Raw genomic sequence first — 72089 nt, 5'->3', positions numbered from 1 at the left:
GACAGAGACAGAAGGCTTCTCCATCTCACTATGTACTGTTCTGAGTTCCAAATATCAGTGATGTTTTGTTCTGCTAAAAAAAAAATTTTAATTTAAAAAAAAAAATAATTGTGTTTTTTAAGGGTGAAAATGGGTTATGAACTGCAAATACAATGTATTTTGTAGATGTTTTAATCCAAATCCAAATCAAATGCTGATCATAATGAACAACATTAACAGAATTTCTCCCTTTAGCCATATACGTATATAGTTCTGTGGACGTATTTAGACCCTTTACTGTTTCAAACCTACCAAATTTACCTGGCACTGGTGTCAAACATTGTCTTTGTCCTCACAGGTACCCTCAGAATAGCAGATGGAGACGTCATTCACACTGTCATAGATTTTCTTTCATTCCTCAAACTTAAAGGTAGGCCTGTTAACCAGCTGCGATCTAACTTGAATGTGAGTCAGTGTGTGTGTTCCACAGCCATCCAGAGTAGTAATGCAGCACAGGAGACAGTAGATTGGACAGAAAATCACACAGACTGGTGTTGTGGAGACAGTTGCTTTCAACAACTGAGTCTTAAATCAAATATTTCATGTCTAATATGCAATTTGAGGAACCACTCCACCTCTTTCTGTCATACATTTAAATACTCTTTCAATTTTATATACATTATATACATTAACATGAGGCTGAGCTTGACATCGATCTGACAATGATCTGACAATGTACTAAAACCAGCAAACCTGTCGTACCTGTCAGGCCCAGAGGCTAAAATTTTAACTTCGCTCCGGACTAATGAATGACTGATATAACAACATTCTGACACTTGATTTACTGTCAAAAATGTAACATTCATGTCACAAATACAGTAATGAATTGTTACTATTGAGAAAGTCACTGGGGAAGAATATTATATGCTATTCCCTTTGCATAAATGTATGAGTAAATATAACAATGCTCTGGTGTGAAGATTTGTTTGAAAAAATGCTGGAGGTCACCAGAATCATCACAAAAATCTGTGTGAATGTGATGAATCTTCTCAGGACATTTGGCCAGTAGCTTTTGAAATAAACATGTCTTCCAACAAGACTGTCATTAGCAAGGAGGAGAAACTTACAGGAAATATGTCATGGTTTCACATTGATACATGCTGAGTGTGTTAGATGAGAGGGCACATGATAGCTTTTCAGGACTAGACATTGTTTGAAATGACAAACATCTTGTCTGACACTTAAATCTATTTTGTTTGTGTGATTACAGAGTTGGGAGCCTTGGATAGCCTGCCTACCTCTGTGACATCAAATTAACTGGCCCATCCCTGATTTTCCTGCCTCTCTGGACTTCATCATCCTTCATCCATGTCTATATTTCTGCTCTCTGGGCTCCCAATGCCTGAAATGTCACCTTACTGTAGCTCAAGTCAGACTCTAATTATAAATCTGCCCTGGTCTCAAATATCAGATTTTGGATCTCTCAGTGACAGTGATTTTTTTCAGCTCCTGTGTTAATAAAACTTTATGTCCATCACTGATCGGTCAGTGTCTACTGGAGGTGGCTCCAGGTAATCGGGATGTCTATACAAACACTGTCTTATTATATGATACTATTCTCTGAAAGTTGAGAAAATAAAGAAATAAATGGCACTGAATTTACAGCTTGAGTTCATTTAAACACATTTAAACACTTTCACTTAAACATTTTCAGTGTTTTTTCTACTGTGAGAACAAAAGAAAATGTCTAAGGTGTTTTGGTAGACTATGACATGATGTTAATGTGTGGGTACACAATTGATCATGGATAGATTCAACAGTCAACTTGAGCTGTTCATTTAAAGCACTTAGGGGGTGCTATGTACCCATTTTGTCACAGCCACTGTTTGTTTACAGATAAGATTGCATGGCTTGCACCTCTTGACTTGTCTACCAAAGTGAAAGCATTGTCCAGGAGGTCAGTGCTTTGGGCCCCAGTTCCCCTGTCTGCATGTTGATGGGTCCTTGAGCAAGATAGTAAACCCCAACTTTCTCTTTATGGCTACCGATCGTTCCCCTTTGAGGATCAACAAAGTGTAAAAAACCCCAAAAAGACACATTTCTCCATGCCTCCACATTATCACAGTTCAATGGACCTTATGATCATGAAATATAGCATCAGCAAGATGTAATAGATTATCTGACTAAATGACAGGTCAATATGGGCAAAGACCTAGTGCATAAAAGTAGACAAAAGAAAAGAAACAGTTGTGACATGGTGACAAAATTAAACATTGACTTATGGATGTTTTCAGAGTGGGCTGGAATGCAGCATTGGAAGAATCACAGAGATTAGATGAGGAACGGACGAGGTAATTCAAAATGGGAAAATCATTGCTCAAATCAATTAAGTTTATTTTACTCCTCATTAAAGTACACACAGCATTGACAGAAAAACACACAATTATTGACTACTTTTTTTTTTCAGATTTATTGAAAAATGTTTCAACAATGAACTTAAATGATTTTAGCCACTTGGTGCAATATACTGTAACAGATTGAAAAATTTAAGGGGGTCTGAATACTTTCTATTTAAGGTTGTGATTTTTACTTTAAGGATATATTCTAATCACCCCTTGAAAAATGTATTTTGAAAGATAATCAACATGTGGCACCGAAATGAGCTGGTGTCTCATGCAGGCTGTACCCCACCTCTTGCGTCCCGCTCTATGCGGGCTTTGCAGTAACACCTATAAAGGTAACTTGAAACCATTATGCATTCTACAAAAAAGAGCTATTAGAATAGTTAGCAAGGTAGACGATCTGGAGAGCACTAACAAACTGTTTCTACAATAATTTGCTGTGAAGTTTATGGATTTTGTCGAATACAAAACTGCAATAGTAAAGTTTAGAGCAAGGAACAATTTATTGCCACATAACATTCAAAAAATGTTCAGTGATAGAGAAGGCCATTATAACCTACTGTAAGAACAGAGTTCAACTTAAAAGTATGAGCAGTTAAAACGACAATGAAAAGCACATGTATCCCTGTAAATGGAGTGAAACTGTGGAACAGACTAAGTGTGGAGGTTCAACTCAGTCCAAACATGAACTTTTTCAAGAGGAAAAACGACAAGATTATATTTGGGAGATATTTGAATGAGGAAAACCTGTTGTTGCAGCCCAATGAAGTTAAGAGTTTCAGTTAAAGGACAACTCTTTGGTTTTAATAATTTTATTCCTGGTTTGATAACTTTTATTGTTTTATTTTTTCCTTCTGTTTTACTTATTTTGTTTTTAGTTCATCTTTCTGTGATTATGCAGTACAAATGCTTTGATTTACTTTTGTAAATATTATCAGCAAATATTTTGCTATGAGTATTTTTTTAGGTTTTTTTTTGAGGAAAAAAGGGTGTAAGAGTTTAACAAGTTTACACCAGTGATAAAGGACAGCACTGCCAGAGTCCAACATGCACCTGGAACGGGTCTGACTTACTGCCGGCAATGCAAACCAAGCTCTGGCTTCGGTCATATGGGGCTGGACAGCCATTAGCAAAAGGCCACGGACCTCACACTCCCGAGGCACGCCCCACAAGATACCACGAGGGACACGATCAAATGGCTTCTCCAGATCCACAAAACACATATGGACTGGTTGGGCAAACTCCCATGAACCCTCGAGCACTCGATGGAGGGTGTAGAGCTGGTCCAGTGTTCCACGACCTGGACGAAAACCGCATTGTTCCTCCTGAATCTGCGGTCCGACTACAGGTCTAATCCTCCTCTCCAGTACCCTGGAATAGACTTTCCTTGCGAGGCTGAGGAGTGTGATCCCCCTATAGTTGGAACACACCCTCTGGTCCCCCTTTTTGAAAAGAGGGACCACCGCCCCGGTCTACCAATCCAGAGGTACTATCCCCAACTGCCATGTGATGTTACAGAGACGTGTCAACCATGACAGTCCCTGCACATCCAGAGACTTGAGGTACTCAGGGCGAATCTCATCCACCCCTGGTGCTTTTTCCACCGAGGAGTTTGGCCACCACCCTAACCTGCTGCACATCCTCCCATCTCTGTCTTTCTGTCTTGCTAACCTGTATATGTGACAAGTTAGAAATGATAATAAGCTGATAAGTTAGAAATGATTGTAATAATAATAAGATAGTAAGTTTAAAAGACTGTTATTTGAAGATTTTTAATAAGATAAGCATTTAGTTAAGAGAAACTAAATATAATTAGTAAGTGTTTTGAAAACTGGCTAAAAACATTAAAAACTCACAGATATGTTTAAGAAGGGTTAAAACGTTAAAAAGCTTAAAAGCCTAATTAATTCATTGTTTATTTGGTTTGTTATTGTTAAAAGTCAAGACATATCAATGTTATCGTTGTTCATCAGTGTTGTCTTGATCAAATCGTCTGAGATCGATTGCTTGAGTCTTGATGTGTATTCCGGACATTCGCGGCACTTTTTTCCCGCAAGGCAGTAAAGACATTACTGACTGGAAATATCTCTCGTCACATTTGTGATTATTTCACCCCCTCATTAAACGGTGTAAAATATATATCAGTCTCTCCCTCCTTACTGTCCAACCTAGCATACAAGTCATCATAAGCCCCTTGTTTTGCCTTTGCTACCTCTACTTTCACTTTACGCTGCATCTCCCTGTACTCCTGTCTACTCTCCTCAGTCCTCTCAGTGTCCCATTTCTTCTTAGCTAACCTCTTTCTCTGTAAACGCTCCTGTACCTCCTAATTCCACCACCAAGTCTCCTTATCTACTTTCCTTCCAGATGACACACCGAGTACTCTCCTACCTGTCTCCCTGATCACATTAGCTGTAGTTGACCACCCAGAGCCTGTCTAAACTCCTTCATAAAAGTCCTACAAAACTCTTCCTTTTTCAGCTTCCACCATTTCATCCTATGTCCTGCCGTTGCCCTCTTCATCTTCCTCACCACCAGAGTCATCCTACACACCACCATCCTATGCTGTTTGGCTATACTCTCGCCGACCACTACTTTACAGTCACTGATCTCCTACAGATTACACCGTCTACACAAGATGCAGTCTATCTGTATGCTCCTACCTCCACTCTTATAGGTCACCCTATAAGAGTAGAGGTAGGAAAGTATTCACTATAGCCTTTTCCATCCTTTTTGCAAAATCAACCACCATCTGTCCTTTTGCGTTCGTCTTCTCAATACCAAACCTGCCCATCACTTCCTCATCACCTCTGTTACCTGCACCAACATGTCCATTGAAGTCTGCACCAAAGACAACTCTCTCACAGCACTTACCAAAGTTGTGAATGATCTCCTATTAAATCTGGACTCTGATACCACTTCTGTTCTCCTTCTTTTGGATCTTAGTGCAGCGTTTGATACTATAGATCACTGTATACTCCTTGACCGACTGGAGAGACAGTTTGGTGTCTGTGAGTTAGCTCTGGCTTGGTTAAAATCTTATCTATCTGATAGGACACAATGTGTCTCCTACAATAATAAAACTTCTGCCTTCTCCGACGTCAAATATGGCGTACCTCAGGGGTCTGTCCTTGGTCCTCTATTATTCTCCCTGTATGTTGCACCTCTTGGTCAAATTATACGCAGCTTTGGAATAAGTTTCCACTGTTATGCGGATGACACACAACTTTATATGCCCATAAAAGCAGATGATCGATCTGAATTGATTAAACTAGAGGCCTGTCTTTCTGCTGTGAATAGTTGGATGTCCAGTAATTTCTTGCTCCTAAACCCAGACAAAACTGAAATGTTAATCATTGGCCCTGCGCGACATAGAAACCAATTTCAACAACTAACAATATCTGTAGATAACTGTCTTATAACCCATAGTTCAACAGTCAAGAACCTTGGAGTAACGTTAGATTCAACTCTTGCCTTTGACAAGCATATTAAAGAGGTGACAAAAATCGCCTTCTTTCATCTACGTAATATTTCCAAAATTAGGTCCTCTTTAGCCATGGCTGATGCAGAAATTTTGATTCATGCCTTTGTCTCCTCTAGACTTGACTATTGTAATGTTCTGTTATCAGGGTTGCCTCGGTCTAGAACTAGGGGCCTTCAGATGGTTCAGAACACAGCAGCAAGAATATTAACTAAAACTAGGAAATTTGACCATATCACCCCAGTTTTGGCTGCATTACACTGGCTCCCGATTCATGTTAGATCCGATTTTAAGGTACTCTTATTAACATACAAAAGCCTTAATGGGCTTGCTCCAACCTATCTACCTTTACCTTGCTACCTTTCCACCTGGTCTCCTGGACACGCAGTATGTCTACCTTCCTCCTCTGCATCATGTCAACCAACTCTACCTTTTCCTGTCATAGTTCAAACATTCATTCATCCCTACTCTCAGTCCTATACTCTTGGCGTTCCTCTTTTCTCTCTTCCTATGAACACACTTTCCTCCTCTCCTTCTTCAACCAACAGTAATCCAATTTCCATCGGCACCCTGTAGGTGAACAGCACCGATGGCAGTCGTTGTTAACCCGGGCCTCGATGGATCTGGTATGGGAGTCATAGATTTGATTTGCATGTGTGATTTGGCAAACGTTTTACATCGGGTGCCCTTCCTGACACAAACCTCTGTATATATCCGGGCTTGGGACCAGCAAAATAAGACCCTGGCTTGTGCCCTCTTGCGGCTACATTTTTCCAATGTATTTATTGTGGTTTATTATTGTTACATCCTGCTTCAAAGCGGTGATGGATTGTAGTTGTCAGTGTTCGTGTGTTCGTTTATCCGTCCGTTCGTATGTCCACCAAATATCATGGCAAATGTTGCAGATGGAAATATGAAACAACAAACACATTACTCGGGCAGCAAAGGGGATAAAAATGCGAATATCACCTTGACCTTGAGAAAACTAGGACAAGGTCCAATTTCAACTTTTGTACACTCAGGAACCGGATAAGACAGAAAGACAAGGGAGAAAGAAGGCCAGTGTGAGTCAGACCATAGATCAAAGCTACTGCTTTGATCAATGCCAGCAGGTCAGAGCACTAGCTGTGATCTTTGATCTTTTATCTAACGCATTAGAGCCATAGAAACTTCACCACTATGATACTAATAAAGGAATATCTTAATTAATTGAACTCGCGTGTTTCTTCGTGAAGAGCTGAACATCAGCAGAAGATCATGGCTGATGGTGACCAGAAGATCAAGGCCGGTGCTGCTCCTCTCCTTCTCTGCTTCTTTACAGGAGGTGTATGATGTTCTGGGATGGCCTGCCAGCAGCAATCCATCCTCGTCGTAGACTCAGCTCCTCTTCATTGTAGACTCAGCTCCTCTTCATCATAGACTCAGCTTCTCTTCATCGTAGACTCAGCTCCTCCTCTTTGTAGAATCAGCTCCTCCTCTTCATGTTAGACTCATTTCCTCTTCATTGTAGACTCAGCTTCTCGTCATCGCAGACTCAGCTTCTCTTCATCGCAGACTCAGCTTCTCTTCATCGCAGATTCAGCTCCTCTTCGTCATAGACTGAGCTCTTCCTCGTCATAGACTCAGCTCCTCTTCATCATAGACTCAGCTATTCTTCAAAGTAGACCGAGCTCTTCTTCATCATAGACCCAGCTCCTCCTTTTCATTGTAGACTCAGCTCCTCTTCTTAGACTCAGCTCCTCTTTTTCATCATAGACTCAGCTTCTCTTCATCATAGACTAAGCCCTCTTCATTGTGGACTCATCACACGACTAAAGCAGCTTTTAAATCCAAGATTATCTTATTGTCGGAGTAGGAAAGATCTGCTGCATGTAAGCTTGGCATCAACGAATCGATGGCGATGCGTCTAACGAAGCAGCATTGTTTAACTGCCGTGTTTCAGACACTGTTCAGAAGAAGTGGTAATTAAAGTGTTTAAAAATCTATCTGTGTAAATATCTTGTGTCACAACACCTCGTTGCCTTCAGCTTATAGACAGGTGCCCTCGATAGTCCAGAAATCACAGTAATAGTTTTGAGATGATGGAAGAGCAACCGGAGAACTATCAGAAAAGGAAGGAGAGACTGATGTCAGATGAAAAAGTGGGTGCAGTTCATAAGAAGTCTGTTCTTGATGTCCCTCATTGTATATATATGTGGAAAATAGGTAATTGCTTAAATACAGACTTGTTTTGTATCATTTCCCTTTGTTTACCTAAAAACAAAAAGTACTCCCATTTCAATATTTTCATTTCTATTACCTTCCATTCAGTTATATTCTCCACTGGCGTATGCATTTTTTTCTCTTTATATAAATGTGTGTCTATACAGTACATATACAGTTGTACCTTGACATACTGGGCGAGCGACTCGACACACAAATTTTTTTGAGATACGAGCCGTCGCTCTGTCTGTATTTCTGCTCAACATACAAGCAAAAATCTGAGATATGAGTCGAGCTTTGGGACATCACCACTAGTTAGCGGATGAATACAACATCAGCTGAGACCGGATCTCTTCTCTCTTTCCAGTAAAGACGCAGCTTTTGTGTTATTGTAATTTTTTTATTTCTCTTCATACTTTGACATAGTTTATATAACTTATATATAATTAATTATACACCGGTAAAGAATGCATGTCTGTTTGTTTATAAAAATATGTTGTTCTTTCATATTTTTAGGGATTTGGGGCTTTCTCAGAAGGCTGGAACAGATTAAAATGATTAAAATCATTTTTATCCATTAGTTCTAAATGAGGAAATGTTAGAGATATGCAAGCTGAACGCAACAGAATGAATTAAACTCCAGGTACAACTCTATATGTATATAGATAGATAGATACTTTAATAATCCCAGAGGAAATTGCATGTATACATACAGTCCGTCCATACATATAAATACATACTTATATACAGACATGTGTATTCATTTCTCTCATTTGCTTTAGTTTTTTTTCCTGATTACATTTTAATTTCCATGGTTTTCAATACACTCATGCCAACAGTTAACAATTAACGGGCTCCTTCTCCAAAGCTGACTTCGCCATCTGCTGGTGATACAGCAGAATTCATCAGCATATGGTGATTGTCTACACCATCACTGCAATGGTACCCACTCCCTGAGAGGTCACTAGGAGAAAAGAAAATCAGTGTCCCAATCAACATGTCTCAGGCTAAAACCCTGAGACAAGGCTGATATAAAAACCTGTCTCCAAGACGACCTGGACCAGTTTTACCATCAGCTCTGGATGATGTCCTCTCTTTTTTTGTAAACTTGCAGCAACATGAACATTTGTCATCAGTCATTTTGTTTTTTACATGTTTTTGTTCCTGAAGATTTGATGGTGTGTGTTTGACACCCTCTGTGTCTTACTCATTGCACCTTTTTTTTTTTTGCATCTTTTTGCATCTTTGACAGCTAAACTAACAAACTCTGTTGAAATGTTTAGGTGACTTCGAAAACTGTTCTTCAATTTCCTGAATGCATCAACAAAGTATGTCACTATTTCATTACACACATTATACGACACCCAGTGAACGAATAATGAATGAGTGAATGAATGAATTTTTTTCCATTGAACATCTGTATATGTAGTTGTTTGAATGGTAAATCTGGTTTAACATGTTTCAAAGAACTTTAAATAAAGAAATGAATCCTTTCTTTAAAATTTTACATTTTTCTTTATTTTGCTTCAAAGAAGCTGAACTTCTAGGTCTTTATTAGACATATAGAGTCCCACTGGGACAAACCTACAACATATCCAACATAAATGAATACAAAGTTTTTCTCATCCAATCATGAGTATTCCAAAGCCTTCAAATATTTGCATTTCATATGAAGCACAATCCCAATAAATAGGAAATTTTCAAATATTAGCAGTTAAATTATTATATTACAAACTATGCAGCAGGCTTTTTTTATCTCAAATGCAAACAAATAAATTATTAGTTGATATTCGCTGCAGCATGGAGAGCTGTAAACTAGTCAGAGTAAAGAGCGACCAGCACCAGTGAAGACCTACACACACACACACACACACACACACACACACACACACACACACACACACACACACACACACACACACGAGACAGGAAGGAAGCAGATGTAATCAGGCCGATGTGAATACTCATACGTGATGCAGGGGTGTCAGCTGTGTGAGGGTGGAATTCGTCCTGAGTGGACTGATGTTCCCTCTGAGCCAACAGTCGAGGACTTCACACCCCTGACAACTTTGTGCATTTTAAAACAAACACAACGATAAGTGTCCTCTGTCACAGGGACAGCGGGTCTGGGTGGGGGGGGACCCCTCTATGATGAGGTTTTGACCCGGGCACAGGTGCAGCCCACCGTCACCTCCAGGGTGACCGCCTTCAGCTGGTACTTCTTTCCATCGCTGCAGAGCTCCCTCCTGAGAAACACTCGGCTCTGCTTGACGGGGACGGAGTTGTAGTCGTAACTCTCCACCGTGAGGGGCCTCCCTTTGGGTCCTGGGGCGTCCTGGACGAGGATGCAGCCTGAACACAGACACTGGGCCTCCACGTAGGAGGAGGGGAAGTGGTCCTTCATCGCTCTTGTTCTGGAGGGGGGCACAGGAGGAGCACAACAATTAAAATACAGTACACACACACACACACACACACTGGCACAAACCATAAAATGATATTATATTTTGTGAAGTAAATTGAAGCGCAATTTTAAACTTTTAACTGGAAATATTATTCCAGCATTCTTCTGTACTTTCTTCCACTTTTGTTGTGGATGTAAATATTGAAGATAAAATAGAGAGAATAAACATTTTAGTGACAAACTTTAAATGTTTCAACTGGGGGGAGAAATTAAACCCTGTGTTAACAACATAATTCATTCAGAGACGGGTTCCTGCCTGGCGGGAACGTTTGAACACAGCGCGTTCAGAACGCCGGCGCGGCGCGGCGCTGCGCGGCGCTGCGCGGCGCGTCATCGGCGCTCCGCGCCGGCGTTGGTGGAAACCGCTCAGAGCGCGAACACCTCGGCGAGGCCAGGCTCTAACGCCTGAACACCAACGAATTTCGTTTCCAGGCCGGAGCTGAAGCTGAACGCGTTCAGCATGCACTGAACACAGCGGTGGATGACATGATGACGTCACTATGCCTGCCTTACCCCTGGACCCTGGACCCGTTTCTGGCGTCACCCCCGGTTGTTTATGAATTGTAAATAAATGACTAGAATGAATGAACTATTACTTTGATGCATTCATCACGCTTCGTAATACTGACTCGTACCTTGCAGTGTTTAAAGAATTCCACCTGAACATGACGGACTGACACTCATCTGACGTCACATCACACGTAAAAAGGGGCCCCCAGATCCATCCCTTTAGGTTCGAAGCCCCTGATGGCATCACTACACAGAGGAAAGCTACTCACACGTATCTCCACGGAGACAGGGACCGGCTGCTCAGCTGCTGAGCCAGCGGCTGGTCGTAAAGATCCACGGGGCAGGACGCAGGGGAGTCGGAGGTCGCTGCGGGTGAGGGGTCCGGGGGCTGGGGGTAGTGGCCCCTCAGCTTCCTGTCTGCCGCCTCGCTCAGTTCGTGTTCGTCGTAGCATCGGTGCATTTTGCACGTCCACACGGGCACGAGTAAAAGTCCAAAGATGAGAATCTGTGGAGGAGGAAGGAGACCCGGTGATGGAGGGGGGTGGGTGAGGGGGTCGTGAGCAGAGAGCCCCAAACCCAACTCTGCGTGACACTCACCTGCTTCGTGTCCATGCTGTGCGTCTGTCCAGGGGAGCTGCGTGTGTGTCACCTGCCTCCATGCTCACCGGTCCACTATTTATCGGTGTACGTGGGAAAAACCGGCGGCATGAGGAAATGGAAACGTTATTTAGTTCCTCGACTTCCTCTCAGTGAAAGTGGAGCCGCTGCAGGTGTGAGATCACTCACGTGCCGCCGGTGGAATGCGTTAGGCCAGGAATTTTTTACACACACACACACACACACACACACACACACACACACACACACACACACACACACACACACACACACACACACACACACACACACACACACACGCACGCTTATGCAGAGTACCTGTGTGTTGAAACCTGAACCAACGTGTGACGTCATGATTATGAAAGTCACCTGCGCGACGTTAGTCATGAACGGTACAGGTGAGCAGCAGCAGACACACCTTCCCTGTCCCGCCAACGCGTTTACGTCTGACCCACTGGGGTCTCCACTATTACATCACTCATACAACACAATATAAACGCGTTTACTATTATATCATATATAATTTACCATATTATATTACATTATAATATAATATAGTATAATATATTATATTATACTACATTACATTATATTACATTACATTATATGATATTTTATTATATTATATTATTATTTACATTAGACTACATTCCATTCATTTTATTAATCTCAAAATTGGAAATTTGGGTACAGACAAGTTTTAACACAGAAGTGTGTAATATCAAATAATGTTGCAGTGGGTAGGGCTGTTTCCTCACTACAAGAAGGTTCTGGGTTCAATTCCTTTCTGTGTGGAGTTTTTCTCTGTCTGTCAAAACACTTTGAAATGTCTGTTGATGTGATTAAACTCTACATACAGTAATTAAAAATGGATTGACTGATTGATGTTTTGTTTCGATCCTACACCAGTTACTTCACAAGAGCTACAGAATATTAAAGGAACACATTTGATAAACGTGTAATGAATGTCTTCAATGAAATCACAACATTTTGTCTAGTTAAAGAAAATTATTAATCCCCTGGAGGGGGAATCCTTCTCTGCATTTGACCCCTTCCTGGAGGTTAGTGACCAGTTTGTTTGCTCAGTATCTAGGGGGGGGGGTCTGGGTCTGGAAACACTGACCTTCTGATAAGTGGATGAAGCCACGGCCACCCTGTTTAAATGAAGCACATTCCAATTATAGTCATACTAGCGGGAATCTGTGGAAATTCCACGATAAAACAATAATATCAGACTTCATACCAAACATATGAAAATAATTCATAGCTACCTTGTTATATGGAGCAAGATAAATAGTCAATAAAAAAATGGTAAAATTCTTATTTTACACATATTCAATTAAAGTAGCAAAGCCCCACCTTTCCTTTTGTTGGCGATTTTCCATTTGTGCTTGGCATTCATTGACTCTGACTAAGTAGTACTTCTCTTTTTGTGATGCAATCCTTTCCTCTCTTTCAGTTGGAGTTTCATGCAGAATACATTGTCATATTCTGTCAAGTTCCCTCTGTTTGCCTTCTCTACAAGAAACATAAAAAGTATAGGAGCAGCCATGACACTCTGAATAATTGGGGACGGCATTAATTCATTTATTTGATAACTAATGACAGACATCTTTAGCTGATAGGCTTTAACTCACTGAATGTATAACATACTTTTTGTAAACCCCACCGTTCCTTTTCTTGGTGATTTTCCTTTTTTGCTTGGCATTCATTGGCTCTGGCTAAGTAGTACTTCTCTTTTTGTGACGCAAATCTTTCCTCTCTCTCAGTCGGAGTTTCACTCAGAATTCATTGCCGTTTTCTGTGTCGTTCCTGCTCTTTGGACTGTTTGCTCAAAAACATGAAAATTGTTTTAACAGTTATGTTAACTGGGAAGTCCATGTATAGTTATTTCTTCTCCTAACATAGCAGATGCCTTACCCTATATTGTTCACGTGATTCCTTCTGGCAGATACGCCGTGGTTGGTTGGGCGCTTGATTGACAGGTGGTGGGTGGAGTGAGTGGTGACATAGTGACAGCGTGAGACTTTTCAAGTGAGTTTATTCAAATATATAGGTGCAGAGATAATGGACATGGACATAAAGTGCAGAATCGGCTTTCATTTGATGGTATCCATATTCACATTGGATGAAGGACTCAGGAGTCCTCACCCTGTTTTAAAAGGAACCAAAAGTCACTGGACAATCAACTCAAAGGAAATCTCGGGGGCGGTTGTGGGCAAGTCCTTCATGATATTATTATCAATTAAACACACAAAAAGCCTGGAGTAGATTTGAGGTGTGCTGCTTGGATTTAGGTTTTGCAAGCCATCCTTAACCAGGAAAAACAGGAAAAAAAAACATCCACCAAACTGCTTCAATGTTAGGAGTGGAAAAATCTATAATGTGGGACAGCCTGAAAAAGAAAGTAACCACTGGTGAGTTCCACGAAAGACAAGAATCATGTCCATGGTGAAGAGAAACAGTACCAGAACCAGTTAAAAGCACCCTCCAAGAGGAAAGTGTGTAATTGTCCAAGTCTACCATGAAGAAAAGACTGCATGAGAGTAAATACAGAAGGTTCACTGTACAATAGAAGCAAGTGATAAGACAGAAAAGCTAGATTGGACATTGCTAAAAAGATAATTATAAAACTATAAAACCCAGCAGACTATTGGAAGAACATTCTTTGGACATTCTTATTTTAAGAAGGGGTTGATATAACTTTTTTTGTCTGTGCGTTGCCGAGGAGATTGAATTGTTATACCTGAAGATTCTTCAATTACCATCATCATCATCGCGCTTTGGTTTATGATCAGTGTAAGACTTGTGATGTTCTAAGCCTTATCTGCTGTGTCAGCAAATATCAGCACGCTCTCCTCAAACAGAAGACTTTCAGGAGATGGCGAGGGTGGGGTTATTTAAAATTACTGTTCATGCTCAGAATTCTTAGCAATGTTTAAAACAATGTATGCCTTTTTTTTTAAATAAAAAATTAGATAATTACATAATTTCTAAAAAAATTAGATGAAAAATTAGATTTAGTAGAAAGCTATTGGTTTCATTTAGTAGAAACCAATAGCTTTCTACTAAATGATGGTTCATCACTCTGGGTTGGTCCAGCAAAGGGTACAAACATGGGTGGTTGTGTATGGTCAGAATACAGTTCCTCATCAACAGTATATGTCAATGTGTAGAAAGATTACAATCATGTCTTCCTTACAAATACTCTGTATTTACAAAAGTAGGAAATCATACCGGAGGAGAGTTTACAAATATTCAGCAAACACAACAATGGCTCACACTTCATTCTTACTAGTAATGAAGAGGAACTTGGAATTCCACGTCTGCACACACCCCCACATTAAGATAACACTGACGTTGGATTAGTCTATCAAGATGAAGATTAACTTTGTTGTTCCACAGGTTAGATAATTTGTCTTGGACTCATTTTCCCTGCTGCTGCTATCAAACATTTCATGCAGAGCAACAGAATAAAGAAATAATAGATCTAAAGCACATTACAAAATATGCATGGTGTAGGTAAACAACAAGAAAATCATTAAAAGCATAAAATCACCTTTAATTAAAAAATTACATCAAATGTGTTATCCAATTAACTGTATATTTCTCACCATTTTACACATTTACATAACTAAACCAAATTTTCTAACTGCATTTCAAAATTTAAATAAATTAAATATTCTTTTTGATTTGCTTATATTTTTGTTATATCACTAGCTTTACACTATGAGCTTAATAACTTTTATTTTACAATACAGAAATTATTAATAACATATTTATAAGTCATTCAGATAGTGATGCGTACACTCAATGAATTACATGAAGCCACTCCAGACAGAACTGTCGTGTCATGTCATCACATTGTGATTATGACGGGGTATGCATCAAACTGCATGCCCCAGCCAGCAAATCAGACATCAATGAAAACAAGTCAGAAAAGACTGGGGATGTGCCAGACCGTCTGTGCTAATGAGGTAATACCACACGGTACACACTAGAGCTCAGCTCTAAAAACAGCACGACTTGTTTTTATTTAATCCTCATTCTTTCTGCCAGGTAAATTTCCAGCAGACGTTTGTTCACCTGGCAGCCTAACAAAGCTTTTGAAAGCGCGGGCGGTGGCTATTAATAGCAAACCTTTGTGATTACAGGTCAATGGTTCACAGGCCTCCAAAATACCTCCTTTGTTATTCTTTATGCTCACTAATAATAATTCCTACACTTTTAGCCTTCACCCATGGGATCCATTGTTGTACCTGTTATTCCACCTGACTGAGGCCAAAATACACTATTACAAACTGTCAAAATCAAAACCGCTTTATGTGTAATTTAGACCTTTAAAGCCACATGTATCATGTTTTTTATTCCAAGGTCTTTCTATTTAATTTTCACGTTTTACAATACAAATCCAACGGAACAACTCAACAGAAATGGAACCTCAACCCTACCCAACCCCCCATCCCTGCTCCCTATACCCCATACAGTATATACGCCAGACAACATTCATACAAATCAATCCTGATCCATAGGATATAATATCATAATCCAACAGTCATAAGGAGAATAGATGAAAATGAAGAGAGAATATGTAGTTGAAAGAAGATAAACATATATAAATAAAAATAAACATATATGCTGAAGAAAAGAATACTTGATTGATCAAAAGGCAGCAGTAGGAGTTTACATTATTATCCTATTGGTGGCCAAATATTATAGAACTTTCTGAACTTGACAGCTCCAGGTTTGCTAAAAGTAGCTTTTTGGGATTTTGAGCCTTTTTTTCTGAAAATCTTGATGTACACACTGAGACAAATGTATTTGCCTTTTGAATTTGCAGATATTGATCCACTAACCTCTACCCCTAAGCCTAACCCTGACCCTAACACTAACGTCTAACCCTAACCCTACACTAACCCAACCCTAACTGTAACCCTAACAGAACCGGTTTTAAAGACATTGGTGTAATATGCTTTTCCTGCTATTTAAAGGGTGCACCAGCTGTAGCTGCATAGGCAGTTCACTATTTCTGTGCACTAGTGATATACAGAATAGTGCTACACTTGGACAGAATTCCTTCAGTGATTCTCAGACCTGTATGGACGTGTTGAACACCTTCAGCAGCTCCTTGACATTCATCAGGACAACAACTGCTTTGCTCCAAAAGCCTGGACTGAGCCTGGGACCTTCTGGTCATGTAGAAGAACACACGACATGAATGAAGATGCTGTCCCTCACGTGTAGATGATGCATCACAAAATCCAGCCACATCCCCTCTGTTATTAACAAGAACAATCGTTTTCATGAGGTGGTTTCTGGATTGGGATCTTCACTAGATCTATTATGCTGCACACACAGGGATACACAGTAGCCCTCCACCTCTTCATCAGTGCCGAGGTACCCTTGAGCAAGGCACCATCCTCTTTCTAAGCTTCAAGGGGCGCACCTTGAATGTCTACAGGCCCCTTGTGTGTGTGTATGTGTATATATATATATATATATATATATATATATATATATATATATATATACTGTATATATATATGTGGGTACAGGCCCGTAACACACACACACACACACACACACACACACACACACACACACACACACACACACACACACACACACACACACACACACACACACACACACACACACACACACACACACACACACAAGAGGCCTGTAGACATTCGTAGTGCACCCCTAACCGTCTCTTCCATGGAGGGTATTGTTTGTTATGCCCTGTGTTGATCTTGTATCCCAGCATCTTGAGGATTACTGTTGCTGTACTGTGGATCAGCTTGTTGGTCTCAGTTATGTTCCCTGTGGGGATGGCTCTTTTTGCAGCATTCACATCTTCTAGCAGATCTTCCGAAGGTACTTGACAACTTAGCTTCGGTATTTGTTGGAGGCTCCAGGTTTCCATTTGGGTCGCGATCTTCTTTCTCAGGTCAGCAGCTCTTGTATTGAGGCTGTGTATGTCTCTTGGGGCTTGGTACCCAATCACGGATTGTGTGTGTGTGGGGGGGGTGATATCCCCCCGCTGACCTGGCGTCCTGGCTCCCCCTTGCCGTAGCATTGTTGTAGTATTTCATTGATCTGTAGTTGTGACAGCAGTTTTCGGTTACGGATGTTGGAACACTGGGCTAACAGCTGTTTCTTTGTTAGCCTTGATTGTGGGTTTCGAAGCATCCATTGGTCCCACATCCGCCCCATATATCCCCTCTCTCTGGGATTACTCGTGTAGTAGCATTCCAACAACTCCTTATTCTCCGCCCTTGTCCATGTGTCATGTTCCAGTAGCCCATTTCTCATCAGATTGCCCTGGTTCCTTAGCATCTGACGCGGACCTTGTTAACCCGGGTGGGCATTTGTGGGCTACTAACAAAAGTAAAAGCAGGGACAGTTTGTTGGCTGTGGCATTCACGTCGTGTGTGTTCAGCGGACTGTTGTGTCAATATAAAGATTCAGCTATCAAAGAAGGAAACGTCGTCTTATCAACATCAGTGTTTTAGTGGCATTAGCAGGTAACTTTCCACTGGAGTGTATTTTCCGTTGGGGTTTATTCCACAGTGGGAAGCCTCTGCAAACATCAACATCCGTGTCTTCCCACAGATACACAAAGCAGGGACTCCTAGGAAACAGGAAACTAATAACATTACAACCAATGGGACACTGTAGAGAAGGAGCGTAACTTTATGAAGCAATACAAATTATATGAGTGACAGGCTGTTGTTTAGAGTTGGTAGCATGTGGCTAATTAGCATGAGTTCATTGGTTAATGATCAGTTACCTTCCAAGTGGTGGTTCTGTCCGCTGCTGTACTTAAACCAAGACAGAGATCTGCAAACAATCAGTTGGTGCAGTTTACGCCGTTACAGGAGATTCTTTTAAATCTTTTGTCTTGTTAGAACTATAAATCAAACACAATAGAAAAATCTTCCATTGTGCACAAATGAGTTCTGATGGGTTATATTTTGAATGAAATTTATTTTGGTTATTGATATTGTTCACATTTAAAAACAATACATATTTCAATTGTATTGATAAAAAACAATCATTTTTTGGAATAGTTTGTGGAGATCTGAATTTTATTCATTTTTTTAATACTAAAGTCTGGACCAAAAAAAAATCTGCAAAATTGAGCAACACACTGGCACATATTTCACATTCTGAAGTACAGTGCGACCTCATTACTTGTGGTTAATGCGTTCCAGGAACCACACGACTTCCACGATTTAGTGATAAACTATTTATTACTTACGGTAATTTAAACATTTATGAACCCCTCACATACTGTTATTAAACCACCTTCTATCTTTATTAACTTTCCCACACTCTTATTGACTATTTAAAGCACTTTTGTGTCTCATGGAAATGCACTGCGTTCTGGTACTTACGGAACGTAGCACACTTCCGGGTGTCGTCAGCCAATGGAATGCGCGTACGGTATCACATGACTACCTACCAAAAATCCGAGATGAGATGAAGTTGTGAGTGTTGATGCACAAGGGCGCACTATATGTGCTAAATCGAGAAAAATCAGGCCGACGACATTCTCTTTATCAAAATAGTTTATTTAGAAGGCTTTTGTCACAAAAACAAAACATCTCCTGTTTCTAAATGTCCCAGTTCCACCGCTCAAACTCCTCAAACTAAAAATGTGACAAATAAAAAGTTGGTTTTTCACTTGAGAAGAGCAAGAAAAAAATGCTGCAGATTTTTAAAAAATTAATACTTCACATCACTGTTGTCTATAAGCATAACATTTGAAATAATCTGAAGACTCGATTATTGTACAAGGTGTCATGATGAAAACTGTCCTAAAAACCGAATGCAGACGAGTCACTGGTTGAAGTCAGTGGATAAAGCAGAGGCTGGCGTCGGTTACAGTCACCGAACAAAGAGAGATTCAAACATAGACACCTCGTGGTGCCCTGTAGAGCTGACCAATACAGAGAAACGAAAACATTGAGACAACAAAATGATAATGGTGAAGAGAAAGAAGCAGTAAATTCACTATGTATAAATCATTCATCACACCATATAAGGAAGAAGCTTCCTTTTCACTGAAGGAACAGAAAGGAGGGTCCGGATAGACCCTATGACCCTCCTGTCTCTACCGTAAAGTCTGCACCGTTCCTGAGACGTCTCTTCCTCACCAAATGCCCAAAGTGTTTCCCAGTGCCTCTCGCTGACGAGGCAAACTGCCACCGTAACGTTTCAATGGGAGCTAAAGTTGGGCATGTAAGAATAAAGAACTCCTCTGAGGGAAAACAAGCACAAAATGTTTTTGTGGTGACCACTTCCTGTTCACTTATACAATATCCTTTAATACATCAACATTTCTATACGTCCACTGGAGGCATGGGGAAAATGCTCAATGGTGTGACCCTCACTGTATCTACGGCCGAGGCCGAGTAGCAGGCAGACGGACTGGCAGACGGGCGACGAGTGGGTTTGCTTTTACTTGGCAGGGATCTTTGCTCGTTTGCGGGCGATGGCGTCCTCCACGGCCTTCAGCTGCTTCAAAAGCTCCTCGCGGCGCGACAGTGTGTTGCTGGGTTTGTTGGAGCCGGAGCCTGAGCCAGCGGCTGAAGTGGAGCCAGAGGGGGCCGGCTTGCCCATCGGTATAGCTGGGCCCTTTCCAGATGATTTTGGAGGGGGTGACATAGGACGTTTTCTGAGGGACAAGATAGATGGATGATGAGACTGCAGTTTTACCCATGACAGAGAAGTGATATTCTATTCTTATCTTAGGAGCAGACAAAAACCCTGAGAGGTTGTGTGTGTGTGGGTGACACACAAAGCCTTTTCATCTCCTCCTTTTGTGCCACAAACCTCTGCTGTCGTCCCAACCAGATCGCTTTATGCACTGTTTAACGCTCTCGGTATACAAGCACCAACGAAAGTTCGGACAAAAATAGCCTTGAAGGCACTACCTCCTGGTGACATTACTGGTATGACACTCACTGATGTATCGCTCAATTAAAGAGGTTTCACTGTTGCAAAGCTGTCTTGTCTATTGTAAGCTTGGACACATGGGTGTGTTTGTGTAATGGAGCTCTTTACTGACATAGAGTAGAACTTTATTGATCCCTTAAGGAGGTTCCGTCAGGGAAACTAACTATGACATGACAACTATTAACATGACGCGGATATATAGTTGAATTGTTGATGCAATCTGCACAATAACTTCCTGTCTTCTTATTCTTGCAGGTCTGCTTCCCTGCGTGCACTTGATGACTTTGTCTGTCCGTTGTCACCAAACTACTCAATGGATAACCAGAAAGAACGCGCCAGTCACAAACACGGCTGCGTTAACACACTCTCCATCAGAGAGGCTTGATAAACTTAATCAAAACAGAACGTCTCGCAGTGATTTTTTTTCTAAGCAGCAACGGACAACACAGTAGGAGTGTTAGGGATATTAAAGTAAGATGGATCAATTAGCAATTTGGTTTACAACAAACTGTTGATCCCAGTAGGAGTGTTGCTATTTAAGCAATAACAAAAAGTTAATTTTTTAATGAAAAGTCTTAAAAACTCCTGATAATTCTAATTTGTCTGCACTTTCCACGGTTATTTTAAGTGTTTCCAGAATTAATGAGCCAGCAGCCTTTCGAATGAAGTCCACTTTGACACAAACCTTTTTAGAAACTACAGTTTCATACAGGGAAATATGATGACCCACGTCCCCATGGGAAGTTTCTGAGCCAGTGGTGAGTTCCTAACGTTAACCGCAAATGTCCAGACAAACATGGTGCTCTGAAGTGAGCTCTAACTGATAAGGGTTTTTTTGGTAGTTTTAGAATTCCCACTAAACACCCCCCTCCCAACCTATTTGACACCACCGACTTCTAAAGAATGATAAAAAAGACATTTAGGTCCTTTAAGACAAACATCAGCAGTTTTGTCGTAAGGGTTGCCAACCTGTCTCCCGGAGGGGGCATTGGTCGGGGGCCCTGGCCTCTGGGCCGATCCATTCGAGGGGAAAGTGGGGGTCTGCCGGGTATTCTCTTATCTCGGCCTGAAAAACATAATGGTGGGGGTTACTGAGGCTGCAAGGACAGAACCACTGAAACACACACATCACTGGTTGTTGACAATAATGGTGTTGACTCTTCAACCAGCTTGACAAAAAAAAATGTCTTCCAATATGGGACAGCCCGTCATCAATGCAGAAAGAAGCCCAACATATTTAAGGACGGTTGCCATGTTTAAAAAACAGAAGAGTTTAACAACGATTGAAACTTTCAAGTTCATGTTTATAAACACTTTCCACACTATAAGGCGCACACTCAGTGAACGACCTGTTCTAAAACTCTTTTCATATATAAGGCGCACTGTTGGTTTTTGAGAAAAATTAAAGGCTTTTAGGTGCGCCTTATATTGCGGAAAATACTGTAATGACTAATCAAATAATGGGGCTACTTTTCACTTTTGTATCAACATCATGGGTGAAACCACAACGTTATGAAGTTTGACCTGCGGTCAGGCTGTGTGGTGGTGAACTCACCTCTGTCTGGAGACAGGGCCATTCTCTTGCTGAGGGGGGAGCCTGGCCGGTCTTTGTCTGAGGGCATGTACCTCTTCCTGTTGCCCTTGTCTCCTTGCTGCTGGGGGGAGGGGGGTGCAGGCAGAAACAAATCATGGATCCTACTTTCAGTAAACGTAATTCATCCAGTTTTTTTCTGTCTAAGCCATAGTTTGTGTTTTCACTGGGATACATGTGTTGGACTAAGTGTCTGTAAGAAAATCAATTTGCTAAACTTTAAAACTTTTTTTCCCATTTTTATGTACTAATCTGATTCGGCAAAGGGAAATTAAGAGCACACTCTAGTTAGTAAATACTGCGCCTCGGCAGTGCTCCGGAGGTGAGCTGTCGGCTCACACTCCGGGTGTTTTTGGGCGGGAGAGGGAATAGAATCGCCAATCTTAGGAACATTGGACGACCCGCTCTACCATCCGCTCTACCGCTGACCCACTGCCGCCCCCTAAACCACTAGTTTAATTCAATTCAACCACTAAATATCAAGCATAGATACTTCAAAACAAATGTTTCATGTGTTTCAGTCAGACCTGGTGTAAAAACAGCCTCTACGAACACTGTACTGAACATCTGTTTAGTTCATGCCCTCAGCAAACGAGAAGATACATCTTCATGGAGGATATGTCACACCAGTGAAATGAAATAAGAAACCAGAAACGTCTGGAAAGCTCAACATTGCTGATGCCAAGACAGAATTTTCTCTTTTATAATAGTAATGAGTAATAGTGACCTTGTTGAGAAGGGTAAGTTTGATGTCCTTGTGGGAACCTGAACCGCCACAGTTTCCTGGGGGACCCATGGTGCCCGGTGGAGGATGTAAATGGTGCCCACCCCTGCCGCTAGGTCCTGATCTGGGCATGGGGTTCCCTCCTCTAGGTGGAGCACCAGACGAATCCATCTTCCTGCGGTCGTCCCTGAAGGGCTCCTCTTTCTTCGAAGACCTCTCTGGTGAAAAAAAAAAACACGAGAGGAAAATAATCATTAATTTTATCATTCACAAGAACTCTTACCCAAGATATACCGTTATATTGAGGCGGTCTTCTTAAAACTAAACGTGTTGTTTGAGCCAGAGTAAGGCTGGGGCAGAATCAATGCCTTTAGTGAAGGCTGACTTGTTCTGCTTCCCACCGTGAGTGGACGAGAGAAAACAACAGACGAGACAGAGCAGACCTGTCAGCACCACAAAGCTTAGTGTTGAGTATTCTAATGGAGGAGACCAACTACCAACTTACCTGAAACCAAGTTTCATACAACACACAATCTGTACAAACTTCAACGTTTCAAAAGGCACAACCAAATGAGGTAGAACATGATCATGCTACCAAATCACCTTAGAAATTTTATAAAAACCACTAAAAACTACGTAGAAAGTATGACAATAAATTTACATACAGAGGAAAGACTAATCCCTTCAACAAGAGAAGGAGAATTTGTGAGAGCACTCAAAAAGCTTTTCAATAGAGATATTAAGATAATGATGGAAACAATTTGGAACACACTTCCTACTCTGGTTTATAAGAAACACCACAGGAGTTAATCCCAATAACTGATTACTATCGATTACTTTGATGGGATTCCTTCATGAGAAAGAGAACGTGAAAGCAGGAGGGTATTGAGACACCACATCTATTTATAGAGGCTCAAGTGCTGCTGCTACTACACAAATTGTTCTTTATGGTGACTTTTTCTCATTACAGCCCATAATTCTGGTCTGATTCCATCACCATCAGAATGGGTTTGCCAATCCTCTGGTAGCGATGTCTGTTGTTTGAAACCTGATCTGATAACGTGTTACTTGTGTTATTCTGCGTGTTGTGTCTGCTGCTTGAAGACAGCGCGGCCCACACTGACCCCTCTCCTTGTCTCTGCTGTGGGGGGGCCGGTCCCGTGGAGCCCCTCGTTCCTTGCGGGGCTGACTGGGTGTGGGTGAGTGGGAGCTGGCGGAGGACACGGGGCTGGCCAGGTCAGCGTACATGTCGTCTGAGTCCGCGCTGCGCACCGAGCTGCTGCTGGAGGACGCCGATGATACCGACGACACACTGCTCACGCTTAGTGATCTGCAGGGACAAAAACACGCTGATTCTGTGTCTACACACACCGGAGGGATAACTGCGGCCTTTCACACAACACGAAATGCCCGTACGTCTGTGGAAGAGTACATGGACACACAACCCCTGATAAATAATCGTCATACCTGGATTTCCTGGAGGATTTTGCCACGGACACGATACATGAAAAGAGAGAGAGTACAGCATAAGTTTACAATCGTCTACTACGTCAGTCACAACAACATATATTTACACTACATGCAGCTTCAAATGGTGGACAAGAGAGAAAACAACACTTCATCATCTACGTATCTGTTGACAGGAAGCTATATTATACTCCATAATGTCCAGTCTTTTTTGAAATTTCGATAATAATGTCAGTGTCACTGTCAGAGTTTAGCTCGATGAACACCTGGATTTCCTGGATCCGGAACGTGATCGAGACAGAGAGTTGGATGAGGATCGTGATCTGGAGCTGGAACCAGTATAACTGCTTCCACTTTCGCTAACACTCCCACTAATAGTTCGCCTGGAGGAGACAGACAAAGAACTGAGAACACAGTGGACAGATTTTTATGATATCAAAACCAATGTGCACTACCTCACTTCTTGTTCAGCAACTGTCACAGGTATCACACACATCAGCACAATAAGCGATGAAGATGTGAACAATAACTATGCAGTGGTAAATGGTAACTGGTCTAAGCACCTCTCTTCCTCACGTTGTGGGATGACCAGCCTCATCTCCCACATTCCACCACTGACAGTAACTTCGCTCCAAATATGTGTTTTGTTTTTTACAACCACATTGTCTCAGAAAGGCCAAAAAAATCAAAAAAAGTCCTCCTCTGTTTGTCTCTTTAACGCACAGAAACTACTAGCACTCACCCAACCCACAAAAGATGTTTCACTCACCCTGAATAATTCAACTTATACTTCTAAACGCGGTGTGAATGTAGGATTCTAAATATCTTAAACTGACAGACAGACAGCATCATGACGTATCGGTACTGCTCTGCACTGCTTTGAGCAGAGAAGTGGTCGATCCAACCAGAACAAATAAAATATCCTTTCCCTGCAGCCAAATAGTTTTGTGTGCATCTCTGAAGATGACATGAAGCAAAGAAAACCCAGAATTAATTTCTAATGAATTAACTCAAACTGTCCTGAAATATGTGCAGAATGTAATCCCATCTGTCTGCCCCCGAGTATCACTAAAGATTTAAAAGCTGGTTTTGCAGGCCGGTTTGCAAATTTGTGACCAATTGTGCCCACACACCACCCACACACACAAGCTAAAACTGTCTCACATGTCTGTACTGCTCTTCAGATATTCTTCCTCTTCCTGACTCATTAGAAGAAAAATGACAACGGAGAGGTAAGCCCTGCTGTTTTGTGGGATGCCCTCGAGGAAGTCAAAAGAGGAAAACTTACTGCAAAGACAACAGCACTTAAAAGAAAGAGAAAAGAAAAAGAGAAGTCACACACAGCTCTCTGAGTCCTCTCCATCCTGGAAGGAAGCTGTGATTATCAGTGATTCCTCAGAAAAGCTATAGTGAGACTTGTTCAGATTATAGAACTATATCACTACTCAGTGTGGATTATAAACTGTATACCTCAATTATTTCAAAAAAGATGTGAACATTTTATCAAAGACATTATGGATGAAGATCAAACCAGCTTTATTAGGGGCGCCAAACCCATGACAACATAAGATGAACTCTACACATTATTAACCACATCCAGGATAAAAACATCACTGCACCCTTGATAAGCCTAGATGCCGAGAAGAATTCAACAACGTTAACTGGACCTTTCCATACCAGGTACTTGGAACAACGGGATTTGATTAAAAGGCTACTTAATTTATGAAAACACGTTACCAAAAACCAACTGCGAAGAGGAGAATAAATGGTAGCCTCAATGAGAGCGTAATATTAAAAGGGTCAACCAGACAAGGCCAAAGTCATTCAGCAACTCAGCAATCAGGACAAAGATCTTAAAAGGAAAAAAACCTGGGGATGAAGATCTTATCACTGGACTTTTTGGATGACATGATCTGTTTTTTAGAGGACCCGGACACATCTATTCTCATATTAATCAGTAACTCAGACACTTTCGGTTTGTGCTCTGGATACAAGGTTAACCTGACCAAAACACAGTTTCTAACATTCAACTACACTGCACTGCAAAAAAGTAATACAAAAATACAAACTGAATTGGTCAACAACAAAAATGAAATATCTTGAGGTCACCCTAACACAGAAAGTAAACCAATTATATGATGCTGATTACATTAAAATCAATGAGGAAATAAGGGATGATTATTTTCATTGTTTCTTCTCTATCTCTATTAAAACTTGAGAAATTCATTGTATGAATTGCGCCACATTTTTCCATGTAGTCTTTATCACACCAGCAGAGCACAGGTCTAAGTTGTGCTGCATGGAAGTATTCCTTAAGGTTTGGAAGTGGTTAGGATTATACCTCCATTTTCTTTACCAATCTGTAGTGTTTCAAATTTAATTCTCGGTTTGCGGCCATTCCATATAAATGAGATGGTTTTATTCCATAGGCCAAACTGTCTTTCAGGTATCCTGACAGGTAGAGACTGAACCAGGTAGAGAAGTCTAGGTCAAATACTCCTCTTAATGTTCTCTGAGGACCAGCGGTTGTGTATCTGGAGATCACTTCAACCGAATACATCATCACGTGTTTGAAGTCATACTGCTGGAAGAACTTAATGAGATTCTTTATTACACACAAATTTAAGAGCAAACTGTCTTTGGAGTCTAAACCATGTTGGAGGAAATGTGGGGCTATAAATGTAGATCCTTCCCATGTTTGTTGGTTTTGTCCTGAAATTGTAAAGTTCTGGGAAGATGTTCACCTTGTTATTGTTGAAACTCTGGTTATGATATACCCGTGACAATTATGTTAATTTATTTTGCCAATATGAAGGAAAAATGTATTGAAAGAAGAGATTTCATAAACCAGACCACCCAACAATAAATGCGCTGCTGAAAATTGTAAATGAAATGTTTGCTATGGAACAACTGACAGACAAGATTTAGACTCAAAAAGAACAATGCCCAGAATGGGTGGAATGGATTAACTTCCCAACGACACATCAAAGAAACCCAAGTTTCTCATACAGGAAAAAATTGAAGAAACATGACAATCTAACTTTTTTTTTTTTTACTTCTTTGGGAGTTTGGTTATTTTGTTATGTGTTACTGTTGCGTTGTTAGTATTACTATTATACTTTAAAATTGCAATAAAAATAAAGAGTAAAAACAAAAAAACCATCATATATGAATTTGAAAAACAGCACAATATTTTGAATTTAATCCAGATGATGAGCTAAACTGGACATTTATTTATTAAATTTCTAGATGGTATTTTTGACTGTTTCTCTAACAGACATGGAAGGATGAGACATGTGATACCAGCGAAACCCACAATATTTGAGTGGATCTGGAGACATGAAGCATTGTAAACTATGCAAAATCCGGTTGCATATTACACACACATGCATATCAGTGTGCAGAGGCCCCTGTAATACACACAACCACACACAAACGGGAGGTAGGGTGGCGGGCAGCGCTCAAATGAGCAACTTGTGAGGGGGACGGCGCCTCGCTCAAGGGCGCCTCGGAAGTGCTCCAGGTGTTTTTGGGCGGGGATCGAACCGCCCATATTGGAACATTGGAAGACCCACTCTTATCGCCCACTCTACCACTGAGCAACTGCCACCCCAAAGCTCATGGCCCGTACAGGGATGTATACAGCAAACCCTCGTTACTCACTGTTAATGCATTCCTGGAACCACCTGCAAAAACAAAATTCCGTGATAGAGCGACAAACTATTTATTTTATTATTAATGGTAATTTAAACGTTTATGAATCCTCCCCATACTGATATTAAACCACCTTCTATTTATTTGTTTTACCTTTTCACACACTCTTATAGACTGTTTAGAGCACTTTTGTGTGTCATGGAGGTGTGCTGTGTTCCAAGATTCACGGAACGCAGCACACCTCCAGAGGCAGTCAGCCAATAGAACGTACGTACAGTATCACGTGACTACCAACTAAAAATCAGCGAAGAGGTGAAGCCGCGCGTGTTAATGAGCGATTGCGCGAGGGACTACTGGCTCATACAAGTATTATTTTATTTCCAATTTGGTCCAAGTTTTGTACGTTTCACCTTTTTTTTTCTTCCATTAGATCAATTCCAAACATGTCTTCATTTTAATCAGAAGTTATATCCAACATGTAAACTCACAATAATGTAAAATTAACAGCTAATATTAAATATTTCTGCTTTCTATATTTCTTCGCGGTGAAATGAAGTCAACATTTGTTCACTACTTATAAATAACTGGTTATGGCTGTATTGTTAGCTCATGAGACCCAAGCCAGTGGATAAGAACAGAAACACAGTTAATGCTTCACCACTAGAACGCCGTCATTTTGTCATCAATCAGCAGTGGAAGGTGGGTTGGCAAGGATCCAGCAGTATGATGCGTATCACAGTACAGGGGTGATCACTAAATAATCTTGTATATATGAATGATCTAAAGTCCAGTAATACTGACAGTGTCACTATGCATAGTAGCAGGGACACTGAAGCAGACACTCACCCAATCTTCACAAGATGCTTTACTCACCCTGACCGATTCAAATTCTACTTGTAAACCAGTGGTTCTTAACCTTGTTGGAGGTACCGAACCCTGCCGGTTTCATATGCTCACTCACCGAACCCTTCTTAAATTAAAACTTTTTTTTTTCTTCAAATTTAAGACATAAGTATATGTTTTACTGGTGTATTTAATGAATTGCGCATTAATGTCACATTTTTCAAAGAACAAAACCAGGACAGTGCATGAACTCACATGAAATGACCTATCTGCAAATCAGTGTGACTTCTGCTGTTGTTATTGAGAGACCAGATATGCGTGGCTTCACCTTGGCAAGTGCTAATCTTATGTCATTTTTACAGCAAAGTCTGTTTCTTTTCGTTTTCCATGCAGCTTAAGGTAGTGTTTCTTTATTTTTGCCAGTGCCAGACTAGAGTTGCTCAACTTGACATTGAAAATCATGCAGAACACTGACTCCCATCACGTTACGTTACACAGTACATGTAAATTCACGTTGCGCATATTCCTCCAACCACTTTCTTTTTTTGCTCAACATAGTTACTATGAATTAAAATATTAAGAAATCAATCAGATGACGTACCATCATGACAGGTATATATCGACTACTGAGTGTGCAAAATCCCATGTAGCACAGGTATAATCGATGTAGCGTGTGCAGCCAGTGTCCAGCCAACCTGCAGCCAGTGATGGCTAAGGGGGGCGTGTCATCACGAATAGACACGATGTGTCAAACGTACACAGTGATTCGTGTATGTTCGGCAAAAACACCCGACACGATGTGTCGAGTGTTTTGTCTTGACTTCCATCTCCGCCAAACACCTGAGACCGACTCACTGAACCCCCAGGGTTCGATCGAACCCAGGTTAAGAATCACTGTTCTAAACACAGTGTGAATGTATCAACCATGAATGGTAGGATTATAAATGAGAAAGTGACTGAATAAAATCTCTTTTCCCTGGAGCCGTTGTGTGTGCAGCAAATGTTTTTATGCACCTCTGAAGATGACGCGAAGCAAAGAAAACCCAGAATTCATTTCTATGTTTTGCTCCATGCAATGAATTTCCTCTTAAAGACAGGAGCAAACTCAAACTGTGTCCTGAAACATGTGCGGAATGTAATCCCATTTGGCTGCCCCAGAGTATCACTACAGATTAAAAAAGCTGGTTTTGCAGGACGGTTTTCAAATTTGTAAACCATTGTGCCCACACGGCACCCACGCAAGAAACTGTCTTATACCTCCGTACTGCTCTTCACATGTTCTTCCTCTTTGTGTGAAGTTGCCACTTTCAAACACACACACCCACAAACAGGCAAGCAGACTCACACACAGACACGGATACGCAGACACGCACACACACAAACACACATACACATGTGCACACCCACATTGCAAAGCCACAAAGGTATTTCCAACAATAATTGTCCCACACCCTGAAGCACACATTAACACGGATCTCCCACGGACTGTAAAGCGTCGGGAGACACCAGCAGTATCGCGTTACGCAATGAATAATTTTAGATACCATTGGCAAATACAATTGCCTCAACATTATTCTATTTATATCACATCTACGTGTTTAACAATGCGTCCAACTGTTAGCAGGGCAACACCTAAAACAGAAAGCATGCAGCCCACATCATTTTCCATCCTGCCCACACTAGCTTACATGCTATGTTTTTGGAAATACTACCAATAATTCTTTCATAACCACTTTGCAAGCCTTTGATTAACAACAAATTAATAGGTGCTAACGAGTTCCAGTAGCGGACAGCTGCCAGTAGAGAATGACTGGCTTGTTACGAGGATGGAATGCGTGTTAACTTCAGATGTCATGAATGTGTGGTTTCTTGGAACAGATGTGACACCAGATCTTTATCACGAGTTATGCTGGAATAGTTCCTGCCATGAGTCAAAGTCTTTGTACAATATTTTGTACTCCATCAGATTTACAGGTAAATCCAAAGCCTACCTTTGAGGAGGACGCTGCTGTCGTTCTTTCCGCCTTTCTTCCTTTGGGTTGGGGGGTTTTCCAGGTTCTCGTGGTGGTGGGGGCCTTGCTGCTCCGCTCCCACCTACAGCACCGCCTGTAGCTCCAGGCTCCCTGGGATTGTTGGGAGGCTTTCCTCCTTCAGTAGGAGGTTTGGGTGGCCTGCCCTGCATTACCCCAGGTAGCGATGGACTGACAGTTTTCTTCACGGGGGGCTTTTCCCTTTGAGGCGGGGGCATGTTACCCGGCTTCGGCGGCATGCTTAGAGAATGAAAAGGCAAATCAGAAAAGGCACGCAATGGGGTTTAAGCATGCAGACAATTACAGCAGGAGATCTGCTAACAACAGAGGACATGCAATGTTTGAGCTAATTAATAAGCTGTGAATGTCATGAAACACATATGATAAGATGTAAGAGTGAGTTCGAACTACCGCCTTCAAAGTGTAAGAATTTCCAAGTTCACTTGTTGTTTTTGGTTTTACACAAAGACGACATATTTATGTACAAGGAGAACCAAGGATTAACATCACTTAATCTCCTCCGGTGATTCTTCATCCTCTGTTCTGTAACTGGATCAGTGCTGTTGTTCTGTTTACTGTAGGCACAAAACCTACAGTATGTAAACTAATTGTTTTAACTGCCAATTTAAAAGTACTAAAGCTACCTACCCATTTATATTTACAAGGAAAGTTGTTAACCAGTTTGAGAACTATATTTGTTTTGTTCAGGAACATAAGCTCACGGATGGGACGTAAAACCCGAAACGTAGTGATGCTGTTTTCCTTTAGGACGAACCGATTGGCAAAAAAATTCTGATCTAAAGCCCTGATTAACGTAGATCATACAACCAAAGCTAACTGTGGATGAAAAAGAAGTGAGATTTACCCTTTTGCAAACAAAGGAGGAAGGTCTGGTTTGTTCTTAGCAGTCCTCATTCCTCCTGGACTTGGTGAAGGAGAAGTGGAGAATGATCGAGATCTGTGGATCAAAAGTAGACATTAATGTCTTATTTTGAATATAAATTTATAACAGATTTAGAGTGAAATAAGTGATAAGAAAGAGAAAATACATCTGTGTTCTGAAAATTACATAGTCTTTGGCTGAAATAACTTACATGGGGCACCTAAAGTTGAGATATGGTGGAAGTCAGCCAAGGGTGGCTTCAATAAAAACCCAGACATTACCGAGCGAAACTGGTACCGGTACCAGTTTCATTGCTGCACTTTCGAGTTCACTTTAAGAGTGACCTTGTGAAGAGAAAGCTGTTTCTCTGCACTTGAAACCTAGAATACATTGACTATGTAAATATGAAGCTACACAGGTAGTTGCACTGGGCCACATGTGTCAAACTGGGCCACATGTGTCAAACTCAAGGCTCAGGGGCCAAATGTGGCCCGCCACATCCTTTTATGTGGCCCACGGGAGCATAAAAGGTCAGTGTCTAAAAATAAATAGACACCTACATTTCCCACAATTCAGTAATTAAACCCATTTTAACTTTGACAAAAACATTTTTAACAAAGTTAACGCCCTAACTTGTGTTTGATGTGATTTTTCTTTATTCTCTTGGATAGTTTTTTGATTGATGGAGTTCTGTGGGTTTAATAACCTGACAAATTAAAAGGATTTATGTTATAACAGAGCAACAAGCAAACATTTTTTTTGTGTGACTGTAATGTTTGTAACTTGAATAAGTAATAAGTTCAGTTATTTAACATTAAGGAGTAGTTACGTTTATTTTATAGTACATTGAGTTACATTTAATTTACACTTATTACTTAAATCTGCCCTCGGTGAAAATGAGTGTTACACCCCTACACTAGGCTAAGCAGAGGCTTTAGTTCAGGTGCAGCTGGTTCACCTGAGCCGAATATCAAGCTTGCATGCCAGCACTGATTCACCCATTCTTTTTTTTATTAACTGTATTGATCGCGGAAGGGAAATTAAGACTCCACTCTACACACAGGTTAGTAGTTACATGCATCTATACAGTGTGTACACAAGGGGCCTGTGGTCATAAAGGTGAGGGGGAGGTAGAGTGGCGGGCAGCTCTGTTGTGGTGCGCCTCCAATGAGCAACTTGTAAAAGGGACGGCTGGGTCCCTTGCTCAAGGGCGCCTTGCTCAAGGGCGCCTCGGCAGTGCTCCAGAGGGGAGCTGACACCTCCCACTCCGGGTGTTTTTGGGCGAGAGAGGGAATTGAACTGCCAATCTCAGAACATTGGACGACCCGCTCTACCGCCCACTCTACCACTGAGCCACTGCCGCGCCCTAATATTCAATTCAATTCATTCAATGTCAAACTTTAAGTACTTATGTTTTATTTATACTTATTTCATATATTACTAGATTTTACTGCTACCAACTATTTGTTTTATTACCTTTTTATGTAATTTAATAGTTACAACTGATCTGTAAATTTAAATTCTTTCTTATATTACTTTTTGTGTGTTATTTTTTATCAAATTGCTCATGTTTTAATAATGTTTTTGTCTGTAAATGGCATGCAGTAGTCTCCACATCCTTTTTTTCCAGTTCTTTTGTTTAATCACTTCCTCAAAAATAATTTTAAGCGGCATGCAAAAGTCTTTAAAGGGACGACATAAATTCCTCTTTTTTGAATAAATCATCAAGGTCAAACGGAATGGAAAAGTAATCTTGTAAGTAATCTTGTTCTTGTCTAACAAGAAATTGAGGACTCATAAATGTCAAGCTATTTTGTGTTTCCATGTTTAAAGTGATTTCCAATTAAATGTGGACATCAGTGTTGCCTATGTCAATTAAGATGTCAAGATATTTTTACAGACTTCACTGAGATATGAATTACTTACTGCTGTTAAACAAAATGCCAGGGCTTTTGAAACTTTGAGGTGAAAAAAGAGCAGTGAGTATCAACGTTGTGGGTTTGTCAACAAATTACTGTTGTGAGAAACACACTGTGACACACACATGCAGACGCACACACTTTTAAATACCTGGAACGGCTGCCACTGAAAGAGCTGTGCTGGGAGGAGTGGCTGGAGTAGGAGCTGAATGAGGAAGAACGGCTGCGGGAATGAGACGACCCAGTGCCCGTGTAGGATGAAGAACGAGACGACGACCTGCAACACACACACATTACCCGACCACACATTACACAAATGAAAATAAAAAAGAGCACTGCCTCATCCGGGGATTGCAGTTTCACTGCTACTGACAAAAATGTGGACAAATCAGTTAATTTAATCTAACACTTTTGTCTCCTTCTGACATGAACAGAAATACAAATTCTACAACATAAATTTTAACAGGAATGTCTCACCAGTTCACCAGCAGTTATATCTGATGTAGCACACTAGAGTAGCTCATGTGATGGAACTGCCTCAAGACAACGATACCTGAGCTTGAAGAGCCACCGTATGAGAGTATTAAACATTCCATTTAGAAGAGAATCAAACTACAGAAATACTCCCCCTGGTTGTGGGTGAGGGAGGGAGGCAAGTAGATAGATATTCCTGCAAATAAATTGATATATGAAGTAATAACACTTTATGTGGGTTTGTATTCATTTTGTATTCACTATTTTGAGCTATCAGCTGTTTAAAGCCTAACAGTCAATGTATTTGCAGATCAAGAACAAATGCAACTGGCTGCAAGAAGACCACCATCACACCTTGTAGCCTGAGTGTGGATCTCAACAAATGGGCCAAACCTTTCTGACTTCCGTAATTCGTCTGTCTGTGTCTGTGTGTGTGTGTGTGTGTGTGTGTGTGTGTGTGTGTGTGTGTGTGTGTGTGTGTGTGTGTGTGTGTGTGTGTGTGTGTGTGTGTGTGTGTGTGTGTGTAACAAAATATTATAGGTCTCCATCCATCCATCTTCCAACACTTATCCATAGTCGGGTCACGGGGGCAGCAGCTTCAACATGGAGCCCCAAACTCCCCTTTCCCCAGCCACATCCACCAGCTCTGACTGGGGGATCCCAAGGCATTCCCAGGCCAGTGTCGACATGTAATCCCTCCACCTGGTCCTGGGGCTGCCCCGAGGTCTCCTCAGCACACCTCCATTTGGGAGGGGCCCCTGAGGCATCCGCACCAGATACCCAAACCACCTCGACTGACTCCTTTCCACGCGAAGGAGCAGCGGCTCTACTCTGAGCCCCTCGCGAACAGCAGTGTTTCTCACCTTATCTCTAAGGGAGATACCAACTATCCGCATGAGAAATCCCATTTCAGCCGCTTGTATCTGCGATCTCGTTCTTTCGGTCATGACCCATCGATCATGACCATATGTGAAACTGCCTGCCAAAATACGGCCCACTAAATGCCACATTGAGACAAAAGTGGTCGATGTTGACATTCCACTACTGCTGAGAAAATCCTCACTGAAGAAGGCAGGAACTGTTTTAGACATGGAGAATGACAGAGCAGTGATGTTTAAACAGCAGATACCCCTTGAGTTCACTAGCTCAGGACACTACTGCGCGGACAAAAGAGACAAAGAAAAAACAATTCAGCGAGCGACAGATGAAGATGAAGTCCTGACAGTGACGGAAAACATGTCTCTTACCATCTTCCACCGCTTATCCGGAATCGGGTCGCGGGCATGAATGTCTCTTACCAAAAAACGGAAAGTCCTTCTCAAGCTACACAAACAGTTTGGCCATGCATCTGCAGACAGGTTGCAGAGGCTAATTCAAAGCTCGGGAAGCAAAGACAAGGACTGCCTCACTATTTTGGAACAAATAGTGCATGATTGTGACATATGTCAGAGATACAGCAAAACAAAGCCGAAGCCGGCTGTTGGTCTGTCTCTAGCTTCAGAATATAATGAAACTGTGGCGGTCGACCTGCACGAGCTGGAGCCAGGAGAATGGTATTTCCATGTGATCGACCAATTCACCCGATTCAGCGCAGCAAGTACTGTGAAAGCAAAGAAAGCCTCGGAAATGGTCAACGCCCTCATCCACACATGGACAAGTGTTCACGGACCCCCGCGGATTCTGTACAGTGACAATGGCGGCGAGTTCAATAACGAAGAGTTTCGAGACATGGCGGAAAACTTTAACATCGAGACGAGGACAACAGCAGGATATAGCCCCTGGAGTAACGGTTTGTTGGAGAGACACAGTAAAACTCTCACCGACATCATCCTGAAGGTGAGACAGGAAAATGGATGTGACTGGCACACTGCCCTAGACTGGGCCCTTTTGGCTAAGAACTGTACGCACAGTGTTCATGGTTATAGCCCACATCACCTTGTATTTGGTCAAAATCCTAACCTTCCCTCTGTATTAATTGACAAACTACCTGCACTAGAAGGTACCACAGTGAGTGCAAGGGTAGGACAACACATATCAGCGTTACATGCTTCTAGGAAAGCTTACACTGAAGCTGAATGTTCAGAGAGAATAAGTAGAGCGCTACGTAAGCAACTCAGACCCACAGATGAAAAATATGAGATAGGAGACAAGGTCTATTACAAACGAGCTGACAGTTGCAGACTGGAAGGGACCAGGTGTGGTTATTGGTCAAGATGAGGCGGATGTATTTGTAAGACATGGTGGTATCATTGTTAGAGTACATCACGTAAGGCTTAATAAGGTACACACAAGTTTTCAAAATGAGGGTCACAATGAGACAAACATTGAGCCAGTTGTACAGAACCAAGCAGCTGAACGTGAAAACACAGATGTAATGAACAGATTATTTAATGCACAAAACATAGAAACTAACAATGAACATGAAAGTGATGGGGAATCCAATGCGGGGGGTGAAGCTCATCCTTTAGTGACTCAAAATGATAGCCCTGTTGTTTCTACAAGTGTCAAGGTAAAAACGGGACAGACTAACTTTTATGAAAAGTGATGAAAGTGTTCTGTGTAAAGCTAAAGTCCTAGGCAGAGTAGGCAAAGCTACAGGAGGGTACATAAATTGGTACAACCTACAATATATTGAAAATGATGGGAGTCATGGTCAAAAAGAGGCAGTTGATCTGTCAAGTGTGAATAGTCTCAGCATTGAGCCAGATTCAGAAGCCAGGGATGCTGATGTACTTATCGCTAAATAAACAACAACTACAAAAGGATTCACCAACCTGTGCCTCTGAATCCCTAAGGTTATTGCTAGCTCTGATGTGTCAAAATCAATGGGACGTCCATTCTATGGACATCAAATCTGCCTTTTGCAGGGCATGGAGTTGTCAAGGGACATTCATGTCTGTCCACCCCCAGAAGCAGACAGAAAAGGGGTTCTGTGGAAACTTAAAAAATGTGTATATGGTCTTGCTGATGCATCACTCTATGATAGAGTATCGCAAGTGGATCCCGCATTCTTTTATTGGTTGGACGAACAATGCAAAGTTAAAGGTGTACTTGCATCTCATGTTGATGATTTTCTCTGGGCAGGTTCCCAAAGCTTAGTAACTGATGTGATTCCTCGACTGAAATCTGCGTTCCATGTAGGACGTGAGAAACATGAGAATTTCTGCTATGTGGGGATTGATATTGTCACTGTAAATGTTGTAATTGAAATGCATCAGCAGAGCTATATCGAAAGCCTACAACCCATTCATATGCATCCAGCACGGGCTGTTCAAAAAGATTTACTTCTCACTGAAACAGAAAAAGACCAGTTTAGATCAAAAATAGGACTGATTCTTTGGGTCTCAAAGCAGACCAGACCTGATGTTATGTTTGATGCTTGTATTTTGTTATCCATTCTAAAACATGGTACTGTACAATCCATTCTTGACGATAATAAGGTGATTCGTAAACTTAAAGCTGAAAGGGTTACTTTGAAATTCCAGTAGCTGGGTAATAATGATGCTTTGAACTTGACTGTTTTCAGTGATGCTTCGCTGGGGAACTTGCCAGATGGAGGTACACAAGGGGCAGCATTGATCACTCTTATGGGGGAGAACGGGAAGTTTTCTCCTCTGTGCTGGCAATCTAAAAGGATCAGACGTGTGGTGCGGAGCACCCTTGTGGGAGAGTCTCTTGCTATGTCAGATGGAATAGACAATGCAATCTTCCTTGCCACCCTCTTTTCTGAGCTCACTACTGGGACCCCCAACTTGAATGTTCCTGCGTTGGTCTGTGTGACTGACAATCACTCACTCTTCGATGCCCTTAAATCCACAAAACAGGTTACAGAAAAGAGACTTCGGTTGGACATAAGCGGCATCAAAGAGCTCATAGAGAATAAAAAGGTGCTCTGGTCAGTGACGAAAGGACAACTCGCTGACTGTCTGACAAAAAAGGGGGCGTCACCGCTATTGCTCTTGAAGGCTCTCTGAAAGACTGTGAAATCCAGCCCAAGTGTTTCTGTGTTAAAAAAAAACAACACACGGGAATGTTTGTATTTTGTTATTTTCTTAAACCTGATTGTACCTTAAATGTTTTTCCTTTGCACTTGGCCTTGGGGGTTTTTTTTTTAAGAAAGAAGAGGGAGATTGTTAACATGTGTTGTTCTAAATTGCACACTTTACGACAGTTCCATGTAATTCTCCTTTACGGCATTGCATGTGTGGTGCGCATGTGGAGCGAGCGCATGAGTTGAGTTTACTTTGGTCTTTAGAGGGAACCTGTTTGCATGTCGGTTGCTGCTGTGGAGAAATAAAAGTCAATTAAACTGAATAAACGTCGTGAATAAACGTCGCTTAATCCGCTAACGCAGGTTGCGGGGGAGCCGGTGCCTATCCCAGCAGTCTCAGGGCGTGAGATGGGGAACACTCCGGGCACAATGCCAGTGTACCGTGGAGTCACATAGAAACAAACAATCATTCACACACACACTCACTCCTACTGTCAATTTGGGACAAGCCAATCAACCTGAAGCGCATGCTTTTGGAGGTGGGAGGAAGCCGGAGAACCCGGAGAGAACCCACGCAGACACGGGGAGAGCATGCGAACTCCGCACAGAGCGGGACTCGAACCCGGGTCCGCCGTGTTGTGAGGCTCTTGGATGAGAGACAAAACGTCTTCAAGAACTTCCTTAACGTCCAGTGGATCGACTCAACAGCTTTTGGGTAAGGTTTACAACTATGCCAAAAATTTCTGGGCCAAACTTGCCCCTTGAAAAATACCGAACCTTTTGCCAAGTACAGGATTTCCTTGGAAACACTTCAAGTATGTCCAAGTGTTTCTGTTCAGGATTGTCACCTGTCATGTTGCGTTTCATAATTCACCTAATAATATCTAAATGCAATAGAATTTGCTCCAAACATATTAAACTCTAACCCAAGCAGCAAGGCAAATATTCTGTAACAACGCACTACATCGATGGTGCATAGCTGAGCAAGAAAAATACATGTTCAGTAGTCATCTTGAAACTAGCCTCAAATAGGTCAACGTACTTTTTCAATTCAACTACTTATCTCAGGTCAAACCTACACATGGTTTAGTCCACCTACTGACAATCAACAGCCAAGATAGCATAACAAGACAGAATATTGTCAACTGAAGAAAAAGTCCTACCTGGACGAGTTGGACAAAGACACAGAGGAGCCGGAGGGCCTATGTCGCCTTCGGCCTCTTGGTGGGGACCCCAGCCCAGGACGTCTCCTGGGGGATTTGGACCGACGCCATGGGTCCTTCCATTCATCCGGTCGCCTCATGACCGGAACAACTTCCTTTTTGGAGGGCGGCTCCATTGGCCTGCTGAGAAAATTCCAAAAATGGTCAATAGTTAAAATGGGCAGTCTAAAAGCAAACGCCTATACTTCAAGCTTCAAATGGACTGGCACTTCTTCAAGGGCAATATGAGTATTTCATTATTTAAGTAACTAAGCCTTCATAGCTTCTTAGATCTTCTGATGTGAAAACTTGTTTGAAGGGAGAACTTTTAAAAGAATTACAGTTTTTGAAGAACTGCAGAAATGACAGAGATGAACAGGTAGGAGAAAATAAAGGTAAAACACAGTGAGGTAATCAGATTAGATATGAAGGAATAGCGTATGTGATCAATATTACTGGAGGTGAGCTCAGACCTCCCACCACGCAATTACAACGCAGTACCAGAAATTAATGTGACTACAACAAGACAATTATGGGACACACCTTTAGGATTACTTTCAACCACTTATGAAATTTTAATGAACTCTGTTCATTGGTTGTTTTGAGGAGATGCTGGGAGACCACGCCCCCAATAAAACCAGAAGTTGTTTTACAAAACACAAAAAAGAATATGTCACAAGTGGAAGAACTTCAACTCAATTAGGAATACTACAATACAATGTAATACAATTAGAATTACCGGAAAAAATTATTTGAACAGATGATTTAGTAATCATAAGCTGTTGTGCCAGGAGCTTAGTTGTATGATGACAATCATAGATTCGGTAGACTTTCTTGGTGGCAGGACTACAAGTAGGGTTACTGCAATTTTTTTAAACATGTGATGAATATATACAGATTGTCAGACACATGGTAGTAGTTGTCAGCACACAAGTCTGGTTCCATTATTCCATTATGTTGAATTTGAGATATATGAACTGGGCTCTGAGAATGATCCCGTATTGTATTATCCTCAACACTCTTATTCACGGTCATGGTGAAGATGTGACATACTTTAATCCAAAAGGGGCGATCACTGTGATGTTGAAGAGGATTTAAATCACTAGTTTCCAGTATGACTTGCTTGTTTTCATAATTTCAGGGGATGATTCTAAGAAACATTCTGCAGAAAAATAAAAAAAACATTGCTTGCCCCCACTAGTAATTCAACTTTGGAATTACAGTAGACTCCAGGAGCATATTTTGAATGTATTTTCAGACATTTTAGAGACAATGCAGAATTTAGAATTTGAAATATTAGATTTTCTAAAATAGTTTTTTGTTTTAACAGCAACCACTTCAAACCAATTTTAATAAATCCGATCAATAATAAATTACAATGTTTATCCAATGAATATTGCAATACCTACACAATAACTGCATTGACGTGGGATAAAATTTCACTAATAGTGGGCACGGTTTCAACTTTTCACTCGAGTGTTTTTTCCCCCTTTCTGTCTATTCTTCTGTAATCATATGATCTACGCTGCGTGCAACCCACTCTCAAAATGAAAGGGAGCAGCCTTTATCTTCATGATAAACATGCTCAGTACCCATAGAACTACTGTCATAATAATGTAGATTAAATTCACACAAGTCAAGTTTTGACTGTCCCTGAATACCGTCTTATGTGGATATTTTAATTACACCTCTGTCAAATCTGAAGATGGATCTTCTGAAAAATTGGTTTGTTTGGCTGGTCTTTAACTTAACACTTTGAAAGCAGTTCAGTTATTCTTCACTCTTCAATCCGAGTGAACACTGACAGCACAGTGATGGGCTTCTGACATACTGGTCCCTTATGGAAGGGGCACGGCTTGGGGACTACAAAAGTGCATGTTCACATCCCTGGCACTGCTGATGTGCCATTGAGCAAGGCACACAACCCCTGGAACTGCTCCCAGGGTGCCGCCACATGGCTGCCCAGCAGTCTACCCTGTTAAGACGTCTTAGTGTGTATTCAGGCCCAAATGTGCAAAAAGTCTATCGGTGTGTCAAGTGTGAAAAGAATTTCCTCACTGAGGGATAAAATAAAAGTATTGTTGTTCTCCTATATTTATACATAATGCTGAGGGTGATTGTGGCTCGTGACATGAGTGTTGATCTATTCTTTAGAAGGTTGGTGGTTCACCTGTCTCGTCTGGGGTTGTCATTAACCGATTTAAGAAAGGCTTTGAGCAACAGCACCAAAATTAATTTCTTCTCTGTAATCTCTTTGGTTTGTTAAACTAGACCAGGCGAAGTTATCACAAGACTACTTTACTGTGTGTTCACGGTGTTTGCTGACAGTCCTCATCCTCATAAGGTGTGACGTAAAATACAGAAGTGACGATAAACACTGATATAACTCCCCAGTTTAGAGGTAATCATCTGCGGACTTCCTGTTGCTCCTACATACAGTAATTACATCCTCTGACGTAGGAACCCTACCTGAATATATTGCTATAATGTTGTACCTACTGCCTGACCCTGGACCACAGACAGAAAAGGGAACTGATGTGTGGCGAAATTTTATGACAACTACCAGTACACACAATATTTACCATCAGTCTACATGGGATTTTCCCTGAGTACAGTATTCATGTGAAAAAACAGATTTAAGTGTTTATCTTCATTCACGTCTTTAAATATTTGTTGGAGGAAATGAACCACATGTGTGGATAATTCCACTGCAAGTAAAACTGTGAATTAAACTCTGAATAAAGGAAGAAGTGTATTCCCAGTGTCAATCAATGATACATTGCTGAGATTTCATTTACTATTACAGTTATCCCTCGCTTATTTGCGCTTTAAGATGCACGGCTTCATTATATCACGGATTTTTAGTAGGTGGTCACACATGTTACCTTACTCGCATGCTATTTGCTGACAGCATCTGGAAGTGCGCTGCGTTCCGAGACTCATGGAACGCAGCGCACTTTTGTGTATTAAAAAAAGACTTAAAAGTGCTTTAAATAATCTATAAGAGTGTGGGGAAAGGTAAAATCAGTATGGGGGGTTTTCATAAACATTTAAAATACCGTAAATAATAAAATAAAAAGTTTGTCACGATATCACAGATTTTCTTTTTTTGCGTGTGGTCTTGGAATGCATTAACCGTGAGTAACGAGGGATAACTGTACATCAGAAAGTGCCTTTAGATCCGGAGGAAGCCAATTAACATCATAACAGCCAAAAACGTAATATATTTGTCCGTTTTTGAAATGCAATATGCAAGTAATGTTATAACTCGCCAATTACGTTAAAAAAAGTCCTGAACAAATAACAAGGTAACTTAGGGCTAATAATGTCATAGTTACGGGCTAGGTTTAGGAATAAATGATTATGTTATATTATGTTGTTACATTATTGGCCAATTACATTTCAAAAACTGGCAAATTTACTATGTTATCATCTGTTATTACACTATTGGCTTTAACAAGACCATGAGCTGCACAGAGATTAAACCTTAATAAATTTACATATAATATATCAAATTGGAACACAAGGTGTTCGTGTTGTCAGCTACACAACAAACATTAATGTGGACACAAATACAATCTAAGAATGTAAAGGCAAACAGCCACCTGTGAATGACAGATTCCACAGTGTGACGCAAGAGCAAAATAAGTAACTTCATCACAGCTGAACAAGCAGAGCTAAAAATAGAATCACAACACCAGAGATATTTTTAGCTCTTTATATTTCTTCCTGTCAGCGGATAATTTCGCTTCAGGAAGAAGTGAAGAAAGGGAACTGGGGCAAATAGAGCCGCAGGGCCCAGAGTCTAACAAAAGGTAACAGGATTTTTTTTTGACCTTTGAAGCCTGTATGAATTGGCATGAGTAGTTTGTGGAAAAGCATGACCAGCCAGTCTGGTGGGAGGAAGATCAGTAGATTACATTGGCTTTGAACTTCACATGAACCTAAAGCAACTCTTTGTTTCTTAAAATACAGCAGGTATTCTTTTTAGAAGTATCACAGAGACAACATGAGTTTTAAATAAAAAAGACTCTACATTCAAAACCAGCGAGGAAAGTATCTTGCACTAAAACATGACAAAATGTATCTAATTAAATGTTTAGACTTCAACAAGTCAAACATGATTCTTAATCACTAATGGTATCTTTCAGCGATTTGAAAAAAAGAAAGAAGCCATGAGGACATAATCTGCTTGTGACAACAAGACTTCTCTGACATGAGAGGATCTCAGAGGAACAGAGTATTTTACAGTGAGTGTGCGGGGGGGGGGGGTATTCATTCAGTGAACCACGTGTAGCGCTAACAGAATTGTGCAGAATAGCTGGGACTTTCCCATTTGTCCATTCTTAAACATGATCCTTGAGTGCTTTGAGGTTGACAAAAACGACATTTTCTTGTGAATTTTTTTGATTGGGTAAAAAAAAACCCAAAACATTAAGTTCTTACGTTCTATATATATATATATTTTTTTTTAATATATATACACACACAACGTATATAAAAAAGTGCCTTTGGATTAAAGATAACAGAGATTAAAGATTAATTTAAATTTAAATTAACAAATATTATATCAACCTGGAACAGGAAGTCATGCTCTGAATTGCATCATGAACTAAAAAAATGGGAGGATTTCCAGTCTGCCTCTGGCAGGTAATATTGCTCAAGTGGTTTACGTCACTCATGACTGAACACAATGGTATATTATGGGTGTTGGTTTACGAGTGAAAGGAGCATCATCACCCTCATTATTATCATTACAGTTGCTTCCAAGCCAGGCAAGGAAACCCCTTGTTAAATTCCACAATTTCAAAAGCATAAGTAAATTATGTGTTCAAATCAAAGGAAACGTCACACAAGTAGCTGTATCATTATTCTCTGACTGGAAGGAAGGAACTGTCAAAAAGCTTGAGTGGGATGAGTGGGGCACATATTTTGTAGTACTGTCTATACAGCTTCTAACATGAACACACGTTCTGAATTTCATTTGGTGGAAAATGTTTTGCCCTATGTAAACTCTGAGCTAGCAGTTATACAATATTATAAATAAATACACAACGAACTTTAATTTTCAGTGTTACGAGGCTGTACAACTTCAGATAGGTTAAACTTGCCAATTTTTTCTATTATTATTGATAAATAATTTAATACTCTAATGTTTAATTTTGCTTTCATGAGGATTATGGATCTAAAATTTAGCTTGTGGGTTTTCAACTTTAAAACTGTTCAACAACCACAGCATGTCGGGAATCACTGATGAGGCTAATGTGCAGGGCAGATGTTTGTTTGGCCAATCCACTACAGAGTTTCTCTTACTTGGGTGCCATGGTGAGGGGAGAACGGGGTTTCAGCTTCTCCTCCTCCTTCTTCTCTCTGACGTCTCGTGGGGGACGAATCCTTGGCCTTTCCTTCTCATCTCGCTTCATTCGGTCTCTCTCCCACTCTTCTTTCCGTCGCATTCTTTCCTTCTCACGCTCTCGTTCTCTCTCCCTCTCCCTCTCTCTCTGCCGCCGCTCCCTCTCACGGTGATCTCTCTCCTGTTCTCTTTCACGGTGTCGCTCTCGTGGGTCGCGTTCACGTTCGCGTTCCTGTTGATAAGAAGTTCATTTTTCTAGCAACCAACAGTTTCACTGGATGACATTCTACGATAGATCTCAGAAAACCCGAATGATTGATTAAACATTGATCTAGATTCATTCTTTTTGAGCATTTGTATCTGAACATGGGGTCGAGCTGAAAAAATATAAAATATCTAATTGTCATACTATCAATCTAATTAATAATTATAAATACCTGAATTAAATGACTTTTCTTTTATATTAAGTTATTTTTATTATGGAAATAAGAGAAATAAGGGTTCAGCAGCATGCCCCTTGAGAAAAAAAAAAGTGTGTCTCTAGTATCTATTTCAAGGCATTTGAAAGGCAAAATGAGAAGCTTTAAAATTGTATTGATTATTATTTTTCCGTCTTTTTTTTAAACAATGTATACCTGCTTTGCAAGGTTCTGTTGGGTTTCTCTGTCTGTTAAAGAACTTTGAAATATCTGCTTATGTGATTAAGCGCTATATAAATAAAAAAAATTTAATTTTTTTTTTTTTTGAGTTGATTGATTGATCTATGGGCAGCTCAATAAATGTTGTCATACAATAATGTATTAAAAATCAGTGATGCAGTGAACGACTTGTCCGTTCTGATTCTGATCTCTGGATTCACCTCCTTCACTTTCTTTCTTTTGCTCTCCATCTCCTCCTGTCCCTTCTTTTCCTAAACAGAGCTATAGACTGCTGAAGTCTTCATTTCCTACAAAACGTGACCACAGGCAGACCTGATATTTATATGTAAATGTTAGCGCCTCCACTGAGTTAATCCTGGAGTCCAAAAAAATAAAGTATCTCATCTTAACAAGCATTTAGTCCCTTGCCACAAATGGAATCACAAGACAATGATTTCAACTTCTCTCAAATTCTCTGCATCAGAGGATATTTCTGTAGCAACACCGCACTTTCTACAACAGGACAGCAGAAAGCCTCCCAGATCTATATTTTCAAGTGAATTAGTATTGATGACATTGGGTATACAAATATTGTTTGGTCTGTTGTTGGCTGGCCTGGTGGAATTTTTAGCAGTTTACTTGAAAGACTGCTGACAATACTCACACTGTAGTGATACGGAAGAGGAGCTTCTGTGTACTGAACTCTGAAGTTCTCATATTGGCCTCCTCGCCACAGGGCCTCCATTTCATAGTCGTAGTATGGATCAGCGTACGGGTCACTGCACAAAGCATCACAATTGAGAAACTACACAGTATCTTGAATGCTTCCTATGTAAACCACACAGTATCTTGAATGTTCCCTATGTAAACGACACAGTATCTTGAATGTTTCTGATGTAAACTACACACTATCGTGAATGTTTCCTATGTATTCTTCAAGCAGATAAGGTTTGATTATCATTAACAGCACACATAAAAGAAGCGTGTCATGTAAATGTTACCTTTGTACACTTATATATTAGACATAGCTAACTTGTCATACATGCCTGATGCCTTCCCTTGTGGAAAAAGACAGAGGTGACATTATCTCCTAACTTTATTTCTCAAATGGAAATCCCTAATAAAACACACACAGGTAGTCCTCAAGATAGGAGCATCTGACATACGAACAATCATTGATGTAGGAACCAATGTTTTTGGGTTAGGTTTCTGTCTGGAATCATTAACTGCTGAATGCTGAACTCTGAAATTTTTGCTATTTGATGTTAATTATTGGTCGACTGAGAAACTTAATAAAAATAAAACAGAGTCATCAAACATAAAGGGGCGTATCTAACTTTGGATGACCGGGAAGTGACATCAGTGCATCATTCACGTCACTGTGGTGGAACACCTCAGTGAATCATAGCTGGGCTTAGCCTCTACAGCACAGAAGAAAAAAATCATTCAGCAGTGGTAGAGATGTTACATAAGTTACATTACGGTACTGCAGTATTTTATGTGTTGGTTTTAAGTCTTGTTATTCTGGTTAGCTTAGGGAATAGTAGTTTAGTATTTGGAATAACGATAACATTTAAATGACCTCAAATTGTGATTATAGATTGAAATTTATTATCTCGCGACACCCCTGAATTCAAATTTTTAGTTGCATAGGTCAAAGATCAAAGCTAGTGCTCTGACATTGATCAAAGCACTAGCTTTGATCTACAGTCTTCCTTACACTGGCCTTTTCCCTCATGTTTCTATCTTAAGCCAGTTCCTTGACCTAAGCCACACCTTGACCTAGTTTTCTCAAGGTCAAGGTTATCATCTCATTTTCATCTTTGCTGCCCAGGTAATGTGCTAGTTGTTTCATTTTTCTATCTGCAACGGTCGCAAAGATATTTAGTGAACTGACGGACGGACTAATGGACGAACACATAAACGCTGACGATTACAATACATCACCGCTTTGAATCGGGATGTAATAACCTCCATCCATCCATCTATCCATCTTCCACCGCTTATCCGTAGTCGGGTCGCGGGGGCAGCAGCTTCAACAGGGAGCCCCAAACTTCCCTTTCCCCGGCCACATCCACCAGCTCTGACTGGGGGATCCCAAGGTGTTCCCAGGCCAGTGTTGAGATATAATACCTCCACCTGGTCCTGGGTCTGCCCCGACGTCTCCTCCCAGCTGGACGTGCCAGAAACACCTCCCTAGGGAGGCGTCCCAGAGGCATCTGCACCAGATGCCCAAACCACCTCAACTGACTCCTTTCCACGCGAAGGAGCAGCGGCTCTACTCTGAGCCCCTCGCGAACAGCAGTGTTTCTCACCCTATCTCTAAGGGAGAGCTATCTGCCTGAGAAAGCCCATTTCAGCCGCTTGTATCCACAATCTCGTTCTTTTGGTCATGACCCATCGCTCATGACCATAGGTGAGGATAGGAACGAAGATTGAACGGTAGATGGAGAGCTTTGCCTCTCGGCTTAGCTCCCTCTTTGTGACAACAGTGCGGTAAAGCGACTGCAATACCACTCCTGCTGCCCCAATTCTCCGTCCAATCTCACGCTCCATTGTTCCCTCACTCGTGAACAGGACCCCAAGATACTTAAACTCCTTCACTTGTGGAAGGACCTCATTCCCCACTTGGAGAAGGCAGTCCCCTCCTCACCACGACTACACCTCGATATCCTGTCCATGAAAATCACAAACAGAATTGGTGATAAAGCGCAGCCCTGGCGAAGGCCAACAGCTCCTCGGAACAAGTTCGACTTACTGCCGAGAACCCGAACGCAGCTTTCACTTTGGGCGTACAGGGATTGGATGGCCCTGAGGAGAGGCCCCCTCACCCCATACTCCCACAGTACTTCCCACAGTATATCCCTGGGGACTCGATCATACGCCTTCTCCAAGTCTACAAAACACATGTAGATTGGATGGGCATACTCCTAAGCCCCCTCTAGGATCCCTGTGAGAGTAAAAAGCTGGTCCGTTGTTCCACGACCAGGACGGAACCCACATTGTTCCTCCTCAATCTGAGGTTCGACAATCAGCCGGACCTCAGATGTAATAACCTCTCGCACCCAACTATGCTCATAGGTTGAGGACTACTGTATCTTTAAAATACCCGTGGAGCAGCTGAGGATTGTGAGCCAGAATTTATATATTTGCCTCTCATCCATCCATGCCAGAAAAGAGAGGTTGATTGTTTCACCCCAGCCTCGGGTTTCCCATTGATAATAAGTCACATTTACCCCCTCTCCTAATAAACATTATGTGGGCAAGTGTTGGTGGGTTGTAGCCACCAAACACTGACAGTCTTCATTAAATGTATTTTAGGATGAACCTCAGATTTGTAAAATTCTGGCTCAAAATATATTTATTTATTTTTACAACAATGTGTGTCTTATAACTGATCACTTACCCATACACAGGCTCTCTGAATTCCATTTCACTGAAAGGAGAAAACAGATCAGGATCAACGTTAAGCATGAAGCTATTGTTCATTATGAAACTGTTTTAAACAACCACTGGTCGTTGCAGCGAAATCCAACTTTTTGGACCTGAACTATCCATTCTGCTAAGTAAGTTTAATGAGTTGGACGGCATGGATGCTGTTTAAACGTTCGTTAACATATCCATGTAGATCATTTGGCCCCATATGCATTTCATTCAAGAACGACAATTAAAGTGTGTACAATGACTCTCTTAACTACTAATCTTGTTTGAAATCTGATTTTAAAAAATGCGTATTTCAAAAATAAGAAATAAAACATGAAATGCTTAAAACTGCACGGCTTCATTACATCACAGATTTTTAGTAAGTGGTCACATGATACTGTACGTGCATGCTATTTGCTGACAGCATCTGGAAGTGCGCTGCGTTCCGAGACTCACGGAACGCAGCGCACTTTTGTGTATTAAAGAAACACTTAAAAGTGCTTTAAACAATCTATAGGAGAGTTGGAAAAGGTAATACAGATAGAAGGTATTTTAACATCAGTATGGGGAGGGTTCATAAAGGTTTAAATCACCGTAATAAAATAAAAAGTTCATCGCTATGTCGCAAAAATTTCATCTTTCACAGGTGGTTCTGGAACGAGGGATTACTGTATGAGACATTTTTTTAAAGTTAAGACCCAAGAACAAATATCTGAATTCTACTCCCTGAAACAGCTTCTGTTCAAATCATCTAAAGAAAAAACACAATGTGAATGTGAATAAATGTGAATAACAAAAGCCACCATCTCAGTACTTCATCGCTGTATAAATATTCTATATCCACTCTACACACTTCTCTGAAAAAAAGCCAAACACTAAAATGTGCCAAGTAAATGTGGAAACAGAAAAATAAACAATTTTATAGTAACAAACACCACTGCAGTTCTCGACTGTTGGTTAAGAACAAACATACTAAAACATTTTGAATTATGCCTCAGAAGTCAAATATGACAGACTGAACTGAGTCCATCTCCTGCCTGGTTACATTTATGGTGGGGGCTTAAAAACATAAATCACTTTTGTATTTTTTGAATCCACTTGATGCTGATTACATGCATATTTAAAGATCCACTTTGGTTTATGGATTAAAATTATTTTAAAAGTTGGGGTTAAATGAATACCCCTTAAATTTAAAGTGACTAAAACTGTAGAACTGAATTTCCCTTGGGATTATTAAAGTATATATCTCTTAGAGGTAAGATTGGGCTTAAAAAATCCAGCCCAACCCGACCCGAACTCGGGCGTAAGAGCTTACCTCTAATATCTCTATATTTATATATCTATTAAAATCGAAGAAACATTTTATGAGATGCATGCCTTTGGGATTGCTTCAAAATGTTAAATTTTATTGAACTCAAATGTTTACTGTATATTCCTCCTGGGTAAATAGATACCCTCTCTATAAATATATACCCTAAAAACTTTTACACATGGATTAATGGACAAGGGTAGCAAACAGGAAATGAAAACCTTTCAGATGACATGTTTCTGTGAGCTGTGGGGTGACAAATGCTCTCTTGTGATTTAGGACAACAAGGATTAAACAGGAAAGGATCTCTCGATACTCCTAAACTGAGCTCAAACTGAAGTATTTCTACCTGATTCAATCCTGACTGCTGTCTCCGGAAACATCTTTCTTTAAGAACGTGGTCTACCCTGATGATCTGGTAATGTGAGGTGTTTCATCTTTAACCTGCCTGTTACCTTGCAGACTCACCAGGACCAACTGTTTTGTATTCAGGATTTTAATTCTGGAAAATTACCGGACTGTTTTTTTCTAATTGTAAGAAACACCCAATGAGGAGTGTGAGATAAAAGGATTTTAGGTGCCTATAGAAACATTAGCTAATGTACACCTTTTAGCATCCATCAGTTTAAACTTGGCAATTGTAGGAAATCGTGTGCTGATGTTTGTAAGTTCATACTCTCTGATGATGCGATGGCTGCGTTCTCTGAAGAACTCGTTCTCTTTGTCAAACTCCCTCTCGTCCTCTCCGATGGTCACGTTGAAACGCTTCTCCTCAAAGTCTGGCTCTTGCTCCTTACGAATGGTGGCCTTCTTCAGCACCTTCAGGACACAGAACTGGATTTAGAACAAATAGTCTAATTCTTAACTGCTACACAACTTCTCCAGTGCCAGTCAGAGAAGGAAAGGCAGCAGAAGACGTTACAGAGAGAAGTGAGACAGATGACAGATCTACTACTTTGGACTTTTGAAAATCCACCAAACAGATGTACGTGAGGAAAGATACCCACTTTGTTTGGGTTGCAGGTTATCAGTGAATATGTAGAGGAGAGAGATTTTTAGCTCCAGAAAGCTTCAGAAGCTAGTATCATCTTTTAATCTCCAATAAATGTGCCAAAAAAGTTCTGTGATGTCGAATTTCATTTTTGGATGAAGTTCTACAGATATACAGTGCGTCCTCGTTCATTCACGCATCAACACGCGCGACTTCACCACATCGCGGATTTTTGGTAGGTATTCACGTGATACCATACGCGCATTCTACTGGCTGACGGCATCCGGAAGTGCATTACATTCTGTGAGTCTCGGAATGCAGCGCACTCCCATGAGACACAAAAGTCCTTTAAAATGTCTATCAGAGTGTGGGAAAAAATAATAGATAGAAGGTGGTTTAATATCAGTATGGGGAGGGTTCATAAACGTTTAAATCACCATAAATAATAAATCGTTTGTCGCTCTATTGCGGAATTTGTTATTCTCGAGTGGTTCCTGGAACGCATTAACCGCGAGTAACGAGGGCGCACTGCAATTTGACTGTATTCTGACATGTGTCGGCGTTGAAACCTCATGGACACGGTATATAGCGGTATATAGCTGGCACCAGTCTGTAAACCGCAGGTGTGTCAAATTGTTGTAACATGAGATATTTACACAGACAGATTTTTAAGAATTTTAATTACTGCTTTGTTCTGAACAGTGTCTGAAACACAGCAGTAAAATAACGCTGCCGTTTTCAACGTGTCACCATTGATTCATTGATGCCAATCTTACATGCAGCAGCTCTGGTTCCTACTTTTGACAGTCAGATTATCTATAATTTAAAAGCTGCATCATGTGGCTTTCTTCGTGAAGTCTCCATCGAAAGGGGTGCTCACGATGTGTAAAATGTTCTAAACACAATCAAAGTGTGGTAGAGTTTTCCTCGCTGCATTATCTTTTTCACCTGCCTTACTCTTATACTTCCTGCTCGAGCACCCCTGGAGGCCGTAAACCAATAACATCTAGAGATTAGCTGCATTATTATTGAAGCCTCAGGGTTCAAAGCATGTGGAAAATGTAGCGGATTGCAGTCCGGAATTTCCGGTACTTTACCATGGGATTACATTTTATGGTTCAGGTAAAAAAACAAACTAACACACAGGCATTTACATATAATGTTGATTGTAAAATGTGACATAAAAATTATCCGACAGTAGGTGTGCGACCTACAGACCTTCAGTTCAGTGCAAACTCATCAAAGTGGTCACAGAACGGATTCACTGCTGCACATCGCCTGTTTGCAAGACTAGCCTGTCCTTTTCAATCTATTCCTTCCATCTTATTTTTAACAAGTGAGAGGTTTGAAAACGGTTTGTTCCATTAAAGGGCAAGGGTTTTTTTTTCACCTCTTTGGCATGCCTCAGACCTCTCTCCCAGGCACTCTCCACAGGGGGCTCCACTGGAGGCGGTGGTGGAGGAAGTTCCTCCACTGCAGGTCCCGCCTGTAATGGTGAACATAAATACAAACATTGTTTGCCTGTACGATCACAGAGAGAGGGATACTGTCACTGGAACAGCAGACTGGGATCATTCCAGGATTTATTCTCAGACCTTTTTGTTTTTTATAATTCATCACTGTTCACTGAGGGTAAACAAACTGCTGCAGAAGTTTGGGGCACACCACAAAGGAGCTGCCCACCACTCTACCTCCTCTGCATGTGTAAAGGCCCCGTGTGTGTGTGTGTGTGTGTGTGTGTGTGTGTGTGTGTGTGTGTGTGTGTGTGTGTGTGTGTGTGTGTGTGTGTGTGTGTGTGTGTGTGTGTGTGTGTGTGTGTGTGTGTGTGTGTGTGGTGTGTGTGTGTGTGTGTGTGTGTGTGTGTGTGTGTGTGGGTGTGTGTGTACCGTACGCATGTGATTTGATTGGACTCAAATTAAGAGTGTGCTCTTAATTTCCCTTCAGGGATTACTAAAGTATATCAAATTAAAAAATTTAATTAAAAATTAAAAGAAGGCATACATATCACATATTTTATACTGATTCATACAGAACAGAGTAGATTTAAAATCAGTGTTATATGCAAACTCAGTGGGAAAGACGTACCCATGGGTTATTGGGAATGAGTGGGTGTGGCCCTCCAGGAGGCGCTCCATTGGGTGAGAAGACATCTGGCTTACTGATGAGAGAATAGTTCCCTTTATCATTGACTCCGGGGTGAATGAACCGACAGTTCATACCCCACGTACAATTTCCTGTAGGAATAAGATAGAGGTAGGATTAACATCAGTAACCTAGAGATGAACACAGGATGTGTTTTCTGTCATGGGAGATTTTCTTTGTCAGCGCCAAAAAACTTTTCACACAGGAACACCATCAGACGCCTGACTTCAGTGTGACTTGAAGTAATCAATATGCATTTCATTTAGTACAGGAATGAGGAATGGGGGGGGTTACCACCTGACAGTCATTCAGTGCTATTCAACAATATTTTTTAGGACAAAACAATAGCTGTGTGTACGAGATGGAAAGAGTACTTTGAAGAGTTGATGAACGTGGAAAATGGGAAAGAACAAAGACTATAAGAGGTGGCTGTTGTGGACCAGGATGTAGCAAAGATTAGTCAAGATGACCTCAGGAGGGCATTGAAGAGGATGAAGAGTGGAAAGGCAGTCGGTCCTGATGATATACCTGTGGAGGTATAGAAGTGTCTAAGAGAGGTGCCAGTAGAGTTTCCGACTGGGTTGTTCAACAGGACCTTAGATAGTGAGAAGATGCCTGAGGAATGGAGGAGAAGTGTGCTGTTGCCCATTTTTAAGAACAAGGGAGATGTGCAGAGTTGTGGCAACTACAGAGGAATAAAGCTGATGAGCCATACAATGAAGTTATGGGAGAAAGTAGTGGAAGCTAGACTAAGGGCAGAAGTGAACATTTGTGAGCAGCAGTATGGTTTCATGCCAAAAAAGAGTACTACAGATGCAGTATTTGCTTTGAGGATGTTGATAGAGAAGTACAGAGAAGGCCAGAGGGAGCTGCATTGTGTTTTTGTAGATCTGGAGAAAGCTTATAACAGCTGATGACATTGTGATCTGTAGTGAGAGCATGTAAAAGGTGGAGGTGAAGCTAGAGAGGTGGAAGTTTGTCCTGGAAAGGAGAGGAATGAAGGTTAGCTGCAGTAAGACAGAGTACATGTGTGTGAATGAGAGGGACCCAAGCGGAAGAGTGAGGTTGCAGGGAGAAGAGATCAAGAAGGTGGAGGATTTTTAGTACTTAGGGTCAACAGTCCAGAGCTATGGAGAGTCTGGAAAAGGGGTGAAGAAGCGACCTGCCGTTTTTTTAAAAAAACCTTCACTCAGTTTTCGTCCCGGATATGTGCGTTGTCATGTGGACGGAAGGACTAACCGTAAAAAAAAGTTGCGTTTTCAATAAGATCCGGCTACGTGTGGATGGAGCCAGAGACAGACACACACACACACACACACTTATAATACATATAGCTCAACTAAATGTGGTTCGTGTTTACATCAGGTTGAAAATGGTCAAATTTGCTCAGTCTTGAAATTTGATAAGGCAAATATTTTGTTCATCCTCAGGGAAATTTAGGAGATGTTGGTGATAATAACCCTGGTGATGCCCTCTGTGTTGGATGTGGAGGAGTACTGTTCTGAGAAGCGACCAACTACATCAGAGTATTTGTCTCCCAGTTCGTGTATTTATGAATTTAAATTAATTTGTGACATTGAGCAGCAACACTGTTTTATTGTGTATCTAGAAGCGTCTCAGGGCGCAACGGTAAGCCTAGAGTGTCAACAAAGTCTACCACCAAGGAGCACATAGGTGAAAATTGCCAGGATCATATTGCTTCACAACTTTGAATATATTGCCACCTGCTGGTGTGGTTATGTTCTGCACAGCGTTGATCCGTCTTCATGCTGACAGAGGTAGTTTTCACAGATGTGCTCCTGTGAACGTGATTTCTTGAGGCAAAAAGTCCATCTTTAAAACACTCATGTTAGTGTAGCAGATGTCTACAGCTTTGGAGCAGCCTGTTCAATGTCCAGATCTGATCCCCATGGAGATACCACAGTCAGACCTGAAAACATCAGCTCACGTGCACAAACAGTCCACTGTGGCTGCTACTAAAGCATTTCTACAAAGTGGGTCAACATTCCACCCCAGCAGCGTCAGAGACTGATTGATCTGACATTCATAGCTCACTGCTAGACTGCCTGTGATTGTTCAAGGGGTCAATATTTGTTTTCCACTGGCGATACTCTTTTTCTGACAATTAAAAGACATTTATAATTAGGCTGGGGTAGCACGGTGGAGCAGAAGGTAGCGCTGGCGCCTGACACTAAGAAGGTTCCGGGTTTGATTCCTTTCTGTGGAGAGTTTGTTTGTCCTGGGTTTGTGTGTTTGTGTGGGTTCCCTTCAGGTTTTCCCGCTTCTTCACACCTCCAAAAACATACAGCCAAGGTGACCTGAGGCTTGTACCATAAAGCTGGATTACGGCTTAGCAAGATAACTTCAGGTTTAACCCTGGCTTTTCGGTACCATAAAGGTGGCTTACTTTTTATCGGGCTACGTTGTCGTGGTAACCTATGCTGAACACCTAACCTGCGCTCCGGAGAAGGATAAGTTCAGGATAAGAGCTCGGCAGGTATAAAAGCCCCATCTACTGACCAATCAGGCCTGTCCATTTTATGAGAACCCGGTGGATCTTGGTGCACAGTAGGGGTGGGCGATACTGGGAATTTTGGTATCGATCTGATACCAAATAAATACAGGGTAGTATCGGCCGATACCGATACGATACAGATACTTCTTGCTTCGAAATGTCATGATCATTGAATAATTGACACCCCCCCCCCGAGTTAGTTTATTATAATTGTGACAAACACAGCACAAATATTTTAGGCAATAAAAATGTTTCATTTTCTAATAAATAACTACAATGGAAACTTTAACAGTATAAAAAAATAAAATACTTCTACTACAACTGTTTCAGAACAAAAGTCAAGAGAGTCAAACAAAAAAAAAGCAACAATGTAACATAATGTTATTTCAGGAATTAAAGTTTGTTTAGCAATTTAATGTACATGGTTCACAATAAGTTAGAGATTATGAGACTCATTTTTGGGGTAATAAATATTACACTAATGGAAACTGTGTTTCTTCTCATTCACTATATAACTTTTATTTATGTCATTACAATTCAGACCAAATAGGAAAGCAGTCACATAAATAACAATATCAATAACATATTGGGAACCTTGTATTTTTATCTGATTACTTTAGTAATAGAATTAATCAACAGATTAATCGATTCCTTGGGTAATGGATAGCTGTAGCCCTTAGTAAAACAAGATTTTTTTCGACTGGTTGAACATATAACCATTGAACCAATCTCCTAAAATTGATACCCAATTACATTGTGAAAAACAAATTAGGTGGGTATTGTTGATTTTTTTTGGCTGAAAAGCCTCTGCCAGAGTACATTGTCTCTGTCCGGGGATATCTGGATCGATCCGCCCACCCCTAGTGATTGGTCACATGCAGCAAACTCCGCCCTTTTTACATGAGCGCGTACAGATCTAGAGTGGACAAGCCTGAATTGAATTAGTGAGTTGATTGCCGGCTTTATGGTATCGAAAATCCGGAGGGCGGATGTCTCGTTAAGTGAAGCCAGATAAGTAGGAGGAAGCCCGGCTAGGTTAATCAAGCTTTATGGTACAGGCCTCTGATCACTCCAGATTGTGAGTGGTCAGAGTGAGTAGTTGTTTTTTTTCATGTGGCCATGCGATGCGTTAGCAATGCATCGGGCGTGCACCCCACCTCTCGCCCGTAGCCAGCTGGGTTACGCTCCAGCATCACCAATAAGCCGCTGAAGACGATAGCAACCGTCTCGTCTTCAAGAAAATGGATGACTGGATATAATTAGTTTACCTCGCGATGATCTAACAGTTTGTTTGAGATCCATCCAAAACAGAAGACGTACGAAGTAGATTCAACATCTCTTCACAGCAATGCACCTGCAATTTCTTTATATGTAGTTTCATACACACAAAAAGATGCTGATATGGAGGAAATAGGCTCATGTCAGCTGATAACAATTGGAATTAAGTCGAGCTTCGCTCTTTGGCGCCTACCTTTGATGAAGAATCTGCAGATTGGACGTGGTCTGATCTTCCTGTCTGAAGGATCTTTGACCTCCCCCTCCTCCAGGTCATCATCCTGTCAACGCATACAACAGCCAAATTGATTGACCACACACACTTCTGACGACCTTATCTATTGACAAGAAAAGGTATTTAAGAGTGACTAATACCGACTGCATGATAATAAGTTTTAAAGAATGTTTCAAATTTCTGTGAGGGTAGACTATTAAATAGTCCGCAGAAAAAAACAGAACAAAATATTTTTGGAAATAATATAACAAATGGACAACCATCAAATAAACTGTCTGAATACAATAACTTATTTGAGAGGGCTAAAAAATACAGTCTGGGCACAACACAGCTTGAAAGCTAAGGTTTGCTTCTATAGAAATGGACGTTATTCACGAGCAAACAACCAGACTTAGTATGCAACACACTTCAAATTGCACTTCAGAAAAATGGTCATCCCACTGACAGCCCAACAACGTTGTTCACACCAGGGTTTGCATAACGTCTACTGTGACAATGCTATTACCCAGAATGAAACTATGAGATATGATATTTCTTTATGAAACAAAGCCAGAGGGTGTCACAATAGAATGACATTTGAAGTGCAAATATAAGGAGTTGTGAAAAGGTGGTGAGTGTATATTGAACACAGGGGGATGAATGTGGCCAAAGAAAGAAAAAAACCATGTTAGTACAATCAAAGAAAAAGGAAAATTAAGTAGATTTAAATTTGGAGGAAATATGTAGGAAATATGGGCGGCATGGTGGCGCAGTGGTTAGCGCTGTCGCCTCACAACACGGCGGTTCCGGGTTCAAGTCCCGCTCTGTGCGGAGTTCGAATGCTCTCCCCGTTTCTGCGTGGGTTCTCTGAATTCCTCCCACTTCCAAAAGCATGCACTTCAGGTTGATTGGCCGGTCCCAAATTGCCCGTAGGAGTGAGTGTGTGTGTGTAAATGGTTGTCTTTGTGTGTGGCTCCATGGTGCACTGGCGTCGTGCCTGGAGTGTCCCCCGCCTCACGCCCTATGCCAGCTGAGATAGGCTCCAGCTCCCTGTGACCCGCTACGGCGGATAAAGCAGCAGGAGATGAATAAATGAATGTAGGAAATACTGCAAATTATATAAAAAAACTGGATAAAATGTCAAATTAACAAAATATTTATATGATTTTATTTGAGAATAAAGCATAACATCCAGTTAGGCCATCGAGTTACTCATTCAATAAAGTAATCAACGACTGATTTTCCCATCCGCTGGTGAGCTCTAGCTGTGACTGAGGAAACCCTGAATATGTTACTAAGGGGAAAGGGGGCTTGACAAATGGTCCAGTTATTTTACCAACCCTAATATCCTTCATTCATGAATTTGAGTGAATATGTTTCTATAATGTAGTGCCACTTCTTGTTTGCTATGGTGATGGACAGGGTGATAGACAAGGTTAGACAGGAATCTCGATGGACTATGATGTTTGCAGATGACATTGTGATCTGCAGGGATAGCAGTGAACAGGTGGAGGAGAAACTAGAGAGGTGGAGGTTTGTCTTGGAAAGGAGAGGAATGAAGGTTAGCCGCAGTAAGACAGAGTACATGTGTGTGAATGAGAGGGACCCAAGTGGAAGAGTGAGGTTAGAGGGACAAGAGATCAAGAAGGTGGAGGATTTTAAGTACTTAGGATCAACAGTCCAGAGCAATGGAGAGTCTGGAAAAGAGGTGAAGAAGCGTGTCCAGGCAGCATGGAACGGGTGGAGAAAAGTGTCAGGTGTGATGTGTGATAGAAGAGTTTCAGCTAAAATGAAAGGAAAGGTGTACAAAAGTGTGGTGAGACCAGCGATGTTGTTTGGTCTAGAGACAGTGTCACTAAGGAAAAGACAGGAGACAGAGCTGGAGGTAGCAGAGATGAAGGTGCTGAGGTTCTCTTTGGGAGTGACCAGGAAGGATAGGATCAGGAATGAGTACATCAGAGGGACAGCACATGTTAAGAGGTTCTGGAGATAAAGTCAGAGAGGCCAGACTGAGATGGTTTGGACATGTCCAGAGAAGAGATAGTGAATATATTGGTAGAAGGATGCTGAGTTTTAAACTCCCAGGCAGGAGGCCTAGAGGAAGACCAAAGAGGAGGTTTATGGATGTAGTGAAAGAAAACATGAAGGTAGTTGGTGTGAGAGAAGAGGATGCAGAAGACAGGGTAAGATGGAGGAAACTGATTCGCTGTGGCGACCTCTTCTTCTTTTTTCGGCTTTTCCCTTCAGGGGTCACCACAGCGAATTAGTGTCCTCCATCTAACCCTGTCTTCTGCATTCTCTTCTCTCACACCAACTACCTTCATGTTTTCTTTCACTACATCCATAAACCTCCTCCTTGGTCTTCCTCAGATTTTTCTGTAATGATAACGTCACTCGTAACTAAGAGCACACAAATGCCAGCCTAAAAAAGAAAGAATATTTCTTTACAGCTTTTGAACAAAACAAACAAGTTCCCTATTTTCCTGGATGAAACTGTCATCTCACAATGATGAACGTGACACTGTAATCAAAATATGATCACTTACATCAATCTCTCCTTCATCAATCTCTCCATCATCTTCATCCTTCTTCCTGTCTCTGAAGGAATCTCTGCAGACTCTTTCTGGGCCTTTTGTGTCCTCTGTCCTCTTGAAATCATTTTCTCTTGGAGATGGGGGGCGGATTGTTTTTCTCTCTTTTCTCTTAATGCTTTTTTCTTCAGTCTCCTCTTCTTCTCCCTCTGGTTTTGTGTCTTCGTCATCATCTTCTTCCTCGTGTGTAGGGATGTTGGGCTCTTCAGGGACCTCTTCATCATAATCTAGCTCATGCTCATCCAGCTCCCGGGAAACTGACACTGAGTCATCCTTCATCTCTCTCATTGCAATAGCTCTCCTTCTCTCCTCAGCTCTCATCATTTCATCTTCTTCTTCCTCCTCGACCTTGCTTTTGACTTCCTCCTCCTCATCCATTCCAGTTGCTTCAGCCACTGCTGCAGGTTCCTTTCGGTAGCCCCTGTATCCATCCTTTTTCTCAACCTCATCCTGTTCAGCAATGAAGTCCTTGCACTGGTCTGTCTCTGAATCTGGAGAAAATGGGGTGTCAATGACTCTGTCCTCTTGCTCCTCTCCTTCCTTCTCTTCTTCGTCATCCAACTGGTCCTCCTGAGGACAGTCTTCATCGCCTTCAATCAACATAATAGGCCCATCCTCTTGTCCTAGCCCTTCTGTTTCTCCCACAAGCTCTTCATCCTCTGGGTCAGACACAAAGTCAGGGACCACTTCATCTTCTTCTCTTTCTTGCTCTTCTAATTCCAGATCTCTTCCTTGGCTTTCAGTCTCATCGTCATCGGTCAGTGCCCCATTTTCCTCCTCGTGGATTATTTCACTGTCTGAAATGAGTCTGTCATCCTCCTCCTCTTCATTAGAATCTAGTAGCTCACTGTCAGAAATGCCCTTTTCCCCATCCTCAGGGGACTGGGGGGATTGTGTTGGGCTTTCAGGAGTATCCATTCAGGAAAATTCTGGAATAAACAAAAAACAAGTAAATTGTAGGAAATAATAATCATGTAATTGAATATTGTAATTAACTACACAAGATGATAAACGGGGATCGTATCGTGACACATTCCAATGGAGTTCATTATAATACACTGCATATTACATTAATACTACAGTGGGAAATAGTGTAGCGTACAATAGATGTTTAAAAATGTATTTGAGAAAATATTAATGATAGACATTAAGTTATTTACCTGGTTATTTAAATGTAGAAAACGTAACTTGCTCGTTTATATAAGGACATGCCGGATGAAACTGCTCAAAGGAAAGCCTTAGCTCTAGCATGCTAGCAGATGACAGTCCCCGGTAAGAGCTAAGAGGACACTATAATCAGATGCCTCGGTAGAACGTGATGGTACACGTTACCGACATATATATAAACAATAAAGCAGCATGTCCTACTTTTAGTTTACTACACCTGCATCGTACCATAACCGCCAACACGTAACTTGTTAACGCGAGTTTGTGAAAAGGCCCAAAACTATCCGGCGATGAGGGCTAATTAATCAACGCGCACATCGTTCTCACTAAAATGTCCATCTTGTTTTACAAAACGGATTCTAAATAACTGGTTAGTATTGAGAAATAACCAATGAGCGATTCCATTAAAGCAAATGATCCTGCACATTCCCTTGTCTTTGAATCAACAATGCAACACTACAGACGGTAAGCTAAAAACGCAGCTAAGTTCCACTCAGCTAGCTGCTAATAATCACACATTTCCACTCACCTTGCCGACCCGGAGCTCTTTAAAGACGGCAATGCTGCGGTAACAACAGTCCTCTCCTTTGATGTTCTTTTAACACAACCTACTACTAATGTTATACAGTTTAATTTAACCGCTATGGTGCAGAAAACAAAGTACTCGGCACGACACAGCGACAGCGGCCATTACCGAAACGTCATCAACACACGACAACCTCGGGTAGAGGGCGCTGCTAGCGTTTGAATGACCACAGATCTCCGATCAGTTTTGGAGCGACATTGATCGTTACTGGAAAGACAAAATCTGATTTACGTTCAGTTGCACTGTTCCAAATGCACATAAAATAAATAGATAAATATACGTTTTTAAAAAAAGAATCATTTATATTATATTATATTATATTATATTATATTATATTATATTATATTATATTATATTATATTATATTACAGTATATTCATTCATTTTCTTGCCTGCTTCATCCGCTTACGAGGGTCACGGGGAGCTGGAGCCTGTCCCAGTTTGCGTAGGACGTGAGGCGGGGCAAACTCCGGGTGAGACGCCAGTGCACCGCGGGGCATTAATATAGTTGTAGATGTCCATAGATGTTCATCACCACAGAGTGGAATTTCTTTGTTTTTCTTTTGTCCTGTTAAAATGTTGTAAATAGTTTGTTTTGAGGTTTACCTTTGTTTCGGATTTGTATTTAGAAAATCACTTTCCATTGCCTTGATCACAGATGCAGGAGTTATAGCAGGAAACTCCCTGACAGAGATTCGATGGCAGACCCCAGTTGTATCATCTGAGGTAATCCAAGGTTTAATGGATCCTACCATACTCCAGCCTAATCTGTTTTGACTGCATATGGATCATAATCTACTCCTGATATTACTTCCCTGGGTTTCAGGCCTCTTGTGCAGTCATAGCCAATCAGGAGTCCTGCAGGACATTTCAATAGATCTGGCATCTCTTCTGCAATGCTGAGGGTGGACAACAATGATCGAACCTCCATGATAGTTCCAGTGTGGATCTCTTGTACTGCAGAAAACAGCCCAGAAATCTTAGTCTATGCACTACTAGACACACAAAGCAGTAATACATTTATTGACCAAGATATATGTGAAAATACAGTAATTAAAGTAGACACAGAACCTGTCAAGTTAAAGTTGTCAACAATGACCGACAGGGGTTCAACAGTGAACTGCCAGAGAGCAAAAGGACCGGAGGGTATCTTTTGCAAGAGTACATTGAGCTACCACCCACATACACTCGAGAATATATCCCACTGGAGTAAAATAGTATTCCCACTCGTGACACAGCAAAGGGGTGGATCCACTTTGTAACTGCTCCTAAAGTTTTCTTTTTCTGAGACAGAGAAGCCACGCTCCGACTGATGTGTGACCAGCATTTATTTCTGCGGCAATACCGCAAACACCGCCAAAAACTGGAACGTCAATGCTTGATCTCAGGTCACACCTTCTCTCCACTAGGTGGCAGTGGTGTAACAGGTTCAGAAGGACATGGATCCTGGTTCTCGTTCACCTCCTGGAACTTTTGTCCATCATCAGCGATTGTCCAAATTATAAATAAAACTCATTGGTGGGCTGGAACCCGTCTCCTGGTCGCTGACAGCTGTTGACATCAACCATATAGGCTAATGTTAGCTCTGATTCTCTGATCTGTTCCTGCTAGAAGCCAACAGTGATTTTACTGGCAGAGAGCTGCTGTTAGCTGCTAGCAGGAACAGATCAGAGAATATAATATAATATAATATAATATAATATAATATAATATAATATAATATAATATAATATAATATAATATAATATTTCTCCTTTCGACTTTTCCCTTCAGGGGTTGCCACAGCAAATCAGTTTCCTCCATCTAACCCTGTCTTTTGCATCCTCTTCTCTCACACCAACTACCTTCATGTCCTCTTTCACTACATCCATAAACCTCCTCTTTGGTCTTCCTCTAGGCCTCCTGCCTGGCAGTTCAAAACTCAGCATCCTTCTACCAATATATTCACTATCTCTCCTCTGGACATGTCCAAACCATCTCAGTCTGGCCTTCACGATAAAACAATAATATCAGACTTCATACCAAATATATGAAAACAAATGTATTGGTATTATAAACCAAGCACACCCAACATGGTCAAAAATCAGTGTGGTGACATATCCACTTTGTGTTAGCAAATCATGGATTGCGCTGGGCGGGCATTGCAAAGCCGTAGATGAATGTTAGCAGGCTAACTGAAGAAAGAAAACGAACTAATCGTGAGATTGGGAAAAGGCACCTGTCAAAAGAGCAAGTGGAAAAGAAATTTTAGAGAAGTGATTGGTGTATTAGCTGACTACTTGAACAGAACTGTGTGTAGTTACTTAAAGAGCGTTTTTGTCAGATGCCCGAGGAGCATTTTGGATACTACATCAATTGTCCAATTCCAAATGCTGGGCTTGCACTAGGAGGTAGTGTGACTAAGCCACTGTGGGTCAGTGTAAAAGAATTGAGCACGCCACAAAAAGCCACATTATGTGTCCAAGACAGTGGCGCAGTGCGCGGACGACCGACGCTCGTTGCGTGGGGGGAGGCCGGGGGGCCTCCCCCGGGAAATGTTTTAGAAAATGGGGTTGTTTTCCTGTATTCTGGTGCATTCTGAGGACAAAATCTTCTGTTCAGTTTACCTACAAAAATACACTAAAGTCAACAGTTCAAGCTGAACTATCTTTATTTCCGTCCTACTTTATGCAGGTATAAATGTGAGATTCAACAATTGAAAACTTGCATTCACTATGTGAAGATACAGTCATACAAAATATTACTCAATGTTTATGTAACCCAGGTTATTTATAGTCAGTCAGTCAGTCAGTCAGTCATCTTCAGATTACCACCGCTACATCCGCCACAGCGGGTAATTAATTTAAATTACAGACACTCCCTAAATGCACGCCCTGAGTGCCTCGAGGGGGGATGTTCCCTAGAACCAGGAAGTAAAAAAAAAAAGCCGGGACGGCTCGGTGGACAGGTGAAGCATGCATGAGGAATGCATGAACGGCACGCAGAGAGAGAGCTCCGTGATATCTATTTTTCACATCAGACACAGTCAAAAAGGGAAAGTGAATAACTTCTAAATATATTGTAGCTTCCCATAACGTGGAGGTTGATAACGTGGTGTTCCCGGTGTTAAAAGAGAGAGACACAGCAGAGCCAATTAGCGTTTTTTCTTTCAAGTGTTTTTTCATTGATTATCCTGGTGAGTTGGCTGTTCAATACTGACATTCGTTACATTTGTTTAATGCTACCATGAAAGATAGTATTGTGGTGGGGTTTCGTTTTTCTTAAGGACAGGAGACAATGTGTAAAATACAAGATATTTATTTGTCAATTCAAATCATGTATAGGTTGAGTAGCAGTACAATAATATCATCCACAGGTTGAGTATGAGTCCAATAATATCATCGATGATATTGACAGACAGACTGGTTCAACAAACAGACAAGTTCAACAAATACTTATCTAAGCATGATGAGAGCTCTGGAGATGATGAAAAAGTCCTCCGGTGTGTTGTTGCAGAATACTCTGGGTACAGGAAAAAACTTCAATCCCAACTAGGAAATGGATCACATATCTTTATATACTCTAAAGGCATTACTAGGGGGAGGTATTAACCTCGGCCCATCTGCTTTCAACCAGTTCTTTATGGGCTCTCAGTTGGTACGTCATGACCTCCAGACGTTACCAAAAATATCGACAGTTTCACAAAACTATTTGATGACATAATATAATCAGTCACGTGAACCCTGTGAGGATCTGCTGCAGACATGCTTTGAATGACCCTGTGCAGAAACATACGTTCTAATTTCAAGTACAGTGTATGAAATGATCTGGCTAGCTGCTTCTGTCAATGTTTAACTTCTTCCAAGGATACCGACAGTCATGCAAGCATTTCCAAATATGGTCTAACAGGAATTATTTTCATGCAGCGTCTTCATGACCTCGAGACATCCTGGGGCCGCCTTCATAAGCGCTGAATAATATGACACACACAACACTCCAGATCTTTGGTTCAATTAAATTATATTATTTTCTTATATTATTGTATTATTTTATTGTATTAAAAACTTTCCACCACAGTATGAAGTAAAAAACCAGTCAGGATAAATCGGTTTGTGTATTGTTCAGTGTTTTATTTTGTGATTATTATGCTGGTTGTAAATGCAAATTAAGTAAGCACATGTGTTGTGTGTATATGGATAAGCTAATGTTCTGGAAACAAGAGTAAAACGCTAATATGATTGATTTGAGAGATGAATGAAGAGACAATGGACTATTAATATTTAAAAAAAACATCTCTATTGATTGTGATGATTATACTGCTGTTGAGACCATATTATAATTTTCTGCACACTCTGGCTGTGTAGGCTGTTTTTTTTTAGGGAGAACTCTCCCTGATGACCAAGTGGATGATCCTTAACACCAACCCTGGGAAGAGTTCACCCTGTCCAATAGTTGAGCCGTTCAGGAGAACGGTAGGAATAAATTGATAAGAGACTTCAAGGAGGAGCACTTCTTTCCCCCCTTCCGTGGCGAATTTGGAACTTTTTTGTTTTTTCTCCACTGAAATCTCAGTATATATATATATATATACACTGAGATATATATATACACACACAAATATTTTTTTGGGGCCCAACGACAGATAAGGGACTGCAAATTGAAAGGGTTAAGACATAGTAAGGTTGACAGTTGATTGAATGATCTTTTTTTTTCTTGCATTTTTTCTGTGTACACTCACTTATTTTTGCAGCATTGTATTTGAGTGTATTGTTTATATATTTGAATTGCCTAGTTGAGGCATAACAAAGAAGTGACATACGTTGATAAAACAAAAGAAAGGAAGTGAAAAATAGGGAGGAAACTGAACAAAACTGACAAATTTAAATATATTTTTCTTATTATACTTCCACCCCAGTGTCTGTGTGTGTGTTGTTTGTGTGCTGGAGGTCTTACTGCTCTTTATAGAGTAGCTACTACCAATCTCCTTATTGAGCCTAAAGATCTTGATTCACTGAGTTCCAGATATTGATAATAATGATAACCTACAGGTAAGCCATGGTTACATTTATTTGTAAGACATTTTAACTTTGACCACCACCAACACCATTGGTATGCCATAGTTTGTTTTATTTATTTATTTTTTAATTCAACATTTTTCATTTCAATTTAAAAAAGCATGAAAAATAGCAAGCGAGGTTAATACATATTTACATGCATCACTGGTTATTTCTGCCGGTCATAGGTATCAAAAGTCTAAGACTACAAACAAGTATTGATAATATCTTTCATTTACCTTCTGATCGTTCTGTCACCACTCCTACCCCCTCTCAGCATTCACCATTTGTTTATTAATGAGGACTTTAACACAAACTCTACTATAAAACACTGGATTCTTTTGATCGATCGTCCTCGCCTTGTTATACACAAATTCGCGGGTTCAGCTTGTAAAAAAAACAATATTTTGTTTTTCATTGGACGAGAGGAGGTCATGACCCGAGTGCATATTTAATGATCGGGAGCGTTTTCCGTCGGCATGCTTCGGCTAAATTCCGTCGGCATGTGGAAATAGCGGCACTCGCGCCGCTCGGTAGCAGAAATAGCGAGTGCCGCTCGCTAGCGGAAATAGCGAAAGCCGCTAGTGAGCGACAAAGTTTTAAGTTTTAGCCTTTTTTCCGTAAAAATAAGAATGCCACTGTGGCTACACAGTCTAAAAACCTTGTAGCCAATCTGGAATTTACTTTGCCTATGGCGAAGTGGTGAATGGCTAGCGCAAGCCCAGAAATGGAAACCGTAGTTGGACAGACTGTTGATGCTAGCCAGCTAGTTTCTCTCAGAAATTGTTGCCGTTTTCTGTGTTGTTCCTGCTGTTTGGACTCTGCTCACAAACATGAAATTGTTGGAACAGTTATGACACTCTGAAATTAAATTAACTGGGAAGTCCATGTAGTTATTTCTTCTCCTAACATAGCAGATGCCTTAAGCCATATTGCTCATGTGATTCCTTCTGACAGATGCTTGTGATTGGTTGGGCGCCTGATTGACAAGTAGAGGGAGTTAAAGGGTGACAGTGTGAGACTTTTCAAGGGAGCTAATTCAAATATGTAGGTGGGGATTATAAGTTTCAAGTTTATTTATTCTTATATAGCCCAGATTCACAAACAATGTCTCAAAGGGCTTTACAATCTGCACATGGACGATATCCCTCTGACCTTTGTTCACTGCGAGCAGTGCGACCCTCACATCGTATAAGGAACAACTCCCCCCAAAACCCTTTTAACAGGGGAAAAAATGGATGGGAGAAACCTCAGGAAGACTGCAAAGGAGGAACCCCTCTTCCAGGAGTGGACAGATGAAGCAATAGATATCGCATGTACAGATTAACAACACAGTAATAATAACAATGACAGTAACAATAACAATAATAAATGTATGACAAAGGCCCGCTGATCCATCCAGTAGAGCGAGTCACCACCAGCCGATGAAGCACACAGAGGTCACCAATTGCTGAGTATCCACCACTCTGAGGACAGACCAAATAATGCCTAAGTCATTGTTCTCGAAAAAGTTACAGTGTATGATTACTCCTGCCAAAACCCAAAAACCACAGCTGAACCAAATGAGATGAAACCAGACTCCCCTAGTGGATGGTGAAACGGGTCCATTGTGTAGCTTTTGATATCGCCAGCCAAGGAAGCAGACAGAGGTAGCCGATTGCCGATGATCCACCACACAAAGGCCTAAGAGAGAGAACAGGAGAGGGAGGGAGAGAGATAGAGAGAACAGGGGCGAGAGTGGTGCTAGAGGTACCAGAATGGCAGAGGATTAATGGGAGGCAGGGGCCTAACTGAGAAATCCTATGGCTCGTCGGCAGGACTAGGCTAAACCTAAACATTGAGACTGCCCCCCTCTAAATTAGTTATATGTTAGGGAGAACAGATACATTTTGAGTCTAGATTTAAAGATATCTACAGATTCAGACTTTCTAATGTCTATAGGGAAATTATTACACAGGAAAGGGGCATGACAGGAGAAGGCCCTCTGGCCAGCTGACTTCTTTTTAAACCTGGGAACACACAAGAAACCTGTATTCTGAGACCGGAGAGCCCTAATCGGAGTGTAAGGTTGCAATAGTCAAGTCTAGAGGACACAAAGGCATGAATCAGAATCTTTGCATCAGCCATCGATAGAGAGGACCTAATTTTGAAGATATTACATAGATTAAAGAAGGCGATCTTTGTCACCTCTTTAATATGCTGGTCAAAGGAGAGAGTTAAATCTAACGTTACTCCAAGATTCTTGACTGTTGAACTTTGGGTTATTAAACAACTAACAATATCTACAGATATTGTTAGTTGTTCAAATTGGTTTCTATGTTGGGCAGGGCCGATGATTAACATCTCTGTTTTGTCTGGGTTTAGGAGCAAGAAATTACTGGACATCCAACTATTCACAGCAGAAAAACAGGCCTCTAGTTTAATTAATTCAGATCGATCATCTGCTTTTATGGGCATGTAAAGTTGTGTGTCATCAGCATAACAATGGAAACTTATTTCAAAGCTGCGTATAATTTGACCAAGAGGTGCAACATACAGGGAGAATAATAGAGGACCAAGTACAGACCCCTGAGGTACGCCGTAATTGACGTCGGAGAAGGTGGAAGTTTTATTATTGTAGGAGACACATTGTGTCCTATCAGATAGATAAGATTTTAACCAAGGAAGAGCTAACTCACAGACACCAAACTGCCTCTCCAGTCGGTCAAGGAGTATACAGTGATCTATAGTGTCAAATGCTGCACTAAGATCCAAAAGTAAAAGAACAGAAGTCGCTTCAGAGTCCATATTTAATAGGAGATCATTTACAACTTTAGTTAGTGCTGTTTCAGTGGAATGGCAGGCCCGAAAATCTGATTGGAATGGTTCGAAAAGACCGCTTAATGATAAATAATCTAAGAGCTGTTAAAATACCACCCTTTCTAGTACTTTAGATAAGAATGGAAGGTTAGAAACTGTAATTATTATAATCTATAATTATATAATATATATATGTATCTATAATTATTTAAAGACTCTTGGTCAAGATGTGGTTTTTTAAGCAGAGGTTTAACTACGGCCGACTTAAAGCTAATGGGAACAACACCAGTTGCAAGAGAAAGATTAACTACATTTAACATAGTAGGGCCCAGTAATGGCCATAATTCTTTAACAAGTTTAGCTGGGAGAGGGTCTAAGAGGCATGTAGTAGGTTTAGAGATTGAGACCAACTTCGATAATCCTTCAAGAGAGATGGTCTCAAAGTGTGTTAAAGAGACTAATTGCGTTTTAACACCCAGAGAAGGGACCACATTAAACTTTTATCCAGGTGAAGCTGAAGAAGTAATCTTATGTCTAATGTTATCGATTTTACAGCAGAAGAAATCTTGAAAATCATGAGCTGCAAATAACAAGCTGCTTGCCGTTGGCTGTTTCTGGGTCAATCTGGCTACCGTGTTAAACAGAAGTCGAGGATTATGTTTACGTTTGCTTATTAATCTGGAGAAATAGGCAGCTTTAGCAGTAGACAGAGCACGCTTGTAGTTTAAGACACTCATGCCAAGAGATATAGCTTAATTTAGATTTAGATTTATCCCATCTGCGCTCTCCTACAGGCCCGTCTGAGAGCATGTGTCTCCTCTTTAAACCATGGTGTAGACCTGCGCACCCCTATGGTTTTAGTTTTTAGAGGTGCACCTGAGTCCACCAGACTAGAAAGAGCTGAGTTTAGGTCAATTGTGTAGTTTTCGACTGATGCTGTCGCTACAGTAAAAGGAGTCAATACCTCAGGTAGAAGCTCACTAAGTTTAGATACCATTTACAAGCCCATATGGCGAGTAGTTACTACATCAGGAGTAATGCTATCTGGACAAATAAAGGCTGCTTTAAAAGTAATAAGAAAATGGTCAGATATTACTGACGTAAGATGAGAGACAGTCACATCAGTAAAATTTATACCACGCGATAGAATCAGATCTAGGGTATTACCACTGGAATGAGTTGCTTCATGTACCCATTGAGTGAAACCTAACGTGTCAAGGAGGGTTAAGAAAGCTTTACACAACGGATCACTAGCGTTATTTAAATGAATGTTAAAATCACCAGTCACTATAACCTCATCAGATTGAGTAATTAGATCCAAAATGAATTCACCAAATTCTTCTAAGAATAAAGAATAGGGACCAGGCAGTCTATATATTACTACAAAATGAAGCCTGTTGTTTACAGCTGTAGGCGATGGTTTTAGAACAAGAGCCTCAAAAGAGATAAAATTAATATCTAGATTAGAAGTCAGGTTCAGAATAGATTTGTAAACTAATGCAACACCTCCCCCCTGTTTATCAGCCCTTGCAGCATGAGCGTATGTAAATTGGTGGTGAAGCTTTATTTAACGGTAAGAAGACATTTGGTTTTAGACATGTTTCACATAAAGCAATCATATCCAGGCCATGCTGAAGAATTAAATCGTTCACAAGCAAGGCCTTAGATGACAATGATCTAATATTTAAAAGGCCAAATTGAAATGTGGTAGTATCACTAACATTATTGATAAACAGTTTAACAGCTGAGGATGTATTAATCTTAATCAAATGCCGCGTCTCAATGAATCTGGGAGGTACTGACCTATAAACACGATGTGATAAAATAACTGGGATACTTTCAGGTATAGAGTCTTGTCTAACCTGATCAGGTGCCTCATTGAACAGTACATTGTCACTGGTGATAGGAACAGAAGTGAGATTCTCATGCTTGATGTACATTTTCAAGTCCCGGGTCCTTTTATTAAAAATCTGAGGGAAGGAGACAGTCTCAGTGTTACTAACTATTCCATCAGTCTGATGGTTCCTAATGTAGATGCCACAACCGCACCAACAACTACCCTAGCAGGTTCTCTAATCACCTGCAGCCCGAGTGCTGTATGGCTAGTGTTAAACACGCTGTAAGGCCCTGTCTATATTCCTGGCCAAAAGAGCTGCGCCTACCCCAGTAGGATGCAGGCCGTCAGCTCTCAGCAGCTCGGGGCGGCCCCAGAAGGAAGGCCAGTTATTATATTATGTTATATTACATCATATTATTATTACATACATTCATTTATTTTCTATACCTGCTTCTTAAATCGTCAAGGGTCACGATTTTATTAAATTATATTATATTGCATTACATTATAATACTATATTATACCAGCAGGAACCCGTGGAAATTCCACAATAAAACAGTATAATAACAGACTCTATACCAAATATATGAAAACAAATATATTGGTATTATAAACCAAGCGCACCAATCACAGAGTTCCAGTGGCGGGCCGTGCATTTCATACCTAGGCCTTCAGTGATGCTATCCTTAGTCAAACTTGCATAAATACATCCCATAATGCTGTGAGCAGCTTTCACCGCTGCCACCAATGTAGCGTTCAGGACTGAGACGTTTATAACTTCTCTCAAATGGGACAAAAGCTGGCGTCAGCCCCAT

At 41.0% G+C, this 72089-nt stretch overlaps 3 protein-coding genes across 4 annotated transcripts in view; 1 reads left to right on the top strand and 2 right to left on the bottom strand.

Annotated features, from left to right (window-relative positions):
* The window catches only part of gal (galanin/GMAP prepropeptide), a 15016-nt gene extending 13391 nt beyond the window's left edge, over positions 1–1625 (top strand). Inside the window, exons 5-6 of the mRNA XM_068313609.1 lie at positions 338–409; positions 1250–1625. Coding sequence (XP_068169710.1) covers positions 338–409; positions 1250–1296 — 119 coding nt within the window. The 3' untranslated portion in view covers positions 1297–1625. The remainder of the gene's footprint in view (positions 1–337; positions 410–1249) is intronic.
* An 8485-nt stretch (positions 1626–10110) lies between these two features.
* Positions 10111–11771, bottom strand: il17c (interleukin 17c). Its single transcript, XM_068314086.1, has 3 exons — positions 11636–11771; positions 11308–11543; positions 10111–10478 (listed from the first exon to the last, which is right to left on the bottom strand). The coding sequence occupies exons 1-3, from the start codon at positions 11648–11650 to the stop codon at positions 10211–10213; spliced, it is 519 nt and encodes a 172-aa protein (XP_068170187.1). The 5' UTR covers positions 11651–11771; the 3' UTR covers positions 10111–10210.
* Positions 11772–18806: 7035 nt separating this feature from the next.
* zc3h18 (zinc finger CCCH-type containing 18) lies at positions 18807–61720 on the bottom strand. Of its 2 annotated transcripts, none has more exons than XM_068312892.1 (19): positions 61549–61720; positions 59808–60781; positions 57244–57328; positions 53201–53349; positions 52506–52601; positions 50801–50943; positions 48799–48828; positions 46057–46171; positions 44715–44986; positions 39363–39542; positions 33886–34011; positions 31798–31890; positions 30894–31172; positions 24672–24788; positions 24063–24268; positions 22942–23156; positions 22179–22275; positions 21593–21689; positions 18807–20342 (listed from the first exon to the last, which is right to left on the bottom strand). In XM_068312892.1, exons 2-19 carry the CDS (start codon positions 60768–60770, stop codon positions 20126–20128), a joined length of 3480 nt encoding a protein of 1159 aa, XP_068168993.1. In that variant the 5' UTR covers positions 60771–60781; positions 61549–61720; the 3' UTR covers positions 18807–20125. The 2 variants fall into 2 exon arrangements, with proteins under 2 accessions (XP_068168993.1, XP_068168992.1); XM_068312891.1 differs by having other exon boundaries at positions 18808–20342; positions 39363–39545.
* Positions 61721–72089: the final 10369 nt, after the last annotated feature.

Source organism: Antennarius striatus, chromosome 4 (genome assembly GCF_040054535.1).
Source record: "Antennarius striatus isolate MH-2024 chromosome 4, ASM4005453v1, whole genome shotgun sequence".
NCBI lineage: Eukaryota > Metazoa > Chordata > Actinopteri > Lophiiformes > Antennariidae > Antennarius > Antennarius striatus.
Note: the sequence above shows the minus strand (reverse complement) of the source record. Positions and strands in the feature narration are given on the sequence as shown.

Coding starts and splice junctions, on each gene's coding strand:
- il17c (XM_068314086.1), bottom strand. Junction 10,479..11,307: donor CTGTCTCCGTGGAGATACGT/GTGAGTAGCTTT, acceptor GCCCCCCTCCAG/AACAAGAGCGATGAAGGACC.
- zc3h18 (XM_068312891.1), bottom strand. CDS start 60,770: ATGGATACTCCTGAAAGCCCAACACAATCCCCCCAGTCCCCTGAGGAT. Junction 53,350..57,243: donor CTGCAGATTCTTCATCAAAG/GTAGGCGCCAAA, acceptor TTATTCCTACAG/GAAATTGTACGTGGGGTATG. Junction 20,343..21,592: donor ATGCCCCCTCCGGGAGACAG/GTTGGCAACCCT, acceptor CTTGTCCCTCAG/AAAACGTCCTATGTCACCCC.